The 72,089-nt window shown below is 37.3% G+C and overlaps 1 protein-coding gene, 2 long non-coding RNA genes and 1 pseudogene across 4 annotated transcripts; 2 read left to right on the top strand and 2 right to left on the bottom strand.

Moving 5' to 3' along the window:
- Positions 1 to 13,787: 13,787 nt before the first annotated feature.
- Positions 13,788 to 14,567, bottom strand: LOC704347 (elongation factor 1-beta pseudogene; annotated as a pseudogene). The gene has a single exon (XR_012896.5). The product of XR_012896.5 is annotated as an elongation factor 1-beta pseudogene (transcript).
- Positions 14,568 to 14,635: 68 nt separating this feature from the next.
- LOC144340911 (uncharacterized) lies at positions 14,636 to 35,674 on the bottom strand. The gene is made up of 3 exons (XR_013417457.1): positions 35,588 to 35,674; positions 21,222 to 21,472; positions 14,636 to 14,829 (listed from the first exon to the last, which is right to left on the bottom strand). It is a non-coding gene; the product is annotated as an uncharacterized LOC144340911 (long non-coding RNA).
- LOC144340910 (uncharacterized) lies at positions 25,338 to 29,083 on the top strand. The gene is made up of 4 exons (XR_013417456.1): positions 25,338 to 25,378; positions 27,291 to 27,298; positions 27,891 to 28,009; positions 28,722 to 29,083. It is a non-coding gene; the product is annotated as an uncharacterized LOC144340910 (long non-coding RNA).
- Positions 35,675 to 54,530: 18,856 nt separating the features above from the next.
- CXCL8 (C-X-C motif chemokine ligand 8) lies at positions 54,531 to 56,454 on the top strand. Its single transcript, NM_001032965.1, is given in 4 exon segments — positions 54,531 to 54,644; positions 55,480 to 55,615; positions 55,887 to 55,970; positions 56,382 to 56,454. Coding segments are annotated over 4 exon segments (306 nt in total). The 5' UTR covers positions 54,531 to 54,580; the 3' UTR covers positions 56,404 to 56,454.
- The last annotated feature ends 15,635 nt before the right edge of the window (positions 56,455 to 72,089 follow it).

The following is a 72,089-nucleotide window of genomic DNA, read 5'->3' as shown; positions in this document are numbered from 1 at the left end:
AGCTGCACATGATGCAGGAACTCAACAATAAAATAAGTCTTAATCCACATTCTGAGGCTGAATTTATAACTTCTGTTTGGTGGACACTGTCATATTTGCCTGTTAAAATTTGAAAAACTTGTATTTTGCAGATGTCTCCTGGCAATATTTGGTTTCATGTCTACAGTATTGAGTTATTCTATGGGAACTGGAAACATTCCTACTAGGTAAAAATTTTGAGTGTATTTGGCAAAGAAATGCAAGATTGTCTGTGGGGTGACTTCACTAAACAATCAGTAGAAATCAAACACTAAAACCAACAGTGCAACAATATGACCATGTGCAATGGCTCTTTGAAAAGTTCTATTTGTGAGCTGATATGCTTTATTTTGTATAAAAAGTCAAGTCTCTTAAATTATAGACTTCTGTAAAGACATGAAGAATTAAACTGATTTCAGGGAAGCCATTTGGAATTAAACTTTTCCTTTCAAAGAAAATTTCTTGGGCAAGAAGGATAATTTAGCAAGTATTTCTATTAATGCTATTAGCATCTGAACTATATTGAGGCAATCTGTTGTAGAAAAAGAGAAGTGAATGAAAGGCACTCCAGGCCTCCCCTGTATCAGCCCTGCCTCTGTTGCCAGTGCTATCATCTTTGGAGTTTCTATTTCTTCATCAGATAGATGAAGGATTTGGGTTAGATTAGTTGTCTATAACTATACAATTCAAACTCCTCCTTAGTATAATAAAAATTCTGTATTATTCTTTACTATCCAGAATTATATTAATTATAATAATTATATTATTATTTACTATCTAGATTATATTGCAGAAGCAATATTATCTCTGTGCACACAAAATTTAGTGAAACTGAATATAATACTCTATCTATAAGGTAGAAATAAAGGAAAAAATTTATATTTAAATAATATGTATTTTATTATATAAGCACTCTAGAACACATAACAAAGCAGACAGATGCTTGAACTTTTTTTAAATAAGTCTACATTTGAGAGAAGTATGTAGAGCCACTCAACGTAAGAAGTATACAGAAATGAAAGCCCAGAAATCTGAGTGTGGACAATAGAATTTTAAAAAATTGGGATAATTAATATTAGACTTGGCTGATTTATAGGTGACAAAAGAAAGGAAATGAAGCAAATTAGTATGGCGTTTTTGTCAAAGTCACCAAAGATGTTCAACACATCTGTGCTGGCTTTGACAGCTTTATTTGCTGTTTCTTTGAAAAATGTTATTTAATCTGGATGCTTTTACTGCTTCATTTCGAAAAAAATGTTGGCAGAATGAGCACATTGGTAATTCAAATTCCATGGGGATGTAAATGAAATAGCGAGAGCTAGGGGACTTGTTGCCTTTTATGGTATGATCAGAAGGCCTCTCTCAAGAGGGAATATTTGCACAAGAAGGCTGCAGCAGATAGCACAACACAAAGTGTGGTTGTGGCAGAGGATGAGGCAGAGAGAGGGGTGGGGCATACTGGAAGTGGAGTCTTGAAATGGCCTCTTGAAAGCCACTATATAAACTTCTGACTTTCACCTTAGTTAGACGGGAAGCCACTTAAAATGTTGAGCTAAGTAGTAGCATGATAAGCATTGTATTTTTACGGGAGCCTCTATTTCTTTCATTCATTCAAAAATGAATCCATTTATATTTGAAATATATAGGGTTGTAAAGGAAAATATAAGTAGAACAATTTGACCAATTAGTAGGCTATAGCAATACTGCAAGTGGGAGATGTTGGTGGCCTGGACCTTAGTGGTAGCAGGATAGGAACTAATGAGTGATTGAAATTTAGATGTGTTAAATAGGAGCAGATAGAAGTTGCTAGTGTATTGTGTGTGGGCATGGGACAAAGGGAAGGGTTGTGACCAAAACCAAGGTTGAGGCTTGAGCAACTTGAGGAGGGGACTAGGATTTACTGAAATGGAAGATCTAAGCCAAAGAAGGGCTGTGTGCAGGAGAGAAAACAGGAGTTGAATTTGCAATATTTGAGATACCAATTAGGCACTCAAGTAGTGATTGTGAAGAGGTAATTGGATAAAGAAGTATGGAGTTTGGAAAGCGGTCTGAGCTGTAGATATGAATTTTGGATTTATCAGTGTAAGATGGTATTTAAAACTATGAGATGACAAGAGTTTTTTTTTTTTTATTACACTTTAAGTTCTAGGGTACATGTGCATAACGTGCAGGTTTGTTACATATGTATACTTGTGCCATGTTGGTGTGCTGCACCCATCAACTCATCAGCACCCATCAACTCGTCATTTACATCAGGTATAACTCCCAGTGCAATCCCTCTCCCCTTCCCCATCCCTGTGATAGGCCCCGGTGTGTGATGTTCCCCTTCCCGAGTCCAAGTGATCTCATTGTTCAGTTCCCACCTATGAGTGAGAACACGCGGTGTTTGGTTTTCTGTTCTTGCGATAGTTTGCTGAGAATGATGGTTTCCAGCTGCATCCATGTCCCTACAAAGGACACAAACTCATCCTTTTTTATGGCTGCATAGTATTCCATGGTGTATATGTGCCACATTTTCTTAATCCAGTCTGTCACTGATGGACATTTGGGTTGATTCCAAGTCTTTGCTATTGTGAATAGTGCCGCAATAAACATACGTGTGCATGTGTCTTTATAGTAGCATGACTTATAATCCTTTGGGTATATACCCAGTAATGGGATGGCTGGGTCATATGGTACTTCTAGTTCTAGATGCTTGAGGAATCGCCACACTGTTTTCCATAATGGTTGAACTAGTTTACAATCCCACCAACAGTGTAAAAGTGTTCCTATTTCTCCACATCCTCTCCAGCACCTGTTGTTTTCTGATTTTTTAATGATTGCCATTCTAACTGGTGTGAGATGGTATCTCATTGTGGTTTTGATTTGCATTTCTCTGATGGCCAGTGATGATGAGCATTTTTTTCATGTGTCTGTTGCCTGTATGAATGTCCTCTTTTGAGAAATGTCTATTCATATCCTTTGCCCACTTTTCAACGGGGTTGTTTGTTTTTTTCTTGTAAATTTGTTTGAGTTCTTTGTAGGTTCTGGATATTAGCCCTTTGTCAGATGAGTAGATTGTAAAAATTTTCTCCCATTCTGTAGGTTGCCTGTTCACTCTGATGGTAGTTTCTTTTGCTGTGCAGAAGCTCTTTAGTTTAATTAGATGCCATTTGTCAATTTTGGCTTTTGTTGCCATTGCTTTTGGTGTTTTAGACATGAAGTCCTTGCCCATGCCTATGTCCTGAATGGTATTAACTAGGTTTTCTTCTAGGGTTTTTATGGTATTAGGTCTAACATTTAAGTCTCTAATCCATCTTGAATTAATTTTCGTATAAGGAGTAAGGAAAGGATCCAGTTTCAGCTTTCTACTTATGGCTAGCCAATTATCCCAGCACCATTTATTAAATAGGGAATCCTTTCCCCATTTCTTGTTTTTCTCAGGTTTATCAAAGATCAGATGGCTGTAGATGTGTGGTATTATTTCTGAGGACTCTGTTCTGTCTCTGTTTTGGTACCAGTACCATGCTGTTTTGGTAGTATAGTAGCCTTGTAGTATAGTTTGAAGTCAGGTAGCGTGATGCCTCCAGCTTTGTTCTTTTGACTTAGGATTGTCTTGGAGATGCGGGCTCTTTTTTGGTTCCATATGAACTTTAAAGCAGTTTTTTCCAATTCTGTGAAGAAACTCATTGGTAGCTTGATGGGGATGGCATTGAATCTATAAATTACCTTGGGCAGTATGGCCATTTTCATGATATTGATTCTTCCTATCCATGAGCATGGTATGTTCTTCCATTTGTTTATGCCTCTTTTATTTCACTGAGCAGTGGTTTGTAGTTCTCCTTGAAGAGGTCCTTTACATCCCTTGTAAGTTGGATTCCTAGGTATTTCATTCTCTTTGAAGCAATTGTGAATGGAAGTTCATTCATGATTTGGCTCTCTGTTTGTCTGTTACTGGTGTATAAGAATGCTTGTGATTTTTGCACATTAATTTTGTATCCTGAGACTTTGCTCAAGTTTCTTATCAGCTTAAGATTTTGGGCTGAGACAATGGGGTTTTCTAAATATACAATCATGTCATCTGCAAACAGGGACAATTTGACTTCTTCTTTTCCTAACTGAATACCCTTGATTTCTTTCTCTTGCCTGATTGCCCTAGCCAGAACTTCCAACACTATGTTGAATAGGAGTGGTGAGAGAGGGCATCCCTGTCTTGTGCCAGTTTTCAAAGGGAATTTTTCCAGTTTTTGCCCATTCAGTATGATATTGGCTGTGGGTTTGTCATAAATAGCTCTTATGATTTTGAGATACATTCCATCAATACCGAATTTATTGAGAGTTTTTAGCATGAAGGGCTGCTGAATTTTGTCAAAGGCCTTTTCTGCATCTATTGAGATAATCATGTGGTTCTTGTCTTTGGTTCTGTTTATATGCTGGATTATGTTTATTGATTTGCATATGTTGAACCAGCCTTGCATCTCAGGGATGAAGCCAACTTGATCATGGTGGATAAGCATTTTGATGTGCTGCTGGATTTTGTTTGCCAGTATTTTATTGAGGATTTTTGCATCGATGTTCATCAGGGATATTGGTCTAAAATTCTCTTTTTTTGTTGTGTCTCTGCCAGGCTTTGGTATCAGGATGATGTTGGCCTCATAAAATGAGTTAGGGAGGATTCCCTCTTTTTCCATTGATTGGAATAGTTTCAGAAGGAATGGTACCAGCTCCTCCTTGTACCTCTGGTAGAATTCAGCTGTGAATCCATCTGGTCCTGGACTGTTTTTAGTTGGTAGGCTATTAATTATTGCCTCAATTTCAGAGCCTGCTATTGGTCTATTCAGGGATTCAACTTCTTCCTGGTTTAGTCTTGGGAGAGTGTAAGTGTCTAGGAAATTATCCATTTCTTCTAGGTTTTCTAGTTTATTTGCGTAGAGGTGTTTATAGTATTCTCTGATGGTAGTTTGTATTTCTGTGGGGTCAGTGGTGATATCCCCTTTATCATTTTTTGTTGCGTCTATTTGATTCTTCTCTCTTTTCTTCTTTATTAGTCTTGCTAGCGGTCTATCAATTTTGTTGATCTTTTCAAAAAACCAACTCCTGGATTCATTGATTTTTTGGAGGGTTTTTTGTGTCTTTATCTCCTTGAGTTCTACTCTGATCTTAGTTATTTCTTGCCTTCTGCTAGCTTTTGAATGTGTTTGCTCTTGCTTCTCTAGTTCTTTTAATTGTGATGTTAGAGTGTCAATTTTAGATCTTTCCAGCTTTCTCTTGTGGGCATTTAGTGCTATAAATTTCCCTCTACACACTGCTTTTAATGTGTCCCAGAGATTCTGGTATGTTGTATCTTTGTTCTCATTGGTTTCAAAGAACATCTTTATTTCTGCCTTCATTTCGTTGTGTACCCAGTAGTCATTCAGGAGCAGGTTATTCAGTTTCCATGTAGTTGAGCATTCTTGATTGAGTTTCTTAGTCCTGAGTTCTAGTTTGATTGCACTGTGGTCTGAGAGACAGTTTGTTATAATTTCTGTTCTTGTACATTTGCTGAGGAGTGCTTTACTTCCAAATATGTGGTCAATTTTTGAATAACTGTGATGTGGTGCTGAGAAGAATGTATATTCTGATTCTGTTGATTTGGGGTGGAGAGTTCTGTAGATATCTATTAGGTCTGCTTGCTGCAGAGATGAGATCAATTCCTGGATATCCTTGTTAACTTTCTGTCTCGTTGATCTGTCTAATGTTGACAGTGGAGTGTTGAAGTCTCCCATTATTATTGTATGGGAGTCTAAGTCTCTTTGTAAGTCTCTAAGGACTTGCTTTATGAATCTGGGTGCTCCTGTATTGGGTGCATATATATTTAGGATAGTTAACTCTTCCTGTTGAATTGATCCCTTTGCCATTATGTAATGGCCTTCTTTGTCTCTTTTGATCTTTGATGGTTTAAAGTCTATTTTATCAGAGACTAGGATTGCAACCCCTGCTTTTTTTTGTTCTCCATTTGCTTGGTAGATCTTCCTCCATCCCTTTATTTTGAGCCTATGTATGTCTCTGCATGTGAGATGGGTCTCCTGAATACAGCAGACTGATGGGTCTTGAATCTTTATCCAATTTGCCAGTCTGTGTCTTTTAATTGGAGCATTTAGTCCATTTATATTTAAGGTTAATATTATTATGTGTGAACTTGATCCTGCCATTATGATATTAACTGGTTATTTTGCTCATTAGTTGATGCAGTTTCTTCCTAGCCTCGATGGTCTTTACATTTTGGCATGATTTTGCAATGGCTGGTACCGGTTGTTCCTTTCCATGTTTAGTGCTTTCTTCAGGGTCTCTTGTAAGGCAGGCCTGGTGGTGACAAAATCTCTAAGCATTTGCTTATCTGTAAAGGATTTTATTTCTCCTTCACTTATGAAACTTAGTTTGGCTGGATATGAAATTCTGGGTTTAAAATTCTTTTCTTTAAGAATGTTGAATATTGGCCCCCACTCTCTTCTGGCTTGGAGAGTTTCTGCCGAGAGATCTGCTGTTAGTCTGATGGGCTTCCCTTTGTGGGTAACCCGACCTTTCTCTCTGGCTGCCCTTAAGATTTTTTCCTTCATTTCAACTTTGGTGAATCTGGCAATTATGTGTCTTGGAGTTGCTCTTCTCGAGGAGTATCTTTGTGGCATTCTCTGTATTTCCTGGATTTGAATGTTGGCCTGCCCTGCTAGGTTGGGGAAGTTCTCCTGGATGATATCCTGAAGAGTGTTTTCCAACTTGGTTCCATTTTCCCCCTCACTTTCAGGCACCCCAATCAGACGTAGATTTGGTCTTTTTACATAATCCCATACTTCTTGCAGGCTTTGTTCATTTCTTTTTCTTCTTTTTTCTTTAGATTTCTCTTCTTGCTTCATTTCATTCATTTGATCCTCAATCACTGATACTCTTTCTTCCAGTTGATCGAGTTGGTTACTGAAGCTTGTGCATTTGTCATGTATTTCTCGTGTCATGGTTTTCATCTCTGTCCGTTCGTTTATGGCCTTCTCTGCATTAATTATTCTGGTTATCAATTCTTCCACTCTTTTTTCAAGATTTTTAGTTTCTTTGCGCTGGCTACGTAATTCCTCCTTTAGCTCTGAGAAGTTTGATGGACTGAAGCCTTCTTCTCTCATCTCCCCAAAGTCATTCTCTGTCCAGCTTTGATCCGTTGCTGGCGATGAGCTGTGTTCCTTTGGAGGGGGAGATGCGCTCTTATTTTTTGAATTTCCAGCTTTTCTGCCCTGCTTTTTCCCCATCTTTGTGGTTTTATCTGCCTCTGGTCTTTGATGATGGTGATGTACTGATGGAGTTTTGGTGTCGGTGTCCTTCCTGTTTGTTAGTTTTCCTTCTAACAGTCAGGACCCTCAGCTGTAGGTCTGTTGGAGATTGCTTGAGGTCCACTCCATACCCTGTTTGCCTTGGTGTCAGCAGCAGAGGCTGCAGAAGATAGAATACTGCTGAACAGCGAGTGTACCTGTCTGATTCTTGCTTTGGAAGCTTCCTCTCAGGGGTGTACTCCACCGTGTGAGGTGTGGGGTGTCGGTCTGCCCCTAGTGGAGGATGTCTCCCAGTTAGGCTACTCAGGGGTCAGGGACCCACTTGAGCAGGCAGTCTGTCCCTTCTCAGATCTCAACCTCCGTGTTGGGAGATCCACCGCTCTCTTCAAAGCTGTCAGACAGAGTTGCTTGCGTCTGCAGAGGTTTCTGCTGCTTTTTGTTGTTGTTGTTTAGCTGTGCCCTGTCCCCAGAGGTGGAGTCTACAGAGACTGGCATGCCTTCTTGAGCTGCTGTGAGCTCCACCCAGTTCGATCTTCTCAGGGATTTGTTTACCTACTTAAGCCTCAGCAATGGTGGGCGCCTCTCCCCCAGCCTCACTGCTGCCTTGAGGTTAGATCGCAGACTGCTGTGCTAGCAATGAGGAAGGCTCCATGGGCGTGGGACCCTCCCAGCCAGGCATGGGATATAATCTCCTGGTGTGCCCGTTTGCTTAAAGTGCAGTATTGGGGTGGGAGTTACCCAATTTTCCAGGTGTTGTGTGTCTCTGTTCCCCTGGCTAGGAAAAGGGATTCCCTTCCCCCTTGCGCTTCCCAGGTGAGGTGATGCCTCGCCCTGCTTCAGCTCTCGCTGGTCGGGCTGCAACAGCTGACCAGCACTGATTGTCCGGCACTCCCCAGTGAGATGAACCCAGTACCTCAGTTGAAAATGCAGAAATCACCTGTCTTCTGTGTCTCTCGCGCTCGGAGCTGGAGACTGGAGCTGTTCCTATTCGGCCATCTTGCTCCGCCTGCCCCTAGATGATCTTTCCGAGATGACATGAGATTGTTAAGGCAGTGAATGCAGGAGAAAAGAGAAGAGAAAGCCTGAAGTTAATGAAGTGGATTTAATTTGTGGAAACTGAGCAGGAGTAGCAGAAACATAGAAAGGGAATCAAGAGAGAATGGTGTTCTGGAAATGCAGTGAAGAAATATGCTTCTATATCAATTGCATCCAGCACTTCTGATTGGTTAAGATGAGAAATGATATTGACAATTGTCATTAGTAACACATCTTTGGTGACTTTGACAAGAACTGTTTTTATGGGTAATAAGGATGAAAGCCTTAATGAAGTAAGTTCAAAAGAGAAACAAAAGCTAAGACAGCAAGTGTAGACCCTCTTTTGAAGAACTGTGCTGCAAGTGGTAGTTGAGGAGGAAGAGGCCCAGAGAGTTTTTAGTTTTTATTTATGATTTTTTTAAGTTGTGAGATTACAGAACATTGTGGATAGATGGGAATAATCTTCCAGAAGAGCGCTATCGAACAGAACTCTCTGTGAGATAGAAATATTCTATCATTCATGTCCATGCTATCCTATAGAGTAGCCACCGGTCACATGTGGTTACTGGGCACTTGAAATGTGGCTAGTATAACTGAGAAACTGAATTTTAAATTGTACTTAATTGTAGGCCATTTGAATTTAAATAATCACATGAGTTAGTGGCTAGTGAATTGGACAGCATAGCTCTAACGAGAGGAAAGTTAATGAAACAGAAGAGAGAAGGTCAGCTCTGCAGTGATAACCTGGAATAGCTAAAAGTGAAAGAAATCCCATAGATTTGAAGGGGTTGACCTTAGAAAGGGGCATAGTAGTTGCTTCACTATAGCAGAAGGTATAGAAGTTGGTTCAGATACTGGCATATTGGTAGAGTGGTGGTGGTGGTGGGTGGATGAAATTTTTTTTCTGATTGCTTATTTTGTTAAGTAAAATAGGAAGTGAGGACTCTAGGCTGTGTGAAAAAGTACAAAAGCAGTGTTGGAGTAATAGAGAGTAGAAGAGTTTTCCAAGGAGCTCCTTGAGATTAGTGGTCACAAATTTAAAGAGACACCAGTTAGCATGGTTTTATGTTTTTCTCCATTCATATTCAGGAGACCAAGGTGCAGTTGAATTTACTTGGAATTAGGACTTTGGCGGAAAACTTAATCAAAGGAAACGGGGCAAGGGAAAGAGTAAATTGAAGGACTATGGAGGCTAAGCTGGTTAGGAGCAAAGTGAGAACATGAGGACATAAAGGACAGTGAAAGTAGAGGAACAATGGATTGTAAACACTTTTACCTTGTTAAATAAATGACTCAACATGGAGATTTTGAAGATGAAATTCTAGGTGTTTCTTGCTATCATCAATGGTCCAATAGTTTTTCTTTTTTCTTTCTTTCTTTTTTTTTTTTTTTTTAATGTAACAGTTGCAGGGGATTTTTTTTTTTTTTTTTTTTTTTTTTTTTTTTTTTTTTTTTTTTTTTTTTTTTACTTTTTTGCATTCATTGTTTCAGGATTCCATATGGTTGTTTTCAGGAACAAAATTCACTCCAAGTGAATTTTAAAATACTAGAAAAATGGCAAATTTCCAGTTTCTACTAACTTTGTGATATGTATGCACCCTGTTTAATGCTTTGTGTTTTGAAGGACGGTTTTGCACTCTCAGGATCCTGCAGGTCAAATATTATTTATACATATTACTAAGAACTATTCACATTTTTTGTTTGGTGATAAAATTTTAATTAAATCAACATTATTTTACACAAATGCGTCATTTCTTAAGGCTTATAAATCTTTGGATTGTACATAGAGCTTTGTTTACACATATGTATCTGGAGTTCAACCCTTTCATGACACATTTTTATGCAGACAATTTGCCTTATCTTCTGTTACTGAGTCATAAAAGCACACGGAATAACAGATGAGGCTCTTATGAGATAAGAAGTGGTCATTTTCTCTGTTGTATACCTGTTATATTTAAGATCAAGACCCATAGCAAAATCAACACCATAAGTTTACAATTCTGGGTTCCCAACCTGCCTTTAATAAGAAGTCCATCTTTTATCTACTGCCTCTCAAACACTTGTTGCTTTTGAGTCAAAGCCTTTTTTGTATCTTCAAGGTTTGTGTGATGAATATGAGTTTTACATTAAAATCTAAAGTATATGGGAAAATTCACATTCCTTTCACACATTCAAATGATATTAAATTTGAGCCTTACTCCTGATTCCACCAGAACTATGGGATATTTCATGTCAGTCTTTAATGGGCTCCTTGGTTTCTATCACCTAGACACTTCTAAGGTTCCAGGAAATGTGCAAAAAATCAAACAAACAAAATCACAAAAAACATTTGGAGAATGTCCCCCTGGTCTTGCTATTCCTAAAAGACCCATTTTCCAAACCCACACTGTCCATTGAATTGCAGAGCTGCATGTTGGGAGCACAGAAAGCCCAAGCATGGAACACAGATCAGGAGACCATAGCCGGGGTTCAGAAATTTTTGCCAAGTTGAAAACTCCAATCTTGGGTCTAAATTTCCTATGTATAAAATACAACCATTTCCCCAGAATCCTGTCACCTCTCTGGGGACCTGACAGGAGAGGTCCAGGGTCCTCATTCTGAGTAGAAAGTCATACGTTTATGTATTTCTTTTCTTTTTTCTTTTATTTATTTATTTTTTTGAGATGGAGTCCCATTCTGTCGCCCAGGCTGGAGTGCAATGGTGCAATCTCAGCTCACTGCAACCTCTGCCTCCTGGGTTCAAGCAATTCCCCTGCTTCAGCCTCCTGAGTAGCTGGGATTACAGGTGTGCACCACCACTAATTTTTTTGTATTTTTAGTAGAGATGGTGTTTCACCATGTTAGTCAGGCTGGTCTCAAACTCCTGACCTCGTGATCCACCTGTCTTGGTCTCCCAAAGTGTTGGGATTACAGGTGTGAGCCACCGTGCCTGGCCTTATGTATTTCTTAGTCCTGGATAATGTACCTTCTCTTTCCTTCTCAGATCTCTTTCCTCTCAAAGATACTCTTCTCTTTATCCTTTCCACTCCAGAATTGCTGTGATAACCTTCTCAATTACTTTAGGCTTTTACAAAAAAATAAAATGCTAGTCTTTAGACATATTCTGTTTTAGACCCAATAAATTTAGAGCTCCCTAGGGAAAGACAGTACAAAGCGGACAGGGAGCACGAAATGTAAGAAAATGACTCCATAAAGTATCCTCTCCAAGCTTGGAAAGGCCATCTCCATGCTGATCTGAGCTTTGGCCCTAACCTGCCTGCTATTCAGTTAGTCATGTGCTGAAGGAGAGTAACAAATGCAGCACATCCTGAAATTCTCATGCTTAATGCTGTAATTTCCCTCGGTAGGGCAATATCTTATCTAAATAGAGCTTTGCCACTAAAACTTACTGTGGCATCCAGTTACACATGGCAGGGCTAACAATATACCCTATTGCTTGTTCCTGGAAGAAAACAATAGCAAATTCCAAAGGCCTGTTCTGGCAGGACTGCGGCAAGAATGACCTACTTCTCTAATGCCCTAGTGACCTACTAAAATTACTGAGATTCTGAGCTGTGTCATACGATCACCTACAATAACAGCTACTCAGGTGATTAAGCTCCAAAGGAGGAAGCACATTTCTGCTTCACTGAGTTGGGCCGGAATCTCCATTTAATGGTGCTTTCAGTGAAGACAAACGTGGTTCAGGGAAAAATAAACCTCCTAATTCATGGGGCTCACAACATAAGACTTATAACAAATGGAAAAACTCTTTTTGACCTTGTGAACAGACTCAGAAATGGGCTCTTGAGTTTCTCCAACTCTGTACTATATTTTTTAGATATTGGCTATATATTTTATTTTTTAAAATTTCAATAGCTTTTAGGGTACAAGTAGCTTTTGATTACATGGATGAATCGCATAGTGGTAAAGTTTGAGATTTTAGTGCATTCATCACCCAAGTAGTATACATTGTACTTAAGATGTAGTTATTTTATCCCTCACCTTCCTCTAACCCTCTCTGCTCTGAGTCTCCAAAGTCCATTATATCACTCACTATGCCTTTGCAAACCCATAGCTTAGCTTCCACTTATAAGTGAGAACATATGGTATTTGGTTTTCCATTCCTGAGTATAGGCCAGTATAGTTCACACATTCATTATAATAGCAGTCTAGTGTTTTAGCTTCCTGTTTGTTAAAATAAAATTCGAAAGTAGAATAAATTGAGGTTTTTTTTTTTTTTTTTTTTAGTAGACCTCAGTATTTCTGAATGATCAATGCTTGGAAGCAAGATCAAGTAATTATTTTAAAACCATTCAAGGCTGGGCACAGTGGCTCACACCTGTAATCCCAGCACTTTGGGAGGCCGAGGCAGGTGGATCACTTGAGGTCAGGAGTTCAAGACCAGCCTGGTCAACATGGGGAAACCATCTCTACTAAAAATACAAAAATTAGCCAGGCATGGTGGCGGGCATCTGTAATCCTAGCTACTTGGGAGGCTGAGGCAGGAGAATCGCTTGAGCCTGGGAGGCAGAGGTTGTACTGAGCTAACATCACTGAGCTCTGTCACTGAGTGACAGAGCAAAACTTCATCTCAAAAACAAAACAAAACAAAAAACTGTCCAAAACTTACCTCCTGAGCTTCCATAGTAAACACAGATTTATTTATTTATTTTTTGGGGAGGGCATACTTGCGCAATGTTCTAGTGGCACCCTCTCTAGACAGGTAACGTCAATTCTGAGACTGATTCTGATTCTTTCTCCTCAGGAAATATTAGATGTTTTGAAAAATAATCCAAAGGTTTCAGACTGGAATATTATGTAATATCCTGTTTAGAACCTTAAAAAGGGAAAGGTATGCATAAATATTATATGGTGATAGTTTTCTCCTTCTCCTCTTTTCTCCACTCTCCCTCCTCCTTCTCCTTCTTTTCCTTCCCTTCTTTTCTCCATCCTTTCCTCCTTTCCTTTTTTTCCCTCCTCTTCCCCTTCTTTGTCTTCTTGTTCTTTCCTCTCCTCCTCCTGCTTCTCCTTCTCCTTCAGTTTATCTGTTTTCCCCAGCCTACAGGGAAATCTGCGGTTTTGTGTAGGGCATTGAAGGTGGTGAGTGGGGGCATCCTTTACTTAGAGAAAAGAGTAGGTGGAAAATGGGAACTTTGAATTAAGAAAAGAATTGCTAGCATCCTGGCTTGAAGCTACATTATTCAATATTGTGGCTTTATTTTCAGAAATAAGTGACTTGTATATGAACGTCTGACCATTCTTTCCAGTGAGCCAATATACTACTTGTATTCTCGATTATGAGCCTTACCATCTTCAATCTCAGTCATATCCATATGATAAAACTGTGCCAGGTGATAAGGATCCAGAGCTGAATGGTCCATGATCCCTGCACTGAAGAAACTCATTGTCTGTAATGGCAAATAAAAATAATTTGAGCTATAATATAGAGCTAAGTGGTAATAGTTAACAATTTAATTTGAATTTTTTTTTTAATCTTTCAAGCTTTTATTTAAATGCCATGATCCAGGATGGATTTTAGGTCTTGTTGAAAGCAGCCACATCCATGGACTGCACATAGTCCTCAAAAGCAGTGATCTGCTCCTCCAGCATATCTGTTCCAACTTTATCATCTTCAACTACACACTGTATTTGAAGTTTCTTAATTCCATATCCCACTGGAACTAGTTTAGATGAGCCCCAGACTAAGCCATCTGCTTGAATGCTTCTGGCGCACTCCTCTAATTTTGCCATATCTGTCTCATCATCCCAAGGTTTCACATCTAGTAAGATGGAAGACTTGGCAACAAGTGCAGGTTTTTTGGCTTTCTTTGATTCATATTGTGCAAGACGTTCTTCCCTCAGCTCTTTGCTTCTTCACTTTCCTCCTCATAATCAGATCCAAAGAGATCAATACCATCATCATCTTTACTATCTGTAGCTCCACTTCCTGTAGTGTCTTCCACATCGGCAGGACCATACTTGCCCAAAGCTTTCTTCACTCCTGGCAGGCTGGCCTTTTCCTTTTCGTAAGACTTGATGCGATTGTACCAACGTAGGGCATGACACAAGTTGGCAGGCGGTGGGTCGGACACGGCTTCAAATACTGCCACATCTGCTTGTGATGGCACATACCTCTCGATGTAGCTCTTGTCTGCCAGGTAATCGTTGAGCACCTGGAGGCCGGTGGGGCTTTTCAGGTCTCCGAAACCCATGGTGTCAGCTGTATCTGAGAGCTGGGGAGCAGCAGAAAGAGAGCGCACAAATTGTGGGTGCCCCGCACTGAAGAGAGGAAAAAGGGTTAATTTGAATTTTTACAGAAAATTATGAAGTATGTTGTTTAAATAAGATAGTCCAAGATCATACAGCTATAGGACGTTACTCAAGGCTTGAACCGGCAGTTTATGACAAAGCACTCAATTCTGAAGAATGACAGAGGAAGAAGGACCTGGGGCCAGTGACAGCTTCTGAGGGGAAATCATGTTTCTGTTTAGTCTTGAAGAATTCACAGAAGAATTCTGCATCCCTGGTAGACAAGACAGGTGAGGACATTTCATGTACAAGAAAAGGAAGGAAAGAGACTGTGAAAAAAGAGATAATTACAGCAACTCTTGATATCTAATATATCAAGTCCTCTTTCTTTGTTCTTTGTTCCATTGGGTAATTTTCTATATACATATTGATATCAACTTGTTTTAATCAGATAATTGACGAACGAAACATAATTTTTTTTTTTTTTGAAGCAGAGTCTCGCTCTGTTGCTCAGGCTGGAGTGCAGTGGCACGATCTTGGCTCACTGCAAGCTCCGCCTCCTAGGTTCACACCATTCTCCTGCCTCAGCCTCCCAAGTAGCTGGTGTTCCGGCCCCTGCCACCACGTCCGGCTAATTTTTTTTTTTGTAGTTTTAGTAGAGACGGGATTTCACCGTGTTAGCCAGGATGGTCTCCATCTCCTGACCTGGTGATCCACCTGCGTGGGCCTCCCAAAGTGCTGGGATTACAGGCGTGAGCCTACAGGCGTGAGCCACCAAGCCTGGCCGGAAACATAACTTTTAATAGCCTCAGAAATAGACTACTGTATGGGCATTTGATACGAAAGAGGTAGCATTATATAACGTGGAAAAAGGTGCTGGGACAATCGAGTATCTGTACGGGAAAAAATCAAATTGGACCCTGTCTCGGATGCTGTGGTGCCCTTCCCAGTTTTCCCCTTCAGAATGGTGACACTAATTGTTCCAGCTGCAATATTGCTAATTGACAGGTCGCAGCTGAATCACTCCTCAGGAATTGCCCTTGGCCTACAGGAGCTGCCTTGCTGAAGGCTGTGGTCCCTCCCTGAAGGCATCTCACATCCAGAGACTGGCTGATGTGGGGATACAAATTCTATCAATTTGAGACAAGCTGAAAGCTCCTACAGGACCTGCTGGGGCCTCTGCTGCATATGCTTCGCCATTCAAGTTTCTCCTCTGCCCAAATCTGCCCTCCTCACCTTTTTTAAGGTATCGTTCCCATGCTCATGCTCCAATAAACCACATGTTTACAAATCACCATCTCAGAGATCTTCCCAGGGAGGTTTACCTAAGACCCCTAACTTACACCATACCCCACAATCAGCGCCAGGTAAATTAAAACTAAAGTACAGAAAGATGGAAATAATTTGCACAAGGTTACACATCTGAACAAGAATAGAGCTGAGATTTAAACCTGAGAAGTCTGGCTCTAGAGTCTCTGCTCTTAATCCCTAATGGCAAAGAAAATAAACCACTTATGACTGCGTGGAGTATCATGGATGAATTACACAAACATACTGTGGAGCAAATGAAGCAAGGCACAAAAAATACAAAAAGTATGATTTCACTTATGTGAAGCACAAAACCAGGCAACATAAGTTGGATTGTTTAGAAATGCACACACAGAAAGTAAAGGTATAAAGAAAGGCAAAGGAATGACTATGGAAAAAATCAGGAGGTGATTACTCAAAGGAAACAGGAAGAGGTGAAATAGGGAAGAGGGTTTTGAGAATGTTGGTAATGTGTTATTTCTTTATCTGAGTGGTTGTTACACATATGAACATTTACCATTTATATGTGTTTCACGTTTATAATAATGGTTTTAAACTATAGCTATGTGTTCTTTTCTTTTCTTTCTTTCTTTCTTTTTTCTTTTTTTTTTTTTTTTTTTTTGAGGCAGAGACTCATTCTTGTTGCCCAGGCTGGAGTTTAATGGAGTGATCTCTGCTCATTGCAACCTCCACCTCCTGAGTTCAAGCGATTCTCCTGCCTCAGCCTTCCAAGTAGCTGGGATTTACCGGCATGTGCCACCATGTCCGGTTAATTTTTGTGTTTTTAGTAGACGAGGTTTCACCATGTTGAACAGGCTGGTCTTGAACTCTTGACCTCAGATGATCCACCCTCCTCGGCCTCCCAAAATGCTGAGATTACAGGTGTGAGCCACAGCACCCACAGAATTGTCTGGAAATTGAAATATTTCCAAAGTCACTTCGTGGAGCATTATTTAGGGCTAAACAGAACATGAGAATCTCAGTTTTCCTCAAAGTTCTTTGTAGAATAATCTTAGTTATATTTCCAAAATTATATTTGATACTGGTTAATAAAGGTAAATGCTGCTATCTGAACTCACTTATAAATATCTAAACTTGCATTTGGTACTAAAATGTTGACAGGCACAAGTTTCTAGTGGAAAGCACATCGGACTATGAGTTAGGAGATGTAAGTTCCTATCCTAGTTTTGAGTGCATAGCTGTGGAATGGAGGTCAAGTCATTTGATTTCCCCAGACTTTTGTTACAACTGTAAATTAAGGTGGTTGGAAGGTAACTTCAAAGATCCCTTCTATAATTCTATTCCTTTGAAAGTATTCTAGAGTCTAAATTTGTGTTTCTTGTGACATAGAAGAATGTTTAGATTATGCACAGATGGTTCACTTAGAAGTTTATTTGGGACAAGCAGCCAGCACTTTTCTGGAAAAAATTGTCCCTATTTCCAGAGAAATTTCAGGGATATTGCTCAATTGTCAACAGAAGCAAGGGAAACCCAAGCATCTTATAATTTTTGTCTTTAAGGCTTCTGCAAAATTTTATGGTGAAGGCTGAAGAGAAAAGACACTTAGCATATCTTTCACAGGGTTCTCTACTGCAGTCTCACCTCTCACCATGGATTTCTTTATTCCGTTTTTTAAAAAAATTGTAAGATATGTCACATTCACCAAAAAAGTGAAAAGAACACATATCTGGCTGGGTGCAGAAGCCTTCACGAGTTGTCTGGTTATGAGCAAGCAACTCTGAAGTCCTGGTGGTCCAGAGAGGTGTTGCTTCTGATCTCTTTCACTATGGAGCCATAGAAAGCTGAACTTCCCATCTCCCAGTAGAGCTTTGAGGCACACGTTTTAATGTGCCTGCTTTCTCTGCTGCATGGCGTTAGGCATCTCGGAGGCAACATTCTGAAACAAAACTCATCAGTGCAGGATGAGCATTTAAAATTCTTTCTTTTTCTTCCTGAGATTGAGTTTATACAGCATGGAATGATAAGGGAAACAGACACTCTTGTAACATAATCACACATGATATGGCCACAGATCTGAGTAGTATGAAAGATCTGATTACCTTGCAGGTACTACTTACCTCCAAGAAAGCTCCCTCTCATTCTTTGCTCCTATGTCATTTGGCAGGCAAAGAGTTAGGGATAAAGGGCTGATACTGGGGTTAAAAGGAGGGAACCACTAGAAGTCCTGAGCAAAGGGGACTTCTGGTAGAAGAAAACAGTAGGATGAGGGATATGAGGTTCCTTAACCAACTTTAAGGAGATGACCAACTGAGTGAACCGAAAGTCAACAACTGTGACATTGCAGTAGTATGAGAAATGTGTGCCCAAGGCAGTGACTAGGGTTCAGACACCATTCTGGACTCCCAAGTCATTCCCATCTTATATTTTTGTAATTATTTCCAGATATTTGTCAGACTAAGATTTAGGCCATGTGGGACAAGGATTGATCTGTTTCCTGTCATCCTCAATGGGAACACAGTTCTGGAGGCTCCACATATATTCAGTTTACCAACTCTACAAGCACATGTTATGCATCATATATCTGAATAGGGCTCTGAGAGCCACAGATAACACAATTCTTTCTATCAAGGAGCTCACAGTGTAGCCGAGGAGGCAACAGGCTATCTGACAAGGAGAGTGCCAAGCCCTTCTCAGGCTCTGGGATGGGTCTCAGGGATAGCCCCTGTGTTAAAGAGTGTACCTATGAGTTAAAATACATAATCATGAAAGAGAAAAATGAAATGGAGTGTTAGACTTGGAGTAAGAGATTTGGAAAAAAATTCTAGGAGAAATAGTTGAAGAGTTGAAGTTGAAAACAAGTAGTTATTTTTACTTTGAATTTAATTATCTTTCTGAAAAAAAAAAGTTTTCTTTCAATTTATATTTTTTTCTTCTCACAGCTTTTACATTGCTGTGCTTTGAATCCAGTAAGTGCATAAGGAGTTGGGGAAGGACGTTTGGGGAAGGGGCTGGAGTACAGTTTTAAAGGTTAAGACTTCCAGATGGGACATGTAAGCATACATATATAAGCATTTAGTTCTTTCAAATATGATTTCTTGGGCAATTAATGGAATAACACTTGAATTAAAGTCATTTTATGATAACATAGAGCAATGGAGCATGACTAGGAAAAACGAAGAATCATACTCTTTCCTATCTTGATGCTTGAATGGATTCTTGAAAAACTGTAAGAAGAGGTAAACTCATCATTTAATGGTTTAGAAACCTAGCCAACTCTGCAGGCGTTTATCAAGACATTTCAGTTGTTTGGTTTTATGAAAGTCTTTGTTTCCATTATTATTGCAAAGAATAAACTTTTATTTGTTCACTGAAGAGTTTCTAAAGTGTTGGAATTTTAGCAGCAGGAAATTCATTTCCCAACTTGCACTTACCACGTAAGAGGCATCAAATTGCTCATGAATTAGTAGGCTAAAAGCCCTTATTGTTTCCTGGTGGGACACTTTCACAGCGCTGGAGAAAACTGAATACCAAATGTTGTTCATCATGCGTCTTGGGACATGTTACTGAGGGTCTGAGATTTACATAGAATTTATAGGAGGCAATGCCACTGAGTTAAGTAGGGAGCAATCTAGATCCTAGAACAATGCTGTGGAGTCAGAAGGCTGTGTCAACAGTGTCTACTGTGCTGAACCTTTAGCTACTACTTCTTTCTCACATGCACTGAGTCGGAAAATGCTGTTTCATGGGCTGTAGCTACTTGTCAGGTCACTGACTCAACAAACTGAAATATTAGCCAAGGAAAATGTTGTGCAATTCCAGTTGCTCACTCATAGCACAATCTGTAGCCTCAGATTTGCCAGTCTTAGTCCACTAAGAGGAGCCAACATGAGGTAAAAGGAGAAACAGTCTGACCTTAGCTATAAAGGACAAGAGGATGCCAGCACGCTAGGGTCATGCATGCTCTTTTCCTCTTTCATTGAATTGGTGGGCCCATGACTAATTTATGCAAATATGACATGGAAAATAATTTCTTGAAGAGAGCTCCTTTGTGCCAAATGTTCCCTGGTTTTCTTTTGGCCTGGCCTATGGATGATATTCACTTATTTTAGGGTCAGGCTTCCAATTTTCCTGCAAGACAGGGCCAAGAAATGTTTATTTCACAAAGAGGCCAAGGTCTGAGATGCAAGACTACGACTGAGTGAGGCCCCAGAGCAGGATGACAATAGAAGATGGTTTCACTGGCATTCCATTCCTTTCTCCTCCCCACCCCCAATCTCAGAGTGGCCATGGTTCACTGAAGGAATAGTAATTGTCATCTAAACCTGGGAACAGTGGTGCTTGGTACTTGAAGGATGAGTCATTTAAACTTATTCACGTTCCCACTGGAAAAACTCTCTTCTCTCAACTCACAGGATATGAATACCAACTCCCTAAGGTCATTAAGATATAAGAAGGAACTTTCATTATAATAAAATCAAGTATCTAGAAAAATTATTCTGCAATAGGAGAATGATAGTCCCTTGGTTCTACAGGAGCTCACTGTTGTTCAACAAGTGTTTCCAGGCATCACTTACAGTCCCTCTGAGTTCTACCTGAAATGAGGTCTGAACATACTGCTCCTCCACCTGCTCTGTCCTGTACTGGGTGGCTCTATTTTTTTTCCCTAGATTTCATTCATTTTCTTTTTCTCCATCTAGTTAGCTCTGTTGGAAGAATATGTTTGTCCTAGAGTTTGTTCTCATTGGACTGCTTGGTGAAGGTGGTTCTTTTAACACAAACTATGGTTCTAGAAATGAAGCATTAAAAGATCGAGTATTTATTCCACATGGGCTAGACATCCCTTTCCATATCTTGAACTTCTATAGCATTCTGTATACAAGTAGAAATTCACAGTAACTAGTTCTGGGTCCACTTTTATTGCTCCCAATCCATGTCTACTGGAAACACTGAGTTCTGAGCAATAACTAATGTCTGCATGCCCTGGTGAATGAATTATCCTAAGTGAAGGTGGAGAGAAATAGCACTTCACAAAGCGGAAGGGACCTAAAAAATAAATCTGCCCCATCTCTCTCAATTTCCTGATGAACAAAGAGATATTCAGAGAAGTTACTCATTCACAGTTGCTTGTTGGTGGTAGCCAAGTGCCTGATATCCACTTCTAAGGAACTGTTAGTTACACTATGATGTCTATTGTGTTAATATTATGAAAAGGGCTGCAATAAAATGTATTCACTTCAACAAATAGTTATTGATTCTCCCCTATGTACAACTACAGTTTATGATATGCTGGTCACAGACCTCAGTGCTCGGGATACCCACAGTTATTGCTCTCCTGGAGTTCACATTTAACTGAAGGATAGATTACAAGAAAAACACGATTTGTATTATAGTTATGACCTTTAGTTGTCACACTATGCAATGAGATAATTTGCACTGGAAATGGCTGGCTGCGTGTTGCTCTACAAGTGTAGTGAGCATGTTATCTTCTGTCTTCTGTGGCATTCCGAATTTAAAACACTCTGCTTTATGAGTGCATGCTTTGGGCCAGGTATCCTGTTTTCTGGTTCCGAAGATGTGGTCACAGTAATCATGGCACGTGGCAGGGTAGGCTGTTTAGAAGGCATGCTAAAAAGGCATGCAACAAGCAACTGGAGGAAACGGGAGAGAATGTAAAAGAAGAAAGTTATCCAAAACCAATTGGGAAAATTTGTTTTACAGTATTTTAGATTATATATATATTTTTTTTTGCTAAGGAGTTATAGTAAATCAGAGTGTTCTGTAAATATTTTTTGTATAAAAATTACCTCATGAAATAGAAAATAAAGGAGTTGAGGGGAGCACTGAAGAGACTTCAGCAATGTGACCACTGGAAGGCGGCTTCTCTGTGGAAAGGCCTCGCCGTAACCCTGGTGAAATAACCCCTCAGACCATCTGCCTTTTTTACTTTTGATTTCAAGCTTTTTTTTTTTTTTTTTAAAAAAACCCAACATTCTACTAACTGGATTACAGCCTAGAACACTGGCGTTCTGAAGGTTTTAAATAAAATATTACTAATGCCACTACATATAAACCAAATTGTCTGAATTTTTCTAGGCAGCAACTGTGTCTATAATAGTGACTTGATGATTTAGACAAAAGTAATCCGTCAAAGAAAAGTTATCCATGTATTCCACATATGCCGTGCTAAATACTCTTTCCTCCACAGACAAGACCTAGTCCTTGCCCTAGAGTAGCTTATATCCAGACAGAGAAACAACATGAGATATTTACTCCCGGTCAGATATTCTTAGTAGCAAATCAGACTAAAGGCCACATAAGTCCAGAACCTTAGTTTCCAACGACATAAATCCAGAAAATTTGTACACTCTAACTCATTACACTGATGCAAATGATTATAATATGTATTAGATGTATAGATTACAGACTTTTGAGAAGTCACAATCAGGATCCTATTTGAGTTAAGTAGAATATCTGTTTAAAACATCTATATTGAGTACCTACTATGTGGCATATAGTAGATGCTCAGGAGAGATGTTTGCTTGCTATTTACTTTGATAGATCCCATGAGGGCTCACATTTCATGATGCTTTACAGCAGGGGTTCCATCCCCGGGCCTGGACCAGTCTGTGACCTATTAGGAAACAGGACGCACAGCAGGAGGTGAGTGGCGGGTGAGCAAGAAAAGATTCATCTGTGTTACAGCTGCTCCCCATTGCTTGCACTACCATCTGAGCTCCACCTTTTGTCAGATCAGCTGTGGCATTAGATTCTCATAGGAGCACAAATCCTCTTGTGAACTGTGCATGGGAGGGATCTCGGTTGCACGCTCCTTATTAGAATCTGACACCTGATGATCCGTTACTATCTCCCATCACCTGCAGATGGGACTATCTAGTTGCAGGAAAACAAGTTCAGGGCATCTACTGACTCTGCATCATGGTGAGTTGTATAATTATTATCTCATTATATATTACAATGTAGTAATAATAGAAATAAAATGCACAATAAGTGTAATGTGCTTGAATCACCCCTAAACTGTCTCCCCACTCCTTGTCTGTGGAAAAATTGTCTTCCATGAAACTGGTCCCTGGTGCCAGAATGGTTGGGGACCTCTGCTTTATCGCACTCAAGATAAACAAAGTGCCTGCAGCCAAGGATGTGAGTCATCAGAACTAGCTGGAAGAACCACTTTGAGAAAGAAACTACTAGCACAGGAAAGCAAAAACAACTTCCTCTTGCAATCTTACCTGAAGAATTTCTGTTGGAATTTTCTTTTCCATTTCTTTCTCTTTTTTATTTTCTTTATAAAATTTTAAAGTCCGTTTCACAACTTGCATATAAAGAATATCTATTAGAGGTGCTCCACTTGGCATTTATAGGCAAGCCAGGCAGTCCTTGTCCTTAGGATAAACACACTTTATAGTGAATTTTCTTTATCCAGCCCAGCAGGCTGGCTCTTTCCTTGGGAATAATGTCGGGTATGTGATTGTTCCATCTTCAGATCCTGTATCAACCTGAACATGCTCTTCCACCTTGCAGCTTTCAAAACCAAAGACATGGCTCCCAAACTAGCTACTTTCCAAATCTATTTTAATAAAGGTGCTTCAGGAAGCCGATGATACCAATCCACAAAACAATTTCACAGGGAGAACTGGGTCCGTTGTCTCAGCTTTGTATCTTAGCAGCTTTGCAAAAGATCATTTCCCAGAGCCTAAGTTTCCAATGACATAAATGCAAACAATTTGTAAAATCTAACTCATTACACTGATGTGGATGATTATAATATGCATATTGATCTCTATATTCCTGACTTTTGAGATTATAATAAAGCAAATGTTACAAAGAAGGTGAAAATGCAAATATATATTAAGAATCTGCTTTAAGCTAGGCGTGTGCTGGCTTTATATGTGGTTCTATTTATTTGATTTTAATACAGTTTTATAAGAAGAGAGTATTAGTTATATTTGATAGGTAAATAATGAGGACTCAGTTATTTAGAATCACGCAGGCAGAAAGCAGAGGGATTGGGATTCTACTTATAAACCATTTGACTTTATACCTACGCTGTTTCAACTGGACTAGGTGGCTGCTGCCAACAATAAATCACACCATCAGAGAATCTCCCAGGTAACTGTCTCACTAAAGTGCAATTTCTCTGAACAAAGAAATGACAATTTTTGGTCAGGAGAGACATTCTGAAACTATATAAAATTATACAAGGATCACTTACCTTCTTAACAAATATTGTTCTGCCTGTGATCCTTTTAGAAAATAGAAAGCAACAATAGAAAACTCCAGTGGAGATTTAAGAATTTAGTTCAGAACATTACATTCCTTTAGATTATAGTTGAGCAAAAATTGGTGGATTATTTATTTAAGAAAAAGATTAAATCTCTGACAACTTACATAATAAAAACTACCATACATATTGATATTTCATTTAATAAATATCAATACATATTGATATTTAATTGATTCATTGAAAAAATAGAGAGATTGGGCAAGGTTGCTAAAGATCAGGTTCACTCTGACGAAGGTCTGGTCTCTCTGATTTACACCATTGCTTAAGTTATTCCAAAATATGCAGCCTCTTTTTAAGGTAAATAACTATGAGACCAGTGTGAGAACATTGTGTTTTCTTTCCAGGATGCTGAATTGAATTGACGTCTTTGTAAAAAGGGAAATGAGTTCTCTGGCTGGGTTTGGGGAACAAACCTCAGACTATCAAGAGTTCTTGAATTTTAATTTTAATTGTGACCAGTGCCCTGAGCAATTGGTTTCTTCTAGGCCTGGGATCACAAAACAGTGTTGTATAAAATGGAAAGTGCAATGCTTTTTAGGTAAAATAACTTTTCCCTTCCTCTCTTCCTCCCTTCCTCCCTTTCTCCCTCCCTCCCTCCCTCCCTTCCTCCCTTCCTCCCTCCCTTCCTTCCTTCTTTCCTCCCTTCCTCCCTTTCTCCCTCCCTCCCTTCCTCCCTTCCTTCTTTCCTCCCTTCCTCCCTTCCTCCCTTCCTCCCTTCCTTCCTTCCTTCCTTCCTTCCTTCCTTCCTTCCTTCCCCCCCATTTTTTTGGCAGGGGGCTAGTATGTAAGACTATATATATCAGATAACTCTTTGGACTACATTTTAAAATTTTCATCTGATAATTTACTTCTGTTTCTGTGTGGTAAGAATGAGAGCTCTCAATTATTTAGCACTAATTGTGTGCCAGGTTCCATCTGAAGGCTTGACAAGAGTTAACTTAATTATTTGCCATATTTTGAGGTAGATACTACTGGCACTATTTTTTAGACTGAGAAAGGAGATGTAGAAAGGATAAGATGTTGTCCAAACCCACATTGACAGTAAGTTTTGGAAATGAGTCTTTAATCCAGCAATATCCAACTTTAGAGTGTGTTCTTAAGCACTACTCTGTAAGTTTTAAGCAGCTCCTTTATGATGTCATTGAACTGGGTTTTCCAATCACATTACACATGTGGAGATTAAGACCCATAGTAACAATGACAACACTTTCATAACAGTTCATCTGTGTTAACACACAAATCCTCAAAGTAAGTGCTCTTTGTATCTCAGTTTTATGGATTAGTAACTGAATGCAGAGAGGTTAAGCAACTTGTCCAAGATCACATAGGAGTAGGTAGTAGCATTGGGATTTAAATCCCAGGAATTGGGTGTGCTGTGGGAGCGTGTAATCTTAACTACTTGGCAGGCTGAGGTGGGAAAATCGCTTGAGCCCAGGAGGCAGTGCTGGGATTACAGGTGTGAGCCACTGCATTGACCTCATATAAGGAGGAAGATTTTCCAAACACTGATGAAACCTCTAACAACATACTCTGCAGTTTATAGATCGTTCCTACCTAGAATTTAATTTTCATATACATACTGTTTCTTCAAAGCATTAAGAATGTGCAAACAAGACTTCCTGGAAAAGTAAGGCATGTGGCATGCACAGTCGTGAGCTTCATGCCAGGAGGGCAAGGAACACAATCACCTGGGCCCATGAGAAAGGAACTCTGATCCTTCCCTGTCCTTTCCCAGAGCAGGGATCCTATCATTTCTAAGAGAAGGGCCATTGGCAGCCTCTAGTTCTCAGAACTGTTTGTCTGCTAATGAAAATGAACACACTTGATTTTGTACAGGTTAGTGTGAGATATCTATTATTTCCCCAGTGAGATATCATGTTGGCAGTCGGATATATTCAAGTCTTGAGTCAGTTGATACCGAGTAGATAGATAGATAGATAGATAGATACATAAATACATACATACATAGAAAATATTAACAGCAAAATGATGCTGATGGCTCAGGATGTGTGTTGAGACAGACAGAACTGGGTTCTGTCATTCAAGCTGTTATTCACACCCAGTGTCACCTAAGCCAAGGTTTGAGATGCAGTTACTTCAACTGTGAAATTAGGTTTCCTTCAACAGATATATATTGAATGCCTACAATGTTCCAAGGACTGTTCTAGGTACTGCATAGAGCAGTGAAAAAAAAAAAAACCTGACAAAAATCTTCACCCTTCTTAAGTTTATATTCTAGTGTATGTGTAGGAAGAAGGAGGGGAACATGGAAAGTCAGTTACTAAATTGGTGAAAGGGGAAAATATATAGTATGTCAAATGCTTACAAGTATTAAAGAATAAAATAATGCAGAGAAGGTGAAAGGAAGTATCTGCTGCAGGAAGAGATGAAGAGCTGAAGATGGTGAGAGTTAGAATTATAAATAGGGCAGTCAAAAATTGTTCACTAAGGAGCAAAAATTCTAAGGCAGGACAGGGAGGGCAGCTGTCTGAGAGAAGACCATTTCAGTAGAGGGAAACAGTCTTCAGCAGAGGGAAGAGCTAGTGCAAAGACTCAATGCCTTGTGGTATAAAGGGAAAAAAAATCAGTGTGGCTGAAACAGACTGAATGGAAATCAAGAGGGCACGGAAACTGCAGAGGGGTTGAGGATGTCACTGCAGTTTTAGGCTGAGCGACTGGAAAGATGGAGTTACTGTTTACTGAAATGGAAAACTCTTTGGGAGGAGTATATAATTTTGGACAAGTTAAGTTTGAGATTTCTATTGCTGCCCAAGCTAATTGTCAAGGAGCCATTTGGATAGTCATATCTGCAGTCAGCAAAGGAGACCAGGCTGTAAGTATACATGTGCAAATTGTCAGGTTTTGAGAATATTTATAACCACAAAAGTGGGGATAGGTAGAGAAGGAAAGAGGTCTCAGTTTCAAGGGATTGGAGTTGGCTACTGTTAAGAAACCTAGGAGGAACCGGCAACAGAATGACAGAGAAACCAGCAACAGGATGGTAAAGAAAATTCAAGAATGTGTGGCATCGGGGAAGCCAAAGGAAGAGGAAGAGAAAGTAAGCTTCTGCGTGAAATGTTGTAGATAAGCTACTTTCTTCACAGCATTACAGCATGAGTTAAATAAAATGTTATTTGTACAAAACAGCATAATATCTGGCACAGCACTGCAGGTAAAGCTTGTTTTCCTTTTCTACAATGAAGTTTTAAATGAATATTTAAAAATGTATTTTGAACTTCTCAAAGCAAAATGTAATACCATTTATAATTTCATAAAGACATTTTATCTGCTAATATCAGGACATCATTTTCTCGAACACAATGAAACTTTTTAAATGTGAGAAAATAAAATATTTCTTAGAGATATTTCATAAAAGCTTAAGATAGACTCTTTTTGCCTCATAAAATTTATGCATAATTTCATATAAGGTAATAATGAGAAAATCAGATCCAATATAAAGAATTTTGTTTCATAATCAAATTTTTAGAAATAAGTCATCTTACATATTAAAGAATAGCTAGAAGGAGAGAGCAATGAATTTTATGTATAAAATTTATGTATAATAATTTTTCCTTATAAAATTTATGCATAATTTTATAAAAGGTAATAATGAGAAAATCAGATCTAATATATAGAATTTTGTTGCATAATCAAATTTTTAGAAATAAATCATCTTATATATTAAAAGATAGCTAGAGGGAGAGAGGGATGATGAAAGAAGAAGAAGAAGACATTTTTTATACTTTGTGTGACACGCTCTGCAGGGAGCTTTATGTGTGGATCTCTTTTAGTCTGCACATTAACCCTACAAGTTGGAAATGGCTCTTCTCAAACACTGGAGGTAGAGCAGCCCCAATGTACCTGCTACTGTGATGCCTTCCATGTGAGTATTTTCTCCAAATGCTAATTTGGAGAAAACAATTAATATGAGGTGAGACGCTGTATTACTTATTTGCCCTGAATAATGAAAATAACCCCAGGCTGGAGATAGGAATTTGTCCCAAACAATGTCTTCAGCCACCCCTCCAAACAAAGTTTGAAAAGGATGTGAATAAGTAAATGCAGAATCAGAATTTTCTCTCTCTTCTGGCCTAAGTTCTTCATTTCTTAGTTGAAGATAACCAAGGTCAAATCACATAATCAAATGACAGAAAATGATTCCAGAGACACAACCAGGCATATCAGATCTATCTCTTCTTGACTTGTGATGTCCACACACAACACCTATGAACAGGCGCGCTCAGCCTACTAAGAAATGCACTCATCATGTGTCATCTACAGATTTTCTCAAGACTAGAACATTTGTGAGCAATGGTCCCAAGGCTTTCCCTGTGGAGTTGAATACACAGATTGAACATAGACATTTTGTATAATCCTAGTGACTTGTGGATACAGTTTCCATAGAGCACTAGGTTCTCCAAGGCCACAGTCACTAAGTGGGGTTCCATGGCAGGTGTAAAATCTCATTGGGTGATTGTGTCATGCTGTGCTTACAGCACTATGTTGGTGGAAAAGAGAGGAAAACCTATTACTGAAATCTGTGCTATTTTACATGATATTTTAATTAGTTATTTTTAGAACATCTTTCCTTCTAGAATGCAAAACTCTCTGAGGGGCTGAGAATATGTCTACTGCTACCAAAATTGTAACCCCCATCATCTAGTATAGAGTTGGTATACAATAAACATTTGCTGCGTGAATGTATTCTGCTTCATTCCAGAGGCCTACCAATTCTCAATTTCACTGTAGGCTGAAGAGCTGCTCACATAGAATACTTTTAGTGCCTTTCATTTTCACCAGTTTAGATCAATGGGCAGAGAGATGCTGAATTACTGCTCTAGAAATATAGGTCCACATGCCTTGAACTTCAGAATATTAAATTAGAGGTGAATGTTGAGTCTACTAAACTGTATAGTCTGTAAAGGCAGGAACTGTATTTATCTCACTCATATTTAATCCCAAGAGTCTTCATAGTACCTGGCCCATATCCGTTGTTCAATAATTGGTTTTTTAAATACCTAATTTATTAAACAAGGTGTTTGATTGAACAGCAATGACAAAAGTGAGCTTACTCAGTCTTAAGTGCTAGCAGTAAAAACAGTCACGAGGGGCTTGCAATGAGCTCCACTGGGGGGAATTTTTCTTCTTCACATTTTTGTACAATGAATGGACTCATAGGACACAGCAGACACCCAAGAAATATTATTTTAAAGTATATTATACTCAAAGAAAACCAGGAGTGTCAAAAGACTCTTAATTAATAGAAAACTGCTGAGTCAATAGGATAGCTAATGTAAATAAATTGTGTTCAGAATTTGATTTTCTAAAATTAAAAAAAAAAATTAGTGCTATCTTGAGTATACCAGATGTTTTAAGAATGGATTTGTGAAACTACAGCCATTTAAATAATATCTTGAAATTTTCAAATATCAAATCTTTCTTGAATTATGTTCTACACAGTGATTAATCAAAAACTAAATTAGATATTAATTCTCATTGTAGAAAGTAAGTAGTCTTATATTTGTAAAATTAACATTTTAACCTTCAATTATGTCTATTTGGATAGAAACAAAGTTAGAGCTGATAGTGACCCTACTGAGGTCTGATAGGGTCTCTTAATGTTGAAGAAGCAGTAAAATCAGTAATAGCTTTCATTCCCCCCCAGGAACTGTATATGGTTATACTTTGTTATACCAGTGGCTTCTTAGACTTGTGAACCCCTTATGGATAAAATCCCAGTAAGAACAGAATAATAGCCCATAAATCAAGCTGTGTCTCCTATTTAACTACATAAAGATACAACTATTTTATATATACACACACACACATATATATACACACACACATGCACACACACATACATACATACATACATACATATATATGTATTTTTTTTTCAGAGACATCTGGCTCCATTGCTCAGACTGGAACTTTCATGTTTTTTTAAGCTCATAAGAGAATAATTCTTAGTTGCTGGATGGAGCTCAAGAAGGGTCAGTGAAGAACTGCAAAGTGGCCAAAATGCCAGGCTGAGCTGCTCTTCAGTTTGGATGCTTGCAACAAAAATGAAACAAAACAAAAAAAACAAGCAAAAAAAATCACTTTTTGTTCTGTGAAACTTTACTTTTGGAAACTTACCAACTTGTAACATAAGGGAATTAAATGAAGATAACAATCAAGTGAAATAACTGGCATAGCACTTGGTTCTAATAGGCTTCTATAAATGCTGCTTCCCACCACTCCTCTCTCTTCCACCTGTTTCACCTTTTGAGAACCCTGAATCATGACTTCCAGCTACATTATGCCTGGACATCATGACTGTTCAGCTTACTGAAGGGAATGCCTTCTGATGATTGACACTTACTATCTCTTTCTTACTCCTCTCCCTATCCCCTTGTCTTATTCCCTTACTACTCTCAACCAGGAAGCTGGAGTAGCTGAAAGTAGATTTCTTCCACATGAAAATGCCTAGGTCACTAGGCACATAAGAGGTGCTAAGTAATTGATAAATAAATAAGGAGAGAGAGAGAGAGAGAGAGAGAGAGAGAGAGAAAGAGAGAGAGAGAGAAAGGAAGGAAGGACAAAACCTAAGATAGTATAAGCCATTACTAACCTGTGATGTTAGATCTAAGACGTCAGAGAGGAGCTGGAGTGCGGTGATTCCACCACTGTGATGCCTTGTAGTGGTCACAGTGCAAGTGCTGGGTATAGATGTCATCTAAACTGGAGGTATAAGACCTATGTCATGTGAGAACAAGTCTGTTTGATATCAGGCTTCACCTGGTCAAGCCCCAGCATTGACCATTATTACAAAGAAATAAAAAATACTACTCTGCGAGATCAGGCTCAAAGGACAGGACTTGAGTTTAAAATACACTTCTGAAAAGACTCAAAATCAAAGATCATGAAGTTGTGGCTAACCTGGAAAGAATGCTTATGGATTTGCTTTTTAGTTCTCAGAAAATGAGATGAGCAGGGCATCAGCTGAAGTTGAGAATGATTAAATGTAGACACACCTAAGGAGATTACTACTTTTTACAGTGATTAATGCTCTTAGTGAAGTAACTCTTCCAACTTACCACTTTGTAAGAGGTTTATACACATTCACAGCTGCCCCTCTTCCTTCAGCAAACCAATGGTATGGGAGATACAGCACTTGACTTGGAATCAGGCAGTCTGATTTAGAATCTGGCTTTTCACTATCAGCTATATTAGGATGGTAAGTCACTTAAATGCTCTAATCCTTGTTGTCCACTCCACTCCCCCATTGCAAAATGAGGATATAGTAGTTTCTGCTGGTGCCCATCCATCCTTATCCCCTTTCCCAGATCAGTGCACCCACTCTCCAGCTACCAGAAGTGCTGGCTGATAATGGCTGACAGTTGCCTCTTTGCCAGGAGAAATGTCCTTGTCTGGAGAAATGTCCTTGCACCTCACCTCCTTCCCCTGATAAATCACTGGCAATGAGTAGCCAACAAGAATGATGGGGAGTAGTAATGTCTATTTCACAGAGTTGTTAGGATGAAATAATTTAGCATACATGAAAACGCTTATGATGCTAAAGTGAATGCTGAAATAATAAAAAATAAAAAACAGACCAGGCACAGTGGCTCATGCCTATAATCTAGGCACTTTTGAAGGCCAAGGCGGGAGGATCACTTGAGCCCAGGAGTTCAACACCAGCTTGGACAACACAGGGCAAGTCCTGTCTCTACCAAAAAAAAAAAAAAAAAATTACCCAGGTGTGGTGGCACATGTCCATAGTCCTATCTACTTGGGAGGCTGAGGCAAGAGGTTCACTTGAGCCCAAGAAGTTAAGGCTACAGTAAGCTGTGATTGGGCCACTGCACTCCTGAGCAACAGGTGAGAACCCATCTAAAAAAAAATAAATAAATAAAAAAGGAACTAAGAAAATTATAGCCCATTGTTAACCTATAAAGTTAGACTCATGATGTCAAAGAAGATAGCCATAAATTTTTACACTTTCTGAGAGAATTCTGGTGGAATGGAGGGCATATCCAATTCAGAATGACAGTGTTTGTGTTCTCACATGTGGAACAGACATTTTACATTATCAGAAGAAATGCTGTCAAATAGTTATGCCAATAGTGTGTGAGGTAAGAGAATATTGTCCTCCATGTCAGGATGTCTTCCTTAGCAACTTCCTGGAAAATTACAAACATTTGTACTTTCAAATAAGTAGAATGTTTGGCATGGCTCATTGCTGCTCTTTACCCATTGGTAGCTGATTTGAGATTTGTTTAGGTCTTCCAAATAAGCAACTAAGAGTAATTCTCTTTGTAAATGATAGTGACCACAGTTGCACTCTTTGTTGAATGCCTACTGTATACTGATTACTCTACATACACTAATTATATCAGTTAATCCTTCAAGGGAATTACAATTATCCCAACTTTGTACACAAGGAACCATGGACTCCATCATTAAATAATTGGCTGAGGTCACACTACTGGTAAGTGTGTCAGACTCATGGTTGGAAGCTGGGATTGTATGACCATACAGTCTGTGCTCTTGCCACCATTTTCTTTAGAGCCGAATTAGGGCTGCATGTGGAAGGACGCATGTCCATATTTTTACTTTATGCGTTCACTCTTTTTTTTCCCCTCACACAACTTGCACAATGAACCTATGTTTTTCTCTCTCCCTTCAACTATGTGGTTTGTTTCATTTGTTTTTTAAACTCTTAGTGAGATTGCTAAAGCTGGGAGAAACAGTCACTGATGGGCCTCTCCTTAGGCTGCTCAGATGACTCTCTTAATTTCCATAGAGTTTGATATTTCTATGTTGACTGAGGAAACGGAGATATTTCTGACCACATATAGTAGACCAAACACTTAACTGAATATGTTTGCCTACGCTGTCTTGTTCAGTTATCAAAATAGTCTGTGAGGTAGTAATTACTAGCCCCAATTTGTAGATGAGAGACTTGGGGAGAAGAAAGATTAAATAACTTGGTCAAAGTCACATGGCGGGCAGCAGGTCTAGGATTTTTTTCTAATGCACTTAACTCCAAACTCTGTGCTATTTTTATTGCACATTGCTGCATGTTGCCTAAATACCTGAAAGCATTGTTTCCATTTTTTCCCAGTATTGGTATCTTTTAAGAATAATAATTTCAGTTCTGTCATTTTATTATGATCTAGTGGTAGCACAAGGAGGAAGGAAAACTGTCGTCTCAGAGAAAATGTGATGTTGAAAGTCTAAAGAGTAGATTACCTTTTAAGTGTTTTGGTTTCTAAAGAGAAAAATGTAAAGTCATTGAGCCATGAAAAGAAGCTGACTCAAATCTAAAAGATTGTTTTGAGTATTAATGTTCTAGCAAAATGATAGTGGTTTGTGGCAATTTCCTCCTTTAACAAAGTCACAATGGAAGGACTAGAATAATTAGAATTACACCCTGGTCTAATCACCAGAAGATGGAAGAGAAGCAAATAATATGTATGAACTATTCTGAGCACAGATATTTACAAAGAACTACTAAAGGGATTATGAAAGGAAGGTGAATCAGAACTGAGGAATTGAATGGTGCAATTATTTTATATAATGTAAGAATGGGCTAACGTGAGAAACCATCCTTAATACTCATATCTTACACAGATTGGGGAAGAAGATCTTCCCGACCCTGCATGCAGGATTTCACAATATTTCAATGTTATTATGAGTACATAGGTAAAACGTAGAAAGAAGATGTGGGTAATGATATGTCTGGCAAACTTGCGACTGCTCTGCCAAAGATTATCACAAGATTCCAATAGTGGGATCAAGTGAACCTGAGTTAAGGAAGTTAAGTAAGAATGTTATTGCTAAACAGAAGTACCTCAAGTCTCCCATGAAATATTCTGGCATTACCTCCCTTTTCAAAAAATGTTCTCCAAAATTGGTTATTATTTGGGGCGTGTTGGTAATTTTCCCCTTTAAAGATGATGCTCAAACATTATGGTGCCTGTTTATGTTAATCTATTCTGAAAACGTATTTTGGGAGCAACAATGAATGGCTTATAAAAATTTTCCCTAGAGCCATGTTAGTTATATTCTTAACAGTTGTTCAAAGTTCAAGATGCTGGCAATGATTGTTTGCTTATCAAAGTATATCTAATCTGGGGATTCGTTCAGTTAACCTTTACTAAATAGATTGCAATCTTTCTCTTTTTTAAATTCATTTTTTTGTTTGTTTTTTCCTAAGCCTGGTCAAGGTACCCTGAGTTAAGAAGCGAAATGTCAAAATGACACACCATTAAGCTGACCTAATAGGGTAGCTTAAATAAATATCATATTTAGACAGAACAAAGAGATTATTGAAAACTTTCTTGATAATACATGGTTATCCTTTAGAATTGCATATTCAAGCTTAGTTTTGTAATAGCTCATATATCTCAAAGATTTTGTGATTTTAAATACAATCACATATTCCTATCAGAAATTTGAATTTAAATTCTGAAATGTAAAAAATTTCACATTTTTTTGAGAGAGATGACGCAAAGGCAAATCATATCATGGCCTTATCATAGCTATACTTTGAGAAATCTCAACTTTTTGTGGGTTTTTGACTGAAGAACTTTAAAGGACTTCTTTACTTTTTCTGACCTATCCCTCAAATGAGACCAACACTGTTGAAGTTCCATTTGTAAATTCATCACTAAGACAGCTGCAGAAAGGGATAAAGAGGATGAGTGTAACCCCACCCCCTAGTTTAGTAGATGAAGAATCTGATGTCCAAAGAGATTAAGTGGCTTTCTCAAGGTCACAGAGCAAGCAGGCAATGGAGCCAGTGCTCAGAACCCAATTTTCTGAAGTCCTGCTCAGTTTAGACCACTTGCAAAGTGCTTTAAGGAAAGAAGAAATTATACAAAATAAATTAATATGCTTAATTATCAGCCTTTAATATTGCAGGACAGAGTCTATTAACTGAGATTCATCTGGTCTGCTAAGCACACAACAAGATGATTTTAATAATCAAGTTTTATAAATGGTTTATCATGAAAAATGTGGCCCACATCTTTCAGTGAAAGGGAAATAGAAGATCAAATTATTAGTTTAGGTTAGTCTACAGATAAAATTCCAAATTTTGTATGAGACTTCTAAAGAGGTCTTAACACATAGGTTAGTTCTTGTGCCACTAAAAATGTTGTCCTTTTCGACATTTAGAATCTTTGTCCACTTTGTAGGTAGAAATCTCTTGCCCATAAAAACATGGCCAAATATTTACATCTCTTCATATTGTAGTTCTATTTTAGATTTGAAATACACATTTGTACAAGTTAAAACTGGAGATTAGAATCTTATAATGTAGGATTTGGACAAGATGACTTCTAAAGACACCTATAGTTCTCAAATCCTAAGTATGACAATCAGTAATTGTATTAATTCACTTTCATGCTGCTGATAAAGACATACTCGAGACTGGGCAATTTAGAAAAGAAAGAGTTTTAATTGGACTTACAGTTCCATGTGGGGAAGCCTCACAATCATGGTGGAAGGCAAGGAGGAGCAAGTCATTTCTTACATGGATGGCGGCAGGCAAAGACAGAGCTTGTGCAGGCAAACTCTCATCTTTTAAAATAATCAGATCTTGTGAGACTCATTCACTATCGTGAGAACAGCACAAGAAAGACCCACTCCCATAATTCAGTCACCTCCCAGCAGGTTTCTCCCATGACACGTGGGAATTATGGGAGTTACAATTCAAAATGAGGTTTGGGTGGGAACACAGCCAAACCATATCAATAATTCAGTAATTGCTGTCTCTTATGTACAATGGGATTAGTGTGATATATTTACTCATTCTGCAAAAGGAGAAAGGATCAGCAAAAGGGAGAAAAAACTTTCAATATTAATAATTATTAGTGGTCTTAGTATTACAGAATCCAAATACCATAGAACTTTAAAATAGTCTGAAAAAAAAAGAGATTTAAATGTTTCTCAAGTAATTATTATTGAGAAGATTGCTGAATCTTGGATAATCATTATCTTTATAATTTCTTCATTATGCTAGTGTTGTATATTGTGCAGTTTCCTTATTATAATGCTTTATGGGCTAATGATGCAATATCGGATGTGTATCATGGATAAATGAGAAAAGCTTGTAGATTCTCAGTCCTGGAAAAGTCTTGGGAGCTCATGGAGTGTGCTTAAGAAGGCAGGCTCTGGAATTTGATATTAAAGTTTGAATCTTGCTCTGTCATATACTCCTATGGGACCTTGAGCAAACTTCATATCCTCTCTGCCTCAATGTACTCATTAGCTAATTGGGATAATAATAGTACTGATCTCATAGGGTTTTGGAGAGGATTAAATGACTTAATACATGGCAAGCACTAAGGATAGTTCCTGGCACATAGAAAATACAGTGTTAAATATTCTCTGCTATAGTTGGCCAGGTTTCTCATTTAATGGATGAAAAAGTGAAACCCATCAGTAGCAAATCACTTTTTATATTTCAGAGAATAGAGCTTTGTCATAGATATAAATCTATATGATACATCTCACTGCATTCTACAGTGCATAATGACAGCTCATCCTGAACTTTGAAAATAACTTTTTTTCAATAAAAGAATGAGTTCAGCTTGACTCATGTGGTCCAGTACAGGGTCACTCCAGGGCTGGCCTTATAAGTCATTGGAATATGTAACTGTCTATGTTGTCTTTAGGAGATCTGGGAATGCCCCATGTCAAAAATAATTTCCACCCACTAACTGATGTCTGCAGTTTTCTTTAGTTTAAGGTGTTGTCCCCTGTTGAAACACACATTTTTCTATTAGAAGTAACACTTTAAGTTTTTAAAAATCATTTCTATAATATTGTAAAAGACAATTCAAGAGATAGATTTTGATAAAGGGGAAAGGAGAAGAGAAAATGAGGATTCCAGGCCCTATAAGTGAAGCATGCAATTGAAGTGGTTTGGGAATTTTGATAGCAGATTTCTCCACATTTTTTAATTTGTATAAATTTACAGGGTATAAGTGTGGTTTTGTTACATGCATAATTATGTAGTGGTGAAGTCAGGGCTTTTAGGATATCCATCACCCAAATAACATACATTGTACCCATTCTCCACAATTTTCCTTGTAATCAACTTTCCACCTCAATATTCCTAGAGCAACATCTATCCTGGAATTAATGAGTCTGACTCCTTGCAGTGCACTAAGCCATATGCTGGCTATAGAGGAGGCAGAAGACTGAAATGACACAGTTTCTGCCCTCACAGAGTATACAATCTAGTAGGAGACAAAATAAATGCACATGTAACTACAATAAATTGCTAAGCACAACAGAGGCATGGAAGTGAGCAGAAGTCAGTGGGAGGTGATAGACCATCACTTCTCTCCCTTGCAAGCAATGTGCCTCCAGTGGTATAGGAGAGAGCATGTAAAAGAGGCCTGATGGCCCATATAAGAGTGAAATTCCTTTCAAAGCATCTATTTTTTTTCTTGTTTATTTTAATGGAGCACAAAATCAGTATTTTAATTTACTTTACAACCATGGAAGTTTATGCTCCAGGGAGATGCCATGCTGATCCTGTGGCTTCTTATATAAGCAGATATAATGCCTTATAACCCTGAGAATCAGGGTGCCTTAGTCTGGTGTTTAGGTGTATGGAAGTGTGCAACCTAACACCTAGAACGTTTCCTGTGTTAATGTCTTCATTCATCACCCACCGCTGCCTGTATAATTCCATTAGAAGCTATGATTCATGGTCTGGAAGGAAGCAAGAGATAGAGTGGCCTATGCTTTCTTTTCCATACACCAATTACAATCTGTTGACATTCCAACACCATTTGAATCAATAACTGGCAGAAAGAGAAAAGAATTGGGGAAAAATTAAGTCCCTGTAGGAGGTTCACGGTGATCATAACCCTACAGGAACCTCAGCATTGTCAAGTGTGCCTGTAAGGGCCTGGCTTTCCTGTTTGTAGTCCAATATTTTGTTATATACAAGATTATCCAAGATTTCAGGAATCTTCTCAATAAAATTTATTTAAGAAAGATTTATCTAAACCTCTTTATTTTCAGGCTATTTTAAAGTTTCATAGAATTTGGGTTCTGTAACACTAACAACACTAATAAGGCTTATTATTTTTTTTTCTGTTTCAAGCAACATAAACAAGGAGATACTAGTCTTTAACCATTCTGGAAATAAATAAAGCTAAACTGAAGAATTCTCTACTCCCCTTCGTTTTCCTTCCCACTTTTGAACTAGAGTTTTGTCTAACAGTATTCTAATTGCTTTTGTTTGTGCAACAAAGGAAACATAATTTGTATAATTTCTGGGCAGAACTAATATGTTGCGCTTCAAGGCTTTTTTATGGTTAACTTTATGAATGTAACTTTTTTGTTTAAAGTAATATTGATGTCATGAATATTTTCAAATTCAATAGATATTAAAAGTTACCTTTTTTTTTTTTTTGAAATGGAGTTTTGCTATAGTTCTCAGACTGGAGTGCAGTGGCTACTAAAATGCATGATCCCTCTATTGGTCAGCAAAAGAGTTTTGACCTGCTTAGACTCATGAGAAGGTCTTGTGAGTCTGACTTCTTGGAGGTTGTGCAAAAGCTGCGCCGGTGACTGGCTTCCCTGACTCTGCCCTGCTCCAGTCTGGGCCTCACTGACTCCGAGTGTTCAGTGTTCTAGCTGTGGAAATGAGCTGATAAATTGCATAGGCTGGTTCATCCTTTCTTGGGCAAACTGGTAGTTTCCCTGCTCCCAGGGGGTCACCATATTGATGCCAAACTTAGCGTGGACACCCAATTGGCATAGTGCACTACAGCCCAGAACTCCTGGACTCAAGTGATCTTCCTGGCTCAACCTCCCAAGTAACTGGGATTACAGATGTGTGCCATCACACTCAGCTAGATTTCTTTAAAATTAAAAAATGTTACTGGACAGTGTTAGCATATTTTAATAAGAATTTATTTGTACCCAACACCATGCTTAGCACTTAACGGGCATTCAATAAACATTAATTCAATGGATGAATGAAAGAAATACAACAAAAAGCAAATTAATCACAGAATCCCTTGTGAAAACATGAATGAAAGCACTACTGTGATTATGTTGTAGGTAAATTCATGATATTTTCTATCATTGGTGTATTTTGGTGAATTAATATTATAAGATCAATTCACAAAATCTTCAAAGAAATGGTTCTCTAGAAATAATTCAGTTTTTTGTCATTCTGTAATTTTGGCCAACTGTTACTAGAAAACATTTTCATTTGTGTCTATCTGTATGGTACAACTTTTTAGGTTTTCTGAAGTCCAGCACAGAGTTGAATAATGCTGAGAATGTTTCTTTTGGCTGAAACATAGAATCGTCCACTTTTTACTAGAATGGCAGGTTAGAACTCCTGAGTTTTAAGTGATTGGTTATTAAATTATTGCATATTCTTAGTAGAATATGCAACATTAGTAAGAAGTTAGAACTCAAGAAAATGTCACTGGACTTGTTCAAGGTAAATCTTATCCTCCTTATATTTTAGGAGGGATGGGGTAAAAGGTCTTGTTTTATCCCACACCTAATATTGTTTATAGGTAAGAATTAGCTGAAATGTGTCTTGCTTATGGCTGTTTATTTTGTTGTTGTTGTTTATTAAATATTTATAAGCCATCCATTAATTGTTGATCATCCATGGGGTACATCACTGAATGTTCACTTTTGAGTTCAGCTCCCTGCACATGTGTCCATGTACCATCATTGTGCCCCGTTGATCACGGTGTTAATAAAAGAAGAAAACAATCAGAATTGGATGGCCTCATAAAGGCTAGGTAATAATTCCAATGAAATTAGAGAAAAACATGTACTTAGGGAGCTATGCTCCTATGGCCTGCCTTCATTTTTTTCACTACCAGGAAGGAAAGGTAACTTCTAAGCCTAGCCAGTCCAAGCTTGCCTTAAAATATAAAATTTACTTCACAGGGTTCCTAAAAAATATGGAGCCACCATGAGTTCTTTTATTTTCTGTTACTATAGATTGTTAGCACTTGCAAATGAAATTACTAACATACAAATTATTGGCATATTTTAAAAGACTATCTTAATACCTAGAAGTTTAACATGTAAAACGAAACAAGAGCACTTTAGGGAAACTGCACGTTGCTCCCTGACTTCATGTGATTCTGGGAAGTTGAATGAACAATCGTTTTCCTGAATTTAGTAGATTTAGGTTTAGATTGGACATGTCATGTGTGTGAAAGCAGATGTGGTTAACAGGGTAGTGGATAGAACAGAATTCTTCCCAGAAAGAGTTTCCATTAGGTCATATTCAAAGGAACTTTTCTTCCCATGGTACCATATTTGCGTTGACACAAAATTCCACCTTTTTTCCTTCCTACTCTCTTCCAGAAAAACAAATAATTTTTATGTGAAGAAAATGTTTACCAAAATTCTAAGGTAACCTTACACAGATTCCTCTGTGTCATTTCATGGTTCCTAATGACAAAGTTAAGGAGAGAAGTTTCTGCAAAGGTGACTTATCTATAGACAAACAATGCCTTATTATTCTTATTCTTGAGGCATCTGTGAGGGAAAATTCAGTGAGGAAAGGGGATTCGAAGGGAGATTTTAAAAAATCTTTGGGAAATTCCACACGTGGTCAAGGGGCTCATACCCATGACTCCTGAGGCATGTCAGCCAAAGGCATTGCACAGGATTTTATACTGAGTCACCTCTCAGGAATCTGAGATCTGAATGGAGCCTGGAGAAGGAAGTTGGGTGTCCTTGGTCACAGTTACCACTTGCTTGTTGAGCCAGAGGACTTCCGGAAGAGTTCCTCTATTCAGGAGATTTTTTTACTATACTCACGAGGATTTTAGGATCCAATTCAGACCCTGTTACACAGAGGTCACTGTCCAGAAGACAGACACAAGAAATCACTTATGATACAGCACTTTGGACTAAAGCAGTGATTCTTAAGTTCTGGTGCCTGGACAAGCATCATCATCATCACTTGTGGACTAGTTAGAAAAGACAATTTTGGGGGCCTCCTTTTCCCTTCTGAAACAGACATGGTGGGAGTGGAGTCCAGTGAGCTGTGTTTCAGCAATGCTTCCAGGGGATTCTGACATACTGTAAAGTCTGAGAACCCACGGGGCTAGAAGGAAGCCTCCCGGCATGAGGACAGAGTTTTTCTGAAGGTCTTAAATAACACGGGAGTAGGTTGAGGACAAGGTTGAGAAGGTGATGGTGCCTAGACCTTTTAAAGGATTAGTAAGTTTCTTGAGAGAAAAAAAAAAAAGCCAGAAGAGGGAAGAAGAATGGAAAAGCTAAAGCTGAGGGTGAGAGGGAGGAAGATAGACCCAGAGAGGAGTCTGGAGAGGCCAGAAGGGGCCAAGTGGAGAGAGACTTTTATCAGGACCGGGAGTATAAACTGTATTCTGAAGACTATGGCACTGGGGTAAACGCTGAAGGCTAAAGCGTGGGAAAGACACACTCAGATTTGTAGAAAAGCTATAAAAATTTCAGATTTTAGAAAGCTCACTTGGCAGAAGTGAGGAAAAGTGCAGGGGAGGAAGCAGTTAGGAGATTTCTATGATGATCTCGGGCCAGGGAAAGCAGGACTCACCTAGCGCAGGGGTCTAGGAAGGGGAAGGGCCCCAAACAGAACAGTTGAGAAAAGGGAGTTGGTAGGACCTCATGTTATAATACATCACAGAAGCCAAAACTCATGAGATAGAATACTGACTGGCAGCAAATGCTGATGAGATTGGAAAGCGAGATAGGCAGAGAACCCAAAATTGTATGCACCATATAATACCAATGTAAAAATGTATGTACATGAATACACATGTAATACTGAAAGATGTACATTAAAATCTTTATCTCTGGGTAGTGAGATTACAGCCAATTTTTATTTCCTTCTTTATATTTTATTTTCCAAATTTACTACACTAAAAGAGAACTATATTATAATAAAGAACTGCAAGTGTGAAGGAGGGAGGGAGGGAGGGAAGGAGGGAGGGAGAAAGGAAGGAAGGAAGGAAGGAAGGAAGGAAGGGAGGGAGGGAGGGTCATATTTGAGAGCTGAATGGGATAATGTATGGGAAGTCAGAATGGTTCCATGAACAGAAATTACAATTCCTGCAGGAGCCTTTTAAAGTTAACCTGTCTTAAAAATTTCCTGCAAATCCAGCCTGACAGGCTGTGACAGGGAGCTAAAGTATTTGGTGGGTAGCAGGAGGGGCACTGGACATGCGAGGAGCCTGAGATGAGGCAGTCGGTAGGGAGGGACTGCCCACCGGTCTAGCCGCTCCTTTCACAAGAAGGGGATGTGTACGCAAGCAAGAAGGTCTTGTGAGTCTGACTTCTTGGAGGCTGTCGTGCGAAAGCCGTGCCGGTGACTGGCTTCCCTGACCCTGCCCTGCTCCAGTCTGGGCCTCACTGACTCTGAGTGTTCAGTGTTCTAGCTGTGGAAATGAGTTGATAATTTGCATAGGTTGGAACACAATTGTAATAAAGATGTACTCTTTGGTTACCTTGGTAGCTACTTATTTTTTCTTTCTTGTCCCATTTCCCTGCCATAGGAAATGATACACAGTTCTAAAAAACAATACACAAAAATAATGTAAGAAACCTATGGGGTAATAGGGTATGTTTGATCTAGTGGGGAGGGAAGTAGCTTCACTAGGTGATTATGGGAAGGTTTAGGATCGTGTTATTCATGAAGAGGAAACAAGCAGCTAGAATTCCAGGAAATCATCATAATAAAGAGTCCCAGGAAATCATCATAATAAAATAAAGGCTACTATCATTTATCACTATACTAAGCATTTCACAAATTTTGTTATTAATGCTCACGACAACTATTTCTATTTATGTTTTCGTTAAAGCCAGCATTTACACATGAGAGAAACTGGGACCTCAGACATTAAGTAACTGTAAGTGTCAGAGCCTCAGTTTGAACACAGACTTTTATTCGGTACTAAGAGTTCTGGAGGCAGATGATGATGACAGTTTCACAACAATGTGAATACTTAATATTACTGAACTACACATTCAAAAATGAATCAGATTATAAATTTTATGTTGCACATATTTCACTACAATTAAAAAAGAAAGTCTATACTTTGTATACCACATTGCTACATATTCCAGAGATATTTTGATGTTACTATTTTGTTAGGCCCCACATTAAAGAAATGCCTGCTTTCACTTAAAGGGAAAGAAAGCAGGGTCCTAATACCCTCCCTAAAGTGGCTCAAGGAGCCTTGACATAGGTTTCCTTTCTCTCTCCTTTTTTCCTCTCTCCACCTTTTAAAAAATTATTCTCCTTCTGTCCCTTCTAACATCCTTCTTTGACCTTTCCTCACCCTAAACAGATGGATAGACTGCCTTCCTCTCCAACACACACACACACACACACACACACATACACACACACACACACAGTCCACAGCCACAAGTGCCTCTGACCAGCCAGTGTTGCCAAGGCTGCACCTCAGTTCTCATGGTGTTCACAAACTGGGATTCAGATCAAGTCCTCTTAATCCTAACACTGAAAATGGAAGAAGAAACAGGTTTGTTTTAACCTGGGAGGCCTAATTTCTTTCTTTCTTTTTTTGTCTTCTTTTTTTTTGAGATGGAGTCTTACTCTGACATCCAGGCTAGAGTGCAGTGGTGCAATCTTGCTCACTGCAGCCTCTGGCTTCTGGGTTCAAGTGATTCTCCTGCCTCAGCCTCCTGAGTAGCTGTGATTACAGGTGCCTGCCACCATGCTCAGATAATTTTTGTATTTTTAGTAGAGATGGGATTTTGCCAAGTTGCCCAGGCTGGTCTCAATCTTCTGACCTCAGGTGATCCACCCATCTCGGACTCCCAAAGTGCTGGGATTATAGGTGTGAGCTACTGGGCCTTGCTGGGATTCCTAAGTTCCAATGAAGATGAAACTGGGAGGAGGAGGATGCCGAAAATGACAAGCTCCAACGTTTAAATCCAACAACACACACATACACATACACATATACAGAGGAAATGAGCAAGTGAACTGGTACCATTCCAGAGGAATGAGAAAAGCTGAGGAATAGAGGACAACGTGCTTGCCTAAGATCCTGGCTGCATTTCCTGAAACTCTCCTAGCCTTACCTCTCAGCAGTTCTGTGGATGGGAGTGTGACAGTGCTGCCTTCTGACCACAAGGTGGGGCTTATATTAGGATACACTGACTATCAGAAGGATGTCTGATTTGAGCATTTTCCATTTAGAAATCTTTCTATATTGTCAACTAGATATGATTAAAGGCTTACTACACATTACCTTACCAAGCTCCAAGATTCCAAAAACATCCAAGGTGGAATTTGTGCAGAGCTTCAGACCTGTACTTGGAACACTTACTTACCACAGAAAAGAGAAAAATGTGTCATTTTTCCTGAATTTCTTTTTCCCTCACCGTGGTATATTTATTAAGGTAGATGGTAGCTTGCTGTGTTGTAAGCTTCTACTACAGAGCCCTTGTGAAGGTCAAGGGGGACCTGAGTCATCTCCTTTCTTTTCTTATTCTTCTTTTTAAATAATATCAGTATTAGAAAGCAGAGAAGAAATGTCACAACAAAGTTAAACTTTTACAAATACATTAATTGTCTATATTTAATAGATTAACATGTTTAGATTGCACAAATATATTGCAATGTATTTATGGTATTAAAAGTATAAGCACTTCATAGTATATTAAGATTCTATGATCAGGACAGGATAAGATATAAAAGTTAAGTATTATGTGTCTTCTGTTTTCAGTCTTATCAATATATCTCTGTGACCGACAGCTTGACCTTATTTGTTAATAACACCGAAGATCAGCTTTAAGGGTTTTTGTGAATGTAAAGCCCTGGACAAATATTCTCCTCCCACCACACCCATTTGATAAACTGTTTACAAACCACAGATTTCATTGAGTAGATTTAATAGAGATGAGGTCACTGGGCATGTTTCACTCTTTTAAGCACAAAATTCAGACCCATGAGAAACTTTTCCTGATGCTCTTGCAACCTTGTTTACTAAGCTTAAAAGAGTTTTGTTAAATTAGTTTTCAAGACTTGGGCCACTGGGACGTGAATACTAAGTGGGCTGCCAGAGCTCTACCCAGACTGGCCTTCATTCTGCAGAGGGAAGAGGGCTCCGGTTTTGGGGCCAGAGACCTGGGTGCTGATTTAAATTCAGGTTTGGGCCCAGTTGCTTGCTTGCTATGTGTGTACAATTTTACCTCTCCAAGCCTGTTTTCTTAACCATAAAAATGGAGGTAATAGCACCAAACACATAAATTTGTGATAAGAATTAAATGAATTAACTTTTACAAAGAACCCAGTACAGGAACTGGAAGACCGGAAATATTACCTGCTTCCGTGCCTCCTTATTTTTTCCACCGCCAGCCATAGCCACTAGGTCACACAACTATGGGCCTAATTGAGGATCTCCACTCAGGATGTGGTCAGAAGAGCTCTATCAAGCAAGAGTTGCTCCACATTCAAATAATTCTGCAACTTTAGTTTAGTTGCTCCATCCTTCCGATTGCTCACACCTGAAGTCTTCATCATCTGTGACTTTTGTCTTTTTCTCATGTCTTATACCCAGTCCTTCAGAGTTTTGTGCAGTCTCTACCTTAAATTATCCAGAATCTGACCACTAGTCACCACGCTTGTCTAATGTAAACAATTATCATCTCTCTTCTGGATTTCCATCGTGCCCTCTAACAGGTCATCCTGCTTTGCTTCTCCTCCTCCTGCCATACTCCTTTTTACCCTAGCTGTCAGAGATGTCACTGATTTTCCAAAGACACTGCAATGGTTCTCCCCACAGAGTGAAAGCTGGAATCCTTCCTATGACCCACAAGTCCTATCTGGTGTGGCCACTTGCTATCTGTCCTCCTTTCCCATTCACCAGCTCTCCCTGCTCCAGCTACACTGGCCTCCTTACTGTTCTTCACACACACCAGGCATGCTCCCAACTGACTGTTAACTCTCACTGTCCCTTTGCCTGGAATGCTCGCCCACATAGTCAGAGCCGACTCCTATTTTTTCTATTTGTAGCTTGGCATCAATCTCTCAAGGAGGCTTCCTCTGACTGTCCAATGCTGCAGTCTGCTAACTCCTCACACACCTGACTCCCCTTATCCCTCCATCTGCTTTGTGTTTATTTTTCCATAGTATTTATTCACCTAAGGCACTTCCTAAGGGTAGGCATTTCTATTTGTGATATTCATTAACCTTTTCCAAGCACCTAGAAAAGTGTTTGGGATATAAAAAGTGTTCTGTAAATATCTTTTAAATGGATGAGTGACGGGAAAGTTAAGCCTCTCTACATATACTTTCAAGCAATATTCATTAAGTTTGATGTTTTTGCTTCAGAGCAAATCAGCTGGGTTTATTTCCTTCTTTCTTACTTTTTTTCTTCGTTATTTTTCCAACTCCAGCCACATTACTTGTTTCACAACAATGGGTCAAACAGTTGCAACTTGTCTGAGGGTCATGAGGAAATCAAGCAAGAGGAAACGGTGTCGGCAAGAGAAGAGCGCAGGAAGCGTTTCCTTCTGTTCTTGGGGGCAGGGAATAGGAGTCTGATGGTAATACACACCATCCCCATGGCCTCCAATTCCAGCTCCTTACTTCATTGAACCCATGCCCTTCTCCTCTTGGTGGATGAGAACTTTGCAAATGGCAATGTTTAGTTAACCACGTTGAAGGACAAGTACATATTCTCTTACAGTTTTGCTAAATCTGACGGTTGGGTAAGTGTCCTCTTCTGCTCAAGTAGGCAAGTTTCCCAGAGGAAGTTCTCCATTTCACATACCTTAGCTTACAGGATAATAAAACAGTCAGAGGAGCTGTATAGGCAAACCCCATCATTTTACAAATGAAAAACCTGAGGACTTGATAGGAAGGACTGGTCCTTCTACTGGGTTATGATGTCCCTCTCCCCTCACTGAATCAAGATTCTCTTCTCCAGCCTTCTAAATCTACTCTGGCAGGAGATGAGGGGAGAAAGAAGATAAATGTGCTCAAAGGAAAATCTGTAAGACTTACAGACACATGAGAGAAACCCTCTGAGACAGCACAGAATTCTGGACTCTTTGCTTAGGTTCTAATCCTAACTCTGTTTCCTACTTGCTGGATGACCTTCTGCAAGTTATTAAATACTTACCCCAAGTTTGTTTTCTCATCTTTTAAATGGGAATATTTAATACCAAAATATAGGGTTGTTGTGAATATTACAAAAATAAAACATGAAGTGCTCAGTAATAAGATTCTGTAAGTACAATTATTCTTGAGTGAGAACTTTGTATACCCATTGCTAAAGTCCAAGCAAGTCAAACCTAGAAAAGAAATGTGCAATTTTAAATTTTTCTCATTAACCTTGGCTTTCTAGCACCTGCTTCATTTATCTTTGAGTCTCTTAATGATGTGCTTTAATGGTCCTTTCTGGCTGGATGTGTTATTTCTTGCCTCCCTGCCCCACCCACCCTTCCCATTTTGCTTTTATATCCAGCTTTGTAGGAGATGGTGCCAGTCGTGTTTTCCAGGTCCACCTCCCACTCTTGGGGGAAAGGAAGTTCATAAAAAGTTCATCCAGTAAGTTTGGAGCAGACAGTTTTTCCTTTGTTTCAAAACTCCAATAACATCTGTGAGTGGTGATTTCTTCCTTCCTGGTTTGGGGACCTCATGGAGGGATTTAATCTAGACAAGTAAGGTGATGCAGTCAAAATACATCCTAAATGAGCTAGATGAGAGAATAAGCCACCTAAAAATGAAAAGGGCTCAAATCTGGAAATCAGATAATTTGGGGGCACCAGATTATACTGAAAGAGGTAAAGAAATTTTATGTCCTTATTTTGCTGTAAATTTAAGGAATGCTGAGAGATTGGCCCATATCTCAAAACTCATACACAATCTGAATTATTTTTTAAGTTTGTTTTCTTTTTATGTGAAATAATTATGTAGCTTTTCTTGAATTATATGTCTATTTGGGGGAAATGAATAAACTTATTGAAGAATTAAAATGTAACCCTTTTCTTCAGCTTCCTTTTGCCATTGACAGTGCTTTCCAGTAGATTTGTGAAGGAGACTGCCTCAGTTGAAAGTACTACTCAGTTTTGATCTTTTTCTAGATGGATTTGGGTATTACTTCTATAGATGACAAGAATATTAAAGGTCACTCATATCTTGACTTTGTATACCATGAGTGTTCTCCTCCTCCTCATTCTTCTCCTTATCCATCTCCACTTTTCTCCTTTGACAACTTCAAAAAACGTCTTCTGAATTCTGTCCTGGACATATCCAGAAAGAGCAAGGACCAGTCAGGAAATGCCATTTCTCTTTCAATTGACGTGACTTAAAGATAGTATACATAGGATTAGCTCATTATTGTCAAATGTAATAACTCCAACTTACCCTTTACCGATTTTAGCCCTTAGGGGTTTGTAAGGGAGTTCAGTAAACTCCCTGAAACTTTATGCACAGCATTCATCCTTGGGGCTGAGCAGAAGGTATAAAACTTTCCTTATATTTTCAAAGACTTAAATGGTTAAAATAAGAAAGGTTAAGAACCACTGAGATAATACTTAAAATGGAAGTTAAATTGTTTAGTCTTAGCACAGTCAAGGTTAATTAGACAAAACTTATAGAACACCATTTATATTCACTCCCTGGCCTCCAGAAACAGTGTGTGGTCCCCTGGACTCTCCATAGTTCTGTAAAATGCAGGTGATGGGAAAGAGGAAGCAGCAGAGCCCCTCCCCAGTGGTGGACTTCAGTTGCCAGGACTTCCTGCATGCTGCTCACCATCCTTTATGCTACTATATCCTAACCTGTTATTTCTTACCCTTGCCTTCAAGAAGCCTGGAAGAGATCAGATGGTTAATTCACCAGTAGAATGAAACTACTATTTGGCTGCACTGTTTACCGCTTTATCTATTCACCACTGCTAAATTAGAGCACTAACTAAAACTGTATTTTCCATGCTAAGTTCTTCCCTGTTCATGGAAAGAAAATAATTGTCCCCAAGGGAGAACAAAAACAAAGATAAGCGTTTTTGTTTTCTTTCGTTGACTTTGTTCTTGTTTGGATAGGTTGCAACAACTGGGAAATTTCTGCTTTTGTTCAAGAAATGTTTGTAGAACACTTGTTACATTCAGGCACTAATCTGGAAGCTGGAACACAGTTTACATAAAGCAGCTATAGTCTCTGATTTTGTGGAATTTCCAGTCAAGTGGATGAGACAAATAGCAATAAACAGTTACACAAATGGGTGGAGAGCTCGTCATTTCAATGGAATCCATCAATGTGGAATGTGTATGTGGGTTAAACTTTGTCTTAAATACTTCAGTCACCCCTAAGGCCAAAGTGAGGAGAAAGATGAAGTTAAGGTGAAGCTCATGTTATGAAACAAAAACTTTAAAAATCAAAGTTTTAAGAGAGTTGTGAGAAACAAAATATAGAAATTGCAGCATAATAACTGTTTTTTTTTTTTTTTTACCTAAGCCACTTTCTTCAAGTTGCTAAGAGATTTACCTCAACTGAGCTTTTAAAATTTTTACATCTATTTATAAAAATAATAAATCAAAATAATAAATAAACTTTTGAGAAAATAAGAAAAATATCACTACATATCACTGCAGAATCATAACCACCATGAAAACTTTCTTTTTTTCGCGTAGTCATTTGACTTATTGCCTGGTGTGAGTCTTGTTTACCACAAGACACAATTAAATGCATGCATCAGTTCAGTCATTTCTAACATAGCAACTTCCCTTTTTGCCAAGTGATCTCATTTCCTATCTTTTTGGAAAGAAATCCTAGTAACACGTAACGTGATCACTGTCATGTCAAAGATACCTTTTTTGTTTTTTTGTAAATATTGGAGAAAATAATGCCTAAATGTTTTAGAATAAATCTAATTAAGAAATTAGGTCTATATATAATTTTGTTTTACTTTTTTTTTTTTTGCAACAGGCTCTCTGTCGCCCAGGCTGGAGTACTGTAGCATGATAACAGCTCCCTGCAGCCTCAACCTCCCTGGCTCAAGTGATCTTCCCACCTCAGCCTCCTGAGTAGCTGGGACTACAGGCATGCACCACCATGCCCGGCTAATATTTGCATATTTTTGTAGAGACAGAGTTTCATCATGTTGCCCAGACTGCTAGAACTCCTGGGCTCAAGTGCTCCACCTGAATTGGCCTTCCAAACTGCTGGGATAACAGGCATGAGCCACCACAGCAAGTCCTTTATTTTTTATTTTTATTTTTTTTTAGTAAATTTAACAAAGAAAATAAATGGCTACACATAAATATTTGCATTTGATTTTTTTTTTCATATTGAAGATCAGCTGATCTTAGATTTTCTAAGTCCCTAATAAATGCCTATTTATACAACTGGTGTCTTCCCCTAAACCTAAACTTCAAATTTCAAACTCCAAACTCCACAGATTTGGATAGTATTAGAAATGGCATTCATATTAATGGTTATAGTACTTTTTTTTACATGCTAATGTGAATGGAATTATTAGGCATTAAAAAAGAAAGCTTATATAGTGGAAGAAAATAAAGCATCTAGACATAAGCTTTAAGAGATCTATTGTGTTAATACAGCTTTACTTTTTGAGTGGTAAGCTTTTAAAAAGAAATGTGGTGCTCTAACTCGAGGAAAAGATAAGGGTGACTGAAGTGATAGTCTAGAGGAAAAAGATGCAGACATTTATTGAGTACCTCCAATGTGCCAGGTGCTAGTCAGAGCATTTTCATTATGTTTCCTCATTTAATTCTCATGGTGATCTTTTGGAACTGTGTTATTATCATTTTATAGATGAAGTAACTGAAACACAGTCAGATTAAAGAACTGCCTATGATTGTTTGGCTAATAATAAGCGGAGGGGTGAGGCTTGAAGGCAGGTTTGTCTTATTCCAACACCCATGCATACCCTTAAATTTAAGTTATTCTGACTTGATGTTGCTCAAATCCAATGTGTTCAGCTGTTTGCCTCTCTAATTAGCAAGATTTTTTTTTTTTTTAAGGTAGGACACTTTTAGCAACATGAACCAACTTTGCCCAGTATTGTTACAAACTGTTAACTGGAGACATTTGAATTTGGAGATGAAACTGATATGGTCTTGGGGTACTGGAGAAGATCAAGTTATCACATAAAGTACAGAGCTAAGAACATGTTTTAAATCTTTCCACTAACTCTGAGTTTTACTGACTAAAATTTTAGTGGACAGTATGTTTATGACTCTTAGCATTAACAACATCATAAGTCAAACTCACTAATATATGCTAAGCATTCTGTTTATGATTCTTTTAACCTAGAGGATTGCTGAGCTGGGACTAATTTCCTCAAAGGGAAAAAAAAAACCCAGGTGAGAGCTGAGACTGCTCCTGAGACTGAGAAGGCAGCTCTGAAGGGATCTCAGATTTTAGCAGCAGGAGTTGAACCATGGGCATAGAATCAGCTTGCCCAAGATCTCCTGATTAATAAACCACGGAACAAGATTTAAAACCAAGTTCATTTCACTTCAAAGCTCACACCACATTTTTCCCACCACATTTTGCTTGTTATACGAATACAACTTTGTTCAGGCTTACAAAAAAGTCCTGGGAGGGGATTTAGAAGATTTTGCATAGCCAAACACTGAGTTTCATGGAGTTTGATGGAAGAAGAGTTATGTATTAGTACGGGAAAAGTAGAGGCCATCTTTGTTGTTCTTTCTTGAGCTCTTCCCTTTCTTGGGTGATAGACTTCATCAACGTCTGATGAGGATCTCTAGGGGCTATTCTCTGCTTATCAAATGATTCTTATGACTCAGGAGCCAAATGGGATGTAAATAAACAGTATTTATGTCTAGCGTGGCACTTTAGTTAAACTTTGTACCCCACTTTGCTCTATTTTAAAGCAGAATATCCTTAAAAAGGATACTTAGGCCTGCTTTTTTTTTTTTTTTTCCCACCAAAGCCCATTTAGTCCTTCTACTCATTATACAAGGACTCAAATGGTTATCTTTACAGAAGTGAGACAAGATAGAATCAATGCTCCTGTAATCACTTCGTCTTTGTCCATTCCCACTTCTGGTGGAGAGGGTCCTAGGACATAATGCACCGAAGGTTACATTGTGAGAGATAAACAACATTTGCAAAAGAGGTCTTTTTGCCTTGGAAAGGCTTCATTCTTTTAAAAAAATGTAAGCATCAAGGTTAAGTAGAACTCATTAGCTCAACCTTTAAGGATGATACCAGGATAAAGTTGGGCCCATGTGAAGAGAATGAGAGGGAGATATAGTGACATGAAAATAAGGAGGAAAAGGAGGTGCCTATGTAAGTAAGGCTCACCACAAATACAAAGGCAACCTTTAGGGAAAAGGAAAGAAGTCTTTGCACATCCTTAGAACTCTGAATGTCTTAGTGATGCTGTATGAGTGAGTCTTAATGATAGTGAACTGAATCAGTCACGCCAGGTTATGTCCATATGAGAATGTGTCTTTGCTCAACATGCCAACATCACTGAAGCAAAGAAACTTGGAGTTTTCTTTAAGATATAGGTCTTTTTCACATATCCGGCCCAAGCTTTCTCTTCTTGTCACTTCAAACACTCTGTTCCGTATGCTAAATAGTTTGAGGAACCCAAATGGGCCATGTTCGCCTACATTTCATTGTCCTGTACTTCTTGTCCTGTACTAGCAAAGAAGTCCCATTGGTCTTTCTTCTCCTCATTAACAATATAGGTAACACTTTTGAAGTTGTTTCTTCAGAAAACCTTCATTCATCAAAACTACCTCAAAGGTCATGTTTGTTTGATTCTAGAACTTCCTGTAATTACCTGTATTGTAACACTCATCACTATATATTACTTACTTGTGTAACTAATTGCCCATATTCTGCACTAGACAACAGACTCCCTTGAGTCAGGTACTATATCTATTTACATAGCATTCACAATAAGTGAATCTCCTACAATAAGTGACATTAGCAGATACACAACACATATTAAATGAATAATGAAGTTTCTGAAATACTAGAGTTAAAAACTATAGGAGCTACATTATATAGAATAAACATTTACTTTGCTATAGAATGTAATGTAACCCAGGCACTACTTTATCATCAAGCCTTAGGTTGGTTGGAGAAAGATAACAAAAAGAAACATGATTGTGCAGAAACAGACAAACCTTTGTGGAAGGCATTTGAAAATGGCATTTCCCCTCCACAGTGTGTTCACAGTGTGGGCATATTCACTGCTCTGTCGTACTTTCTGAAAATAAAGAACCGTTACATCAAGGTGAATTATTTATAAATCGCGTACTTGCCCAGAAGGGAACAGACTTTTATTATCATAAGGACCCTTCCTTGGTGCTCTTTATCGACAGAATCCAAGACCTTTCTTGAAAGGACACTAGGACATAAAGCCACCTTTTAATGACTCATTGAAATTTCTCACTCCATCCGTTTCGCTAGTGATCATGGGTCCTCAGAGGTCAGTCTTGGTGTCCTTGGATAAAGAGCATGAAGCAAGGGTGGCTGAACCAGAGTTTGAACCCAGATGCTCTTTCCACTAAGCATACACCTTTCCATTAGATACACCTCTTTCCCACCCCAACCAAACAGCTCCAGTGCACTGCTTCCCAGACCATAAACATACTTGTCTATTCTGCTATATAGTCAGTCCTTATATTGCTTTTTTCTTCTGATAGACCAAACTCTTTAAGAACAAGTACTTAGTCTTATCTATTTCTAGATCCCCCACATTACTCAGAAAGTTACTCCATAAATGTTTGTAGAACTGATTTCTATGTGAAGCAGGTGTGCCCCATCACTCTGTTAACATACAGTAGAAAACTAAATCTTTTGAAAAGTTGTAATATGCCACCTAAGAACAGTAACAGTTCCTAGCAACTCTCTAACATGCTTAGAAAATGATTTATTATAAATTATCTCCCCCATAAAATGATTGGCTGGCTTATCTTCACCGTCATGATAGCATCTGTAATTTACTGAATAAAAAAAATTATGCCATTAAAAGAAAACCATCCATGATCTTGTTCTAACACCTGCCACTCTAGTATTATATCTGTCACATGGTACTATGATAAAGTTATCTAGAAATGAAAAAGGATACAATTGATAATTCATCAAATTGTGGAGCTTCAGTATTTAAAAAGATGTATGTTAAAATTAAATTATTTTAAAGACCAAAGAAAACTTTCATCATACTGAGTACTTGATAAGGAACAAATAGGAAGTGTGATGACTCAGGTTTGCCCTGAGGGGATGGGCCATCAGTTGCAAATTGTGGAATTTCCTCTGACATAATGAAAAGATGAGGATGCATAAGTTCTCTAGTGGGGAGATGATATAAAAAGCCACCAGAGCACTCCATAAGGCACAAACTTTCAGAGACAGCAGAGCACACAAGCTTCTAGGACAAGAGCCAGGAACAAACCACCGGAAGGAACCATCTCGCTCTGTGTAAACATGACTTCCAAGCTGGCGGTGGCTCTCTTGGCAGCCTTCCTGCTTTCTGCAGCTCTGTGTGAAGGTAAGCACATCTTTCTGACCTACAGAGTTTTCCTATGTCTAAATGTGATCCTCAGATAGCAAAGCTAGTCTTGATGCTTTGATAACAAGTATCCTTTTTATTCAGAAACAGAATATAATCTTAGCAGTCAATTAATGTTAAATTGAAGATTTAAAAAAACTATATCTATATAACTCTTAGGAAAGTATAAAGTTTGATCAATATAAACATTCTGCTTTTATAATTTATACCATGTAGCATGCATATATTTAACATAAATAAATAATTTACAGTATATCCTATTGAGAACCATGGATACTTATATTATGTATTAATATTGAGTTCAGCAAGGTAACTCAGACAATTCTACTCCATGTAGTATTTCATTGACAAGCCTCAAACTTGTCATTAACTCCTGTCTGGTTTAAAGATACCCTGATTATAGACCAGGTCCATACAACTTATTTATGTATTTCTGTTAATTCTTTCTGAAGGCAATTTCTATGTTGGAGAGTCTTAGCTTGCCTACTAGAAATAACACTGTGGTATCACAGAAGATTATGCAATATTGACCAGACAAAAATACCATGAAGATGTTGATATTGTACAAAAAGAACTCTAACTCTTTATACAGAAAGTCGTTCAATGTTGTCAGTTATGACTGTTTTTAAAAACAAAGAACTAATTGAGGTCAAGGGGTAGGAGAATATCTGGCTTTCAATGTCAGGAATGAGTTTACTAGAAATATGATGCTTTCTACAGTCTCCAAATAATCATATTGGAATTAGAAAGGAAGTAGCTGGCAGAGCTGTGCCTGTTGATAAAATCAATCCTTAATCACTTTTTCCCCCAACAGGTGCAGTTTTGCCAAGGAGTGCTAAAGAACTTAGATGTGAGTGCATAAAGACGTACTCCAAACCTTTCCACCCCAAATTTATCAAAGAACTGAGAGTGATTGAGAGTGGACCACACTGTGCCAATACAGAAATTATGTAAGTACTTTAAAAAAGATTAGATATTTTGTTTTAGCAAACTTATAATTAAGGAATGTGGAAATACTTAGGAAAGTTCTAGGTGTTAGGATTACAGTAGTAAGTGAAACAAAACAAAATAAAAATATTTGTCTACACGGCATTTAAATATGGTAGCTTCTACAACTACTATAAATGTTATTTTGGACTTAGACTTTATGCCTGACTTAAGGAATCATGATTTGAATGGAAAAATTAAATATTAATCTGAACCATTTCTCTCTTATTTCAGTGTAAAACTTTCCGATGGAAGAGAGCTCTGTCTGGACCCCAAGGAACCATGGGTGCAGAGGGTTGTGGAGAAGTTTGTGAAGAGGTAAGTTATATATTTTTTAATTTAAATTCTTCATTTATCCTGAGACATATAGTCCAAAGTCAGCCTATAAATTTCTTTCTGCTGCTAAAAATCTTCATTAGGTATCTGCCTTTTTGGTTAAAATAAAATAACATCAATCGTGAGTTTCTTGTGCTCATGACCGGAAAGACCATATATAGTTTGCCCAGGAAATTCTGGGTTTAAACTTGTGTCCTATACTCTTAGTAAAGTTCCTTGTCACTCCCAGTAGTGTCCTATTTTAGAGGATAAATTCTCTGATCTCCCTATTTATAGTTGAGAATATAGAGCATTTCTAACACATGAATGTCAAAGACTATATTGAGTTTTCAAGAACCCTACTTTCCTTCTTATTAAACATAGTCCATCTTTAAATTTTTAATTTTATTTTAGGGCTGAGAATCAAAATCCATAAAAAAACAATATATTCTCCATGGTATCCAAGAATTCCTCAGTGAAGATGCCAAAGAAACTTCAAGCAAATCTACTTCAACACTTCATGTATTGTGTGGGTCTGTTGTAGGGTTGCCAGATAAAATACAAGATGCCTGGTTAAATTTGAATTTCAGTAAACAATGAATAGGTTTACATTGTACCATGCAATATCTGGAACATACTTATATGTAAAATAATATTTATTTGAATCTACAGCAAACAACAAATAATTTTTAAATATAAGAATTTTCCTAGATATTGCACGGGAGAATATACAAATAGCAAAATTGAGGTCAAGGGCCAACAGAATATCTGACCTTTAATTTCAGGAATTGAATGGGTTTGCTAGAATGTGATATTTGAAGCATCACATGCAGATGATGGGACAATAAATTTTGCCATAAAGTCAAATTTAGCTGGAAATCCTGGATTTTTTTCTGTTAAATCTGGCAACCCTAGTCTGCTAGCCAGGATCCATAAATCCTTGTTCCACTGTGCCTTAGTTTCTCCTTTATTTCTAAGTGGAAAAAGTATTAGCCACCATCTTACCTCACAGGGATGTTGTGAGGACATGTGGAAGCACTTTAAGTTTTTTCATTGTAATATAAATTATTTTCAAGTGTAACTTATTTACCTATTTATTATTTATGTATTTATTTAAGCATCAAATATTTGTGCAAGAATTTGGAAAAATAGAAGATGAAGAATCATTGATTGAATAGTTATAAAGATGTTATAGTAAATTTATTTTATTTTAGATATTAAATGACATTTTATTAGATAAATTTTGATCAGAGTTTTCAGATTAAACAAACAATTGGACATCCAGTTAAATTTTCATTTCAGATAAACAACAAATAATTTTTTAGTATAAGTACATTATTATTTATCTGAAATTTTAATTGAACTATCAATACTAGTTTGATACTCCCGGTCTTGTCATTGCCAACTATGTTATGCAGTGCTGTGCTGAATTACGGAATAATGAGTTAGAACTATTAAAACAGCCAAAACTCCACAGTCAATATTAGTAATTTCTTCCTGGTTGAACTTATTTATTATGTACAAATAGATTCTTATAATATTATTTAAATGATTGCACTTTTTAATACAAGGCTTTATATTTTTAACTTTAAGATGTTTTTTGTGTTCCCCAAATTTTTTCTACTGTTTCTGATTGTACGGAAATATAAATGTAAATATGAAACATTTAAAATATAATTTGTTGTCAAAGTAATCAAGTGTTTGTCTTTTTTTAGTTTTAGCTTATTGGGCTTATTGCGATTCTCTTTGTTTGTATTTAAAATTATACTTTGATTTAGAAAATATAAATGCTTCCCCTTAGCATTTTGTTTACTCTATGGAAAATTACAAACTTTTATTTTTAGAAAACAGAACTCCTTTCCAGAAATGGGTTACAAACAGTAGTGTCCTCACAGAATGTTGGAAATGTTTTCAACTTCCCACTGTATACTATTTTGCTAATAAGTCTGTCTTCAGATTTCGATTAACCAGTTTGTATGTCTGTACGCTTTAGCATAGCTGGACATTTAAAGAGGAAAGAGAGTACATATTATAAGTTGCTTATCAGTAACTGAGAAGTAAAACTGACATGCATGAGGCAAAGAAATTTAAAATATGGTTAAAGGCTAAGCATATTTACAAACAAATCAAACAATACTCTGAGAAGTAAAAACATAATTATTTAACTACAAAATTTCAGTGGATAAATTTTATAACAAATTAGACACAGTTGAAAATACAATTAGAAAACTAGAAAATAGAACCGAAGAACTTTATCTGGAATTCTTATAGGAGAGATAAAGAGGTAGAAATTTGGAAAAAGAAGTCAAAAGGCGTGGAGGATACAGGTGTAAGCTCTCATAGATGTCTAATTGGATTGTCACAAGCAGAAGAGAGAGCAAAGGGTCAGAGACAACATTTGAAATGACAATGGCAAAAATCTTTCTGGAAATGATGAAGAATAACAATCAATGTTTCAAAAAATCAATGTATCAACATTTACCTTTATATTCCTACTCAAAAAACAAGGATTTTAGAACTTTTACATTTATGCACCTTCTAGCTCATATGCTATTGTTGCTGGGTATTTTTTTTGTTGTTGTTGAGACGGAGTCTCGCTCTGTCACCCAGGCTGGAGTGCAGCGGCTGGATCTCAGCTCACTGCAAGCTCCGCCTCCCGGGTTTACGCCCTTCTCCTGCCTCAGCCTCCCAAGTAGCTGGGACTACCACCTCGCCCGGCTAGTTTTTTGTATTTTTTTTTAGTAGAGATGGGGTTTCACTGTGTTAGTCAGGATGGTCTCGGTCTCCTGACCTCGTGATCCTCCCGTCTCGGCCTCCCAAAGTGCTGGGATTACAGGCTTGAGCCACTGCGCTCGGCCGTTGCTGGGTATTTTAAGTTCGCTTCTTTTTGAGAGCTCCACAAGTCTGCTTGTATGTAGGTATGTAGATTTACCTGAATATTTACCAATTCATTTGTTTTCCATTCTTTCTTGTATTTTATCCCAGGCCTTTTATACTAGTTTCTTTCGACCACAAAGACATCCTTAGAATTTAGTTTAGTGATGGTCTGCTGAAGACAAATTTTCTCATTGGTTGTCCAAAGAAAGCTTAATTCCAAGTTTGTTTTTGAGAGGTGTTTTTGCTGGCATATGTTCAATTTATTGGAATATTTGTCAATTGTAAACTTCTGTGTACTTAATAAAAGAATGTCAGAAATATATAATGTATACATTCTTATAACTAGAAGGAAGGGGCAACACATAAATAAACCATCTCAATAGAAGACTTAAAATAAACTCTTAGTAATTGATTGTCCAAGCAGACAGAAAGCAACATGAGCTTAGCAAATTTTAACAGCACGTTATTAAGCTTGACCTAACAGATATGTATAAGACACAGTGGATGACAACTTTAGGACACACATTGTTGTGTAAGTACCCATTGATAGGAATGGTTTCATAATTTGAAAAGAATAATGCAAAATAAAAACCTAGGATCCTGTGCTCAAAAATTATTAAAAATGTAATAGTAACAGTTGTGATAGCAAATCAATAACACATGCATGGAACCCTTCTGAACATGAGCCCTGTACAAGTATACAGGTCACACACCCATGAAGCAGACCCTGCCCATAGAATATTTATGAAATTTAATCACATTCTGAGGCATAAAACAAGTCTCAACGAAATTCAAAGAATTGATATTATATAGACCACATCATCAAAATATTTTTCAATTAATTTAGAATTCAACCACAAAAATATAAGTACTAAAAAGCCCATATGATTGGAAAACAGTAAACACTTCTAAATAAATTGTCTGTGTAAAGAAAATCAGAATGAAAATTCAAAAATTTTTAGAATATAATTATGTAATTACTGCGTGTCAAAACGTGTGTGCCGTAGATAGAGTAATGGCATTCCAAAAGGTGTTCATGTTCTAACCCATGACATCTTTGAATATATTACCTTACACAGCCAGAGACTTTGCAGGTAGGATTATGTAAAAGATTCCAAGATTGGAGATTATCCAGGAGTATCTGTGTGGGCCTGATGTAGTTGATATAATCATAAGATTCTTTCTAAGAGGAAGGCAGGATGGTCAGACACAGAGAAAGAGATGCTATCATGGAGAGAAAAGAAGTGCTACAGGGAAAAGCCCAGGAGTCAAGGAATACAGGTGCCTTTAGAAGCTGGAAAGGCAAGGAAATGGATTCTCTCCTAGAGGCTCCAGAAGGAAAATAGCATATCTACACTTTGGATTGAGAACTTCTGACCTTCAGAATCCTAAGATTTGTAATAATAAATTGGTGCTGTTTTATGCCACAAAGTTTATGGGATTAGTAGCAATAGAAAACATAAACTGTTTTATGAAATTAATTTAATATTTCTAGTAAGTATCTTATACTTACAACTGTAATGCTTATATTAGAAAAAAAGAATAAGTATAGTAAAATAATAAAAACAGAAAAGTAATAAAGAAATGAGCAAACCATTAATAAATCAACAGAGGATTTACACAAGTTGGTTGTTTTGAAAGATTAATAAAATTGATAAAATTGAATTGAAAATAAAAGAAACTACAATTAACGGCACTAAATTTGAAAACAGATTAATGGACATATTTCTACAATACTGTATTTCCAAATCTAACCCAAAAGTTAAAAAAAATCTATAGAATTCAATAACAATCAAGGACATATCAATTAATATTAAAAACATTTCTACTAACAAAAAAAGTCACACAATTTTATCAAAACTCATTCATAAAAACACATTATAAAAATTGTTAAAGAACACAGTATTAACAAGATAAAAACAACATTTAAAAATTGTAATACATCATAACGAAGAAATGCAACTTGATTAACTGAATACAACTTAAATAACTGAAGATCAATTAATGAAATTCACTATACTAAGGTAGTAAAGGAGAAAAAACTTGATCATCTCAATGGATTCAGAAACAACCCAGGATATGACTTAACATCCAATCATTTTAAAGAAAAAAAACCTCTTGGAATGACAGGAAACTATTTTAACCTATAAAAGCTACAGTAAAGCAAACAAAAGTCACAGCATACTCAAGACTTAAGGGATAATTTAAAAATAGTAATATATACAATTGAAACAAAACAGGTTTCCATTATCATCACTTCCATTCAATTTTTTATTGAAAGTTCTGGGCAATGCAGGGAGATAGGAACAAAGATATTAAAAAGTAATAATTGGGAAAGAAAAAAATAAAAGGTAGAAATCAAAAGACTATATAAAGATAATTGATTAACTTTTAAAAATTTTGCTGAGTATGAAAACAATTTATAAAAACCAATTGCTTCTCTGTACACCAGGAACAATTAGAAAAGGCAGCTAAAAGCATACTATATAAATTAGCACCATCATTTAAATCAACAGTAAATAAATCTAACAAAGCTGTGTAAGAAATGCATGAAGAACATTATTATACTTTATTAAACCCCCAAGATTGGAGATCATCCTATAAAAACCCTAGAAGACAACTTAGGCAATACCATCATGGACGTAGAAGTGGGCAAAGATTTCATGACAAAACTACCAAAAGCAATCTCAACAAAAGTAAACATTGACAAATGATATCTAATTAAACTTAAGAGCTTCTGTGCAGCAAGACAAATTATCAACAGAGTAGACAGACAACCTAGGGGATGAGAGAAAATATTTGCAAAATATGCATCTGACAAAGGTCTAATATCCAGTATCCATAAGGAACTTAAACAAATTTACGAGAAAAAAAAAAAAAAAAAAAACAACTCCATTAAAAAATGGGTAAAGAACATGAACAGATTGTTTTCAAAGAAGATATACTTGTGGCCAACAAGCATACAGAAGGAACATCAACATCACTGATCATTAGAGAAATGCAAATCACAAACAAAATGAGATACCATCTCACACCAGTCAGAATGGCTATCATTAAAAAAATAAAAAAACAGATGCTGATGACATTGTGGATTAAAAATGATGCTTATATACTGTTGGTGGGACTGTAAATTAGTTTAATCATTGTGAAAAAAAGTATGGCAATTCCTTGAAGAGCTAAAAGCGGAACTACCATTTGACCCAGAAATCTCATTACTGTATATATACCCAGAGTAATATAAATCGTTCTACCGTGAAAACACATGCATGTATATATTCATTGCAGCACTATTCACAATAGCAAAGACATGGACTCAGCCTAAATGCCCATCAAAGATAGATTGGATAAAGAAAATATGCTACATGTACATGACATAATACTATGCACCCATAAAATAGAACAAGATTATATCTTTTGCAGGAACGTGGATGGAACTGGAGGCTACTATCCTCAGCAAACTAACGAAGAAATGGGAAACCAAACTCTGCAGGTTCTTGCTTATATGTGGAAGCTAAATTATGAGAACCCATGAACACAAAGAAGGGAACAACAGATATGGGGTCTACTTGAGGGTGGAGGGTGGGAGGAGAGAGAGGAGCAGAAAAGGTAATTATTAGATACTGGGCTTAATACTTGGGTGATGAAATAATCTGTATAATAAACCCCTGTGACAGGAGTTCACCTGTGTAACAAACCTGCCCATGTACCCTGGAACCTAAAATAAAAGTAAAAAAAAAAAAAAAAAGTCATCAAAGGAGACCTAAAAATAAGATAAATATAACATGTTGCATGAATTGGAAATAAATCTTGTAAAACAGGTGCCACTTATTTCCCAATTAATTTATAGATCCAATGCAGTTCTAATATAATTTCCAAAATCTGTGTAACTTGTCAAGATGATTTTAAAATCTGTCTTGAAGTGAAAGGTTCAGGAATATCTGAGACATCTTTGAAGAAGAACAAGTTGAGACATACTCTTATTAAAGCATTGGGGTCTCATTCCCAGTAGCCTTTAGAGAAAATTATAGCTGTTGGCCTTGATGGAAAGAGTTAGACTAGGTGGCTTATTTAATTGATTCAAAGCCAATCAATCTATGTGAAAACTCTGGTATTAGTAAGATATCTATAGACTGCAAGGAAGACATAGGCTGGGATACTTTCATTAGTCAGGTTTGCAAATTCCAGATGATCTGAAGTCACAAAGGGTTCCCTTTTTCTTTTGTATTTAGAAAATATGCTCTAGGACATTTAGAGTGAGGAAGAGTCTTCTCTTATTTTCTCACTAGTTAGTTCACATTGCAACCTTCTTTTCCTACGTCATTTAGCTTCTTACAATTGCTCTGGGTACCTATAGTTGCTATTATCTCTCTGGTCTCTTTTGTAATTCCTAGTGCATATTAACATATAGGTATTCAGCATAATAGAATCAATGCAAGATTTATAAGTGATGCACCAGCAGGAACCAACTGAAAATTCTACCTAGTGTTCACTGTTTAGAAACAACTTCATCGTTTCCCTTTAGAGGAGGATTTTTTCCTGCTTATATTTCTTCTCACGCTATGTTGTGGGGCTTCTTTTTCCTCAGACTGCTGCCTAAACTTCATTTCTGTATTCTCCCCTTCAAATTCAAGATCCCTTGTCCCACTCCCATTTTTCAGTTTCTCATCCTATGTATCTCATTGATAAGTAAATAAAACAGATAGAAATAAGTAAGTTTAATAAAATGTTGCTAGGAGATGTACCAAAGTTCTTTGCGTGAAAGTTGATTATATGAATTGGAGCATTTTTGTCACTCAACTAAAACAGAGTCCAGAGGGCAGGGAGAGGGCAGGGAGGGGGCAGGGGAGGGGGAAAGCACTCAGCACAAAACATTGCTCAAAAGATGTAATTCTCTGCAAACTGGGCAGCTAAAGCTGCCTGCTGTAACCGGAAACCGGTTTGATCTAACAACTGCAGAAGCCTGCTGAAACTCTCGGACTAGTTTTGCCCACTGCTGTCATTTACCTATCAGAGTTTGCCAGAACCTTAAAATCTTACCAGTCCTTATGAAATTTCTCAAAGAGCAATACGTAACATTTTCCCATTTCACAAAATCTTGAATCTTCTCCTTGTTATCCAGAAAGCACACTTTCACTTGTACTAAAGAGTATGCCTCCCCAATCTATAGATTTAAATAATAATAATAATAAATAAAGCTCTACTCCTTTCCCTCTACAGATCTCATGATCTTTTTTTTAACATTTGGAAGCAGGCAAGCAGAGCTTATCTAATCTAACTAGCCTAGACTTCCAGGAGAACATCTAGAATCTGAACCATGAGTAGGAGTTAGCAACACAAAGGGAAGAAGGATGTGTAGGAAAGAAATCTAGACAGTGAGAAAAAGCAATCTGTACGCAAGAGCTTGACATGATTTAAGAAGTGAAAGAATTTCAGTATGACTACGGTTTGGCATGAAACAGAACAAGTGCTAACAGCTGAAGCTAAGACAATAGACAATACATTGCTCTGAAGGGCTTAGAGTTAGAATGGAAAACTTTTAGTGCATTCCAATTTGCCTTGTTTTAGGTTGTGAGCACTACATGCCATTCTTCCCCGAGGTGTTTCCAAATGGAAGTGGGAGCCCACAAAAGTAACCAAAAGTGTTTAATCTTAGAAACTTCTTGGTTCCATTTGGAGATTGAATCAAAGAACTAACTTCTGACTCTAAACAAAACCTCTTAATGTGAGGTTTTAACATCATATTAATATCATCAGTATCCAACCCTAAAAGCAAAGTGAAAATATCTGTACCAATTCGGTGTATCTTAATAATGAATACTTTTAAGCACTACCTCTCAATTCCATCTTTAACACCTTTGAAATATGCCAGATGATTTCTTTACTCTCTCATCTATATCGTCAGTGTCTACAAGACAGTGAAGTATTCCATCTAAAAGTCAATCAAGTAGGTCAAATTGAAAATGTAGCATTATGTAAACAAGCCAAAAAAAGGAAAAAAGAAAAAGAAAAAGAGAGGGAGAATGTGAGCATATGAGTTAAAGAGAAGGAAAAGTCAAGCAATTTGCTGAATTAAATTTTTTTCCTTTATTTTTCTTCAATGATAGTACTAATGTACATAGATAGTTGTATATGTATACAAATGTGCATTTATTTGTATAGATTCAGCCTTAGAAACAAACTACATGAAAGATATTATCACATACCCTTAATCCATTTGTGTGATCTTCAAATTACATGCCTAATTTTACTGAATAGAAGCATGACTTTAAATATACAGAAACACACAAAATAAATATATATATAAAGATAATAAAGTGTTCACCCTAAAATTTCATTGCATGTAAAATGCCATAATACATATGCTGTACATACAACATACAAAATCAAGAATTTTCATAAATGCCATATTTTGCTAGAAATGCATCCAGAAATAGATTCATCAGTTGAAGCACCTAAGCAAAAATATTTTATTTTCAAGATTTTGTTAAATAAGTAATTATTTTTTACTACTATACATGTATTTTTACATTCAGTTTATATTTCAAAACTTGAGAAGGATAAAAAATTATTTTGCTTTTGGCTTGTGATAATAATACAGCAAGTGAAAATTGCTCAAGAATGTACTAAATCTGCAACAGCAACAAAAAGTCTGAGAAACCAGCCACTTCTCCATTACTCACTTTAAAAGACATTCAGATAGCAATTGCTTCAAGTTTGGTAACCATCAGTTGAGTTTGCTGAAAACACAGAAAACAAATAGAAACTTTTCCAATGCATCAGAGTAAGTCGACAATTCCATCTCACAAGATTTTCAAAAGAGAAAATCAAGAATCCTCCAAATGATTACTTAAGTCAAAGAATCCAGCTCTTACAATGAATGGAGAAAGAGGGATTTCTATGTACTTTGCATTCCATAAAAATTAAATTAAATAGATACACAAAGGTATCTCTTGATGAAAAACAAAGATATGAAAACATTCACGCAAGTTTCCACTCAAAGTTTGTTTCAGATGTATCTAGATGAATGTTCTAATAACTTTGTAAAAGATTACAGTGCAAGAGATGAGAATAAACTTAATGTATCAAGCAATTCTATTTCATAGGGGATAGTTTACCTTACATTTTAATCATGTTATGATTAAATAACTATCTAAATAGTGGACTCACTAATTAGATCCTAATTTAATTTGCCATTCACTGCACACTACTTTGCCTTTACACTTACGTTTTTAGTGTTTCTCTAAATGAAGCATCTATGGGGAAAATATTCTATAAGTAGATACTTCTTCCTAGATTTATTTTTTCTATATGTTTCCAAAGGTACCTACCATGCCTCTTACAGGAATTCCATTTTGAAGCCTGTTATAAAAGAGACGACTCATTTCTAGTCACCTCTCTGGAGGTCTCTAGCAGCTCTGCTGTGACATAGGTGAATCATCCTCCTCCCCAACTTGTTTTATTTTCCTTAGTATGTGCTAGTCATGTTCTGTGAAAAACTCATTCCTAAACTTTCCTGTTTAGCAAACAAGAAATATTTTGTTATTATTGATCTCACTGAAAAATTTCTGAATATTTAAAAAATATTATATTACAAGATCCTTTTGTAAAGCTTGAATGAGCCTTAGAGTTTGTCAAGGACATTTGTAAAATATAAGGCTTTATTGTGAAGAGAGAGGAAAATATCAGTATTTTCTTTCTTTTTCTATCTTCCTGACCCATCTTATCCATCTTACCTTGTGGGTTAGTTTTAGAGGCTTCTGTGTAGCTATGAAAAAGACTATGACTTCTACTTCTAAGTGCCTTTTCTAGCACTAAATTTCTTCCCAAAATAACCTTTCTAATCTCCTAGTTAACTAAAATTGTCTCATTTTTCCTGATCTCAAAATGGAGAGAAGAGTTAGTAGTAATATGTACTGAGTAAAATTTGTTATATCTTTCACACGTAATGTCACATAGATTCTATACAAGCTGTTTGTATGTGGTTCAATCTATATCCTTCCCATTATCTAAAATCTTTTAAAACTATGTTTATTCATATATTTTTAATTGACATATAGAACTGTATGTATTTACCGTGCACATTGTGATGGGTTTTTTGACCCCTCACTTTACAATGAGAAAAAATACATGACTCCGATTTTAAATGTGGTATACTCCATGTGGTATGTATTGGGAATAGAATAAATGCCATTTTTATACTTGACTTACATATAACATAGTACATTAGCTTTTAAAGATTTAACTGTTGAATATTTGACTCCTGAAAAATCTATGGCATGTAAAGATATTATGGGTTCACAATTCTGATGCTGCTATACATGTATTCTAAACATTTTAATTCAACAATTGATGGCTAATGGTAGGAGCCAGGTTTCTCACTGTTACTCTAAGAGTTTTCAGATAAGCAAGGAGGGGAAGATAAAATGATTTGAGTAATGAATTAGAGTTGGAGACATCAGTATGAATTCATGGTTAGCTTTATATAGATACAAATGGATATATACAGAAATATTTATAGACATGTGTATATAATTGGGTTAGTATGCACACATATATTTCTTTCCCTAGTTATCTGAGAGGGCTTAGAAGTAATAGCAATCCAGGAGCAACAAGCACAACTAGAACCCAAATCTTGGTTTCTAAAATCATTTTCCAATGAAATGAATGAATGAATGAATAAATGAGGGGCCTTTGAAGAAATGAGTGTAGCTGAGGGTAGGACCGAGGCAAGAAATCTACAAGATGATCCATGAGCATCTTCTAGTGCCAGAAAATAAGGGAGTGTTCCATCCCCACTAAAAAATTGATAATGGTATGTCAAAGAGGACCAGGAGCTAACTGAAAGCCAGAATGATGGCCAAAGCTGGAAAACAACTTGAGAACAAAATGAAGTAGTATATTATAACCCAAAATATAAATATTATAACCCAAAATATAAATATCCATGAGTCCAAATGGATCTAAATAAATGATTGAATAAATAGCTATGAAGAGACTAAAATTTACAGTCTCATTTACCATGCAAAATAATTCCAAATAATTTCTGTAATATGCTCCCTTTAGGAAGTGGAGCATAACTATGCACTGCAGAAGTATGGGCTGAGCCTAGTGACTTAATTCCAATGACTATGGTATGGAAAGGGAATGAGGAAGAGTAGTTTTATGGTAGAGAAACCTGAAAAATACCGCCTGGCCATGTGATCAAAGTCAACATCATAAATAATAAACCATGTTGATATTACGTATGATGTGATGAAAATGGTACTTGACCCCTGGGTTTTACTCCCAAAAACACATGGCTCCAGTTTAATCATGAAGAAAACATCAGATAAATTTCAATGGAGAGGTATTCTACAAAATACCGAGCCCTGCTCCTCAAAACTGTCAAGGTCATCTAATACAAGGAAATTCTGAGAAACTGTTACAACTAAGAGGAGCCTAAGGAGACATGACAACTTAAGGTAATGTGGCATCCTGGATTGATCCTAGACCATAAAAAAGATATTTGGTAAAACTATGAAAATCTATGTATGGACTTCAACTAATAATAATGTATCAATATTGATTCATTAGTTGTAACAAATTTACCCTACTAATGTAAATGTGAGTAATAGTAGAAACTGGGTGGAGGTATATAGAAACTGTAATAATTTCTCAGTTTTTTCTGTAAATCTGAAACTGTTCTTTTAAAAAGTCTACTTTTATAAAAAAGTGGGCATATGAGACAAAAAAATGACAGTGTGTAGTAATTTGCAAGTTTCTGCTATAACAATAGCACTGGTACACAGGCTATGAAGATGATGCGGGGGGGCATGGTAGTGACAGTGCCAAACTTATCATCAAGTACATTGGTACAGCTTTGTCTCCCCTTCCTTGAGATCCGCTACTAGAGTATGCTGGTCTTTGAGAACTTGTCCAATCTCTGGATCTATTTTTTAAAAAATGTCAAAAGTCCATCCACCATAATAGTATAATCTTATTCAGGAGCCAAGCAGATTAGAAAAAAATATGTAGCAGCTCATGACCATCAGCAGAAGGTGGTAGAGATTGTGGTGAACTGGACAACATATGGTCTGCTTTGTCTCCTAACAATACAGAATATCTTACAACATAGAACTTGGCAAGCCAAATTCTGTTGAATGCCAGTTTGGACCACCATCATCCTAAGAGGAATTTTATTTTATCTGCTATAGTAAACTCTGACACCACAGGTATTCCACTTTTAATTAAGTTCATGGTTCCATTTATGGCTACTTTCCTTCAATTAGGGTTGGATAATCAATGTTGGACCATATGTATCATATGCCACGTTTTAGTTTTCTTGTATCTGGGATGGTGGAGAGTTGGAAAATACAAAAATGCTATTTGATAAATACGATTCGAAAGCTAAACTGTTCTTCAGTTTTACATTATGAAATGCAACAAAACAGACACTAAAAGAAATCAAGGGAATAAATTGTTCATCACGGCCTCATTTCTACTTCGTTCCTCCAGCTACCTGTAATTGGCTTAACAGGTGGGCTAAGCTTGAGTTTGAGTCTGACTAAGTTATTGAGGTAACAGTGGCAGAATAAATAAAACGATAAACACTGAATCAGATGCCCTCAGAACCAGGTTGCACCAACCCAGTCAGTGGCCTGCTGAGCTTCCGGAACCTTACAACATTTTCTTGCCTTGCACTCTGTTTTGGCAACCCAAACTTCTCACTATTTCTTGTTTCCTCTTAACTACATGCCTCAATGTATTCTTTAGATGTGATAACCGGGCTTGAGTTTCTGGTGTTGACCCTTGGCTCCCCTCCTTGACTGTTAGCTGTACTTGCCCGTTGCACTGTGTTTGCCTCTGACTGTTCAGAATGATCTCCAGTCTATTTCTAAAATAACCTCAAGATCTTCTATTCAGCCCTGAAAACAAGAAACTTGGCATCCTGAGTCGCAGATATTCCAGAAGGGTTATATGTTGAATACACATAGGAGAGGTATATTGAAGGGAATTTGGGTAAGCGAAAGTGGATTCTCAATTTGAGGAGCATAAGCCTGAATTCAAGCCTACCCTATCCATGTTTCTTTACCCTTCTTTATCCAGGTTAGAAAATATTTATATAATTTTAAAGTTCTCTGTCTATCTTTCTATCTATCTATCATCGCCTGCATTCCCTATTGTTTTAAAGCTTTCTAAAAATACTATAGTAAAATATACATAACAGCATTTATGATTTTAATGATTTTTAGGTTTATAGTTTAGTGGGCATTAAGTATATTCACATTGTTGTGCAACTATCACCACTAACCATCTCTAGAACTTTTTTATCTTCCCAAATTGAAACTCTGTATCCATTAGACAGTAACTGTTTACCCCCTTCTTTCCGAGCCCCTGACAACTACCATTCCATTTCTCTGTAGGTATGAATTTGAGTGCTTTAGATACTTAATAAAGTGGAATGGTATAATATTTGTCCTTTTGTGACTAGCATATTCCACCTTGCATAATGTCTTCAAGGTTTATTCATATTGTAGTTTGTGTCTGAATTTCCCGCCTTATTAAGGCTGAATAATACTGCACTGTATATATATATATATAAAACAACCCAAATGTTCATTGATGGATAAATAGTTAGACAATATATGGTGTGTGTGTGTATGTGTGTATACATATATATAGTATATGTGTATATATATGGTATATGTGTATATGGTGTGTGTGTATGTATATGTGTGTGTATATAGATATACATACACACACACCATATATATGGTGTATAAATATATATACCATACATGGTGTATAAATATATATAACATATATACACCATATATATACACACACATATATATCCACACACACATATATATACACACACATATGTACACACACACACCCCATGTGTTGTCTATTTATCTATCGATGAACATTTGGGTTGTTTTCACCCTTTTGGCTATTGTGAATAATGCTGCTGTAATCATTGGTGTCCAAATGTCTGTTTCAGTCTCCAATTTCAATTATGTTGGGTGTACACCTAGAAGTGAAATTACTAGTTTATATGGTAATTCTTTTTTTTTTTCGAGGAACTATCATACTTTTCCACAGATGCTGCATCATTTTACATTCCCACCAGCAATGCACAAGAGTTCCAATTTCTCCCTCCACATTGTCACCAACACTTGTTATTTTCTGAATTTGTATTTGTTTGTTTTGTTTATTACTTTGTTTTCTAATAGGCATCCTAAGGATATTAAAGTGTTATCTCAAGGCAGTTTTAATTTGAATTTCCATAACGCTTAATGATGTTGGGGCATCTTTACTGTTTATATTGATCATCTGTATACCTTCTTTGGAGAAATATCTATCTATGTCTTTTGCCCATTTAAAAAACATCAGATTGTTTCTATTGTTGTTAAGTTGTAGGAGTTTTTAATATATTTTGGATAATAACCACTTATCAGATGCATGATTTGAAAATATTTTCTTCTATTCCATAGGTTGCTGTGATAGTGTCCTTTGATGCACAAAAGTATTATATAAATTTACTCTGTTGATAGTATTCTTTGATGCACAAAAGTATTTAATTTTGATAAAGTCCAATTCATCCTCTTTTTTTTTCTTTTTTGTTGTCTGTGATTTTGGTGCCATATGTGTTAAAACTTTTGTAATATTAGATCTTTCTCCAACATGATGTGCAGAATTTATACTATCTTATGTTCTAGACTTTAAGCAAAATGTATTTTTATGAGGATTAAAATATTGAGAAGCAAAATGCAAGGAGTTCCAGGATCCATCTGGGGATTGTTCCCTTGCTCGTGGGTGCTTGCTGTACGATCCAAGTACCAGTAGCTCATAAGAAAAAGACACAATTACTAAAAAGCCCTCTGAGGAAATGCAAAGTTCTCTCTCTCTCCTGAAATTCCCCTGCCAGGAATTACTGGATATGGATTGTTATGGAAAGAAGGATAGTATGGTTAAAAATATTGCTATAAAAAGAATTTTATTTTATATAAAAATTCAAAAATATTACCATTCTGAATGGGCTTGGAATGTATCATTTCCTAACTCCATGGTGCCAGCCATCATGAGACCTTTAAATTCTCCCAAAATTCTGTATTGTTGACCAGTTTTTGTCCTTCTAAAAGGATGGAAATTTCTCTGAAAATCTAAGGAGGCCACAGCCACTGGGGGTTTATGCTGCTTATAGCAACAAGAGTTATTTTTTGTTTTTAATTTTCCTGTAAAAATAGTAAGTAAATAATG

This window comes from Macaca mulatta, chromosome 5 (genome assembly GCF_049350105.2).
Source record: "Macaca mulatta isolate MMU2019108-1 chromosome 5, T2T-MMU8v2.0, whole genome shotgun sequence".
In the NCBI taxonomy this organism is placed as follows: Eukaryota; Metazoa; Chordata; class Mammalia; order Primates; family Cercopithecidae; genus Macaca; species Macaca mulatta.
Note: the sequence above shows the minus strand (reverse complement) of the source record. Positions and strands in the feature narration are given on the sequence as shown.